The sequence below is a fragment of the Scyliorhinus canicula genome, chromosome 20, assembly GCF_902713615.1.
Source record: "Scyliorhinus canicula chromosome 20, sScyCan1.1, whole genome shotgun sequence".
Taxonomy (NCBI): Eukaryota; Metazoa; Chordata; class Chondrichthyes; order Carcharhiniformes; family Scyliorhinidae; genus Scyliorhinus; species Scyliorhinus canicula.
Window position 1 is genome coordinate 27986435 of NC_052165.1, and position 72089 is coordinate 28058523.

A 72089-nucleotide genomic window follows, 5' to 3' on the forward strand; every position below is an offset into this window, starting at 1 on the left:
CCCACTCCTGGACTGATGTTTCATTGCCCAACATGTTATTGTGCTGTAAAGTCTAGTGTCCTCACTATTTTAGATTATAATGTGAAATATATGTTGATGGAAATGAGTGAAATTGATCATAACTATTGTTGTATGTTGCAATTCATTAAGCTACATCATTCACTTTACTGCATCACACATAATTGTTTGGTAGGCTGGTTTTGAACAAATCTAAGAAGCTCTTGTTTGAAAGACACAGGTTCAAGTCACATGATGGGCACTGCTCTTACACCCCTGGATCAAGTTACACTAGAAACTACCATAAAATACACTTAAGGGACTAAGAGACTTAACATCATTAGGCAGTCACGGCAGACCTGAAATTGTAATAATATCAAAACTCATAGATGGAAAAATTGTTTCAGAGTATAACTTTATTTACAATATATACAGTACAGTCAGTGTTTCATTGAAACACGAATGTAGCATTGGCAATAATGGACTCTCTTTGCTAACAATCAAAATCCCTCCATTCACATTGTCAGCCTTTCACAGTTAACGGTATAGAATCATACATACAAGATGACTTTTACATAATGTCAGGGATAGCCTTAGTGTCTAAAACTGCAACATACATGAAGGCATTCTACCCACATTAATTAAAGGGATATGCTAAAGGCAGCAGTCATGCTTCATAAGCTTTCTGCACTGCATGCTTGCACTGGTACAAATATTTAAGGTGATTTATACAATATCAATGCACAAACTCTTTTGTTAAAGTTCTGGTGTTTGTCTTCAAAACATGAACTTCAGTAGTACGTAACAGTTCATTCTATGCATTTTGTAACTTTTTTCCAAGGAATTAAAAATTATCATGTTAATTGATTAATTGTTTCACATTTTTAGAAGGGGCAATGGTTTGAGTTTTCTGTAACAGTAAACTCTTCAAATGACAGATTTTCAGCATCCACAATTTACTCAAATCTTTTCCATCAAATCAGGTATGGTTTCAAGGTTGAACGACTGAGGTTCTATTTGACAGCAGCAACCAGTAATCCAGAACTTACGAGCGTTCATTTACCCATTATAAACAACTACACTGTGCCAGTTCATTCACCGGTTTGGCATGATCACACTGTTTTAGCACTTGACATTGTGTTACACAAGTTACATCAAACAAAGTAAGCACAAAGCACTGAAACAGAGTTCCTTCTACCAGTAGTCAGTCTAAGTACTTCAAACAGCCATTGCTGCAGCTTTGATTTGACTTAAATGAGGGCCCATTAACTGTTCTCATAAGGACTTCATGGATCCATAATACCTTTTAAATATTGACAATATATGTACACATTATCCAAGATTATGTACATTTTTATTTACATAGTCATAAATATGTTAAATTATACTGATTTCCTCCAGGTCTATAAATATTCCGGCAAATAGCAAATAAAAAAAACACATCATAGCAAGTTAACTGTCATAGGAAGCACAATGTGTAAGTTTTCTTTCAAGTAACCAGGTGACAGCAGGATAACACTAAGAGGCAGAAAATCAGTAAGGGATGATAGGCAAATACTGAAATATAACATAACTTTTAATGCAATCTTAAATTGCTATTTTAGGTCCCTCTTTCTAAGTTCCACCGCTGCCATATCCCATTACTTTGTGTCAATTATCAGTGACAATGTTAAAATCTTCAACCTTTTTTTATACTGATAACAGATGGCAAAGGGATATGCAAGGGGACCAAAAGTGAGTGGTGTAGTGCCTTTTTTTTTAGCTTTCGTTGTTGATAAAAGTACCATATTGTTCATTACAATCACACAATTTCAACTCCCAACAATTGCTGTTTGGTTTCAGACATGTGATATAGAAGGGACAATGTAGTGATGTTTTTCTGCTCCTACACTGTCACGAGTTCACTTTGTTTAAAGGGTTTAATACAGGTACTACAAAGTGTACCACTGATTTTATTAGCAGAAAACAAAATGGCACTCCACAAGGAAGGACCATTCTCCCACTTACATCGCATGTCCAGCAACTGCAGCCAACAAGGAGGAAGTTTAGAAAATACGGTCTAATTTTTACGAAGTGGAATAAATAACTACAGATCTGATTAAATGCCACAACTGTGATGAACACAAGGTACAAAAGTTATTTGAAAAGTGTAAAATCTATTTCAATTGGTTTGTGTTAATTTAGTTTCTAGATGCTAATTTTCTCATATTTATTATACACATTGTAGCACTGTAACAAACAGCGTTGTTAAACAAGAAAACCCAGCTTCACAGAAATACTCTGACCATGCTAAATTAGTGTGCAAGGTATGGTACCATGCTTGACTCCATACACTGTCTCCTCAAGCTCTTGCCAATTAAGGGATGTTATAGCATGTCTGTAAGGGAAGCCGGGCTGTTTCAGAGGAAGAGCTATCTACTGTGCCTTATCTGTCAATGTGTTTTTTAAAAAACATTACATTCTGAACTGAAGTAAACACAACTCTCAACTAAAAATTCAGATTACTGTCTCAAAATTGAACTAGTCAAGTCAATGTCCACAAATAGCCTTTCTTTAAAAAAGGTCAAAAATATTATTATATGTTTACGTGCTACTTTTTAACCTACCAATATACAGTGAACTATTCAGGCACACCTACGGGACTTTAGATACTGTAATTACAAACAAAAGTCAATTTTTTAAGGATCTGTAACATTTTGTTCTGCCAAACATGTGGCCTTATAAATACATACTGTACACCAATTAGTCCATTCTCTAGGAATGGTATTATTACTGCTTGGGTCCCACATTACTCAATAATGATTATAAGATATATAATCTACTCTTTGGAAAACAATTCCTATCTTCTAAGAAGACAGCAAATGTGAAGTTTGCCTTCCTGAATTCTTGGAATTTTGAAGGGGGAAATAAATACAGTTGTTGTTCTTGGGGAGAAAGATTCATAGAATGCCTTTTTCCTTCCAGATGAGTATGTGGTTTACTTCTCTAGCAGCTTAGTGACCATCGCTCGCTGGTGCATGGTGGGTCCAGTCGAGAATGATGAGTGTCATGCTTGAAACCATAACAAATATGCCACTGATAAGGAAAATTAATGCCTAGAAAAGAAAAAGAAAAAGATTTAGTACATTGTTTTCACATGATTTATGCAGTTAAAATAAAGGTGTTTTGCATGTGTGTGAAATGATTCACAAGACATCACTGTCAAGATTTTAACTCAGCGAAACCCAACTACTTGCATGAAGTTAAAAATGGGCCCTTTAATTCTTCTGTGGGGTGTAACATTCGACGTTATACGATTAATTTAGTATGCTGCATTGCCTAATTCTGAAGTCTTTAAAAAGGGTTATTGTTTACAATGAAGAGAGATATGAGATACATACATAGATACGTAGAAGATAGGAGCAGGAGCAGGCCTTTTGGCCCTTCGAACCTGCTCCACCATTTATCACGACCATGGCTTATTATCCAACTCAATAGCCAAATTCTGTTTTCTCCCCAAGTGCTATATCTAGCCGCCTCTTGAATATATTGAATGTTTTAGTATCAACTACTTCCTGTGGTAATGAATTCCACAGGCTTACCACTCTTTGGGTAAAGAAATGTCTCCTCATCTATGTCTGAAATAGTTTACCCATAATCCTCAGACTGTGACCCCTGGTTCTGGACACCCTTCATTGGGAGCATCTTCCCTGCATCCACCCTGTCTAGTCCTGTTAGAATTTTATAACTCTCTATGAGATCCCCCCTCATTATTCTGAACTGCAGCGAGAACAATACTAACCTAGTTAATCTCTCCTCATATGACAGTACCAATATCCCTGGAATCAGTCTGGTAAACCTTCGCTACACTCCCTCAAGAACAAGAACATCCTTCCTCAGAAAAGGAGTCCAAAACTGCACACAATATTCTAGGTGTGACCTCACCAAGGCCCTGTATAATTGCAGCAACACATCCCTGCTTCAATACTCGAAATCTCTCGCAATGAAGGCCAACATACCATTAGCCTTCTTTATCACCTGCTGCACCTGCATGCTTACCTTCAGCGAATGATGCACAAGGACACCCAGGTCCCGCTGCACACTCCCCTCTCCCAATTTACAACCATTCAGGTAGTAATCTACCTTCCTATTTTTGCTTTCAAAGTGAATAACCTCACACTTATCCAAATTATCCTGCATCTGCCATTTATTTGCCCACTCACCCAACTTGTCCAGATCATGCTGTAGGATCCCTGCATCTTCACCCTCCCACCCAACTTGGTATTATCTGCAAACTTTGAGATGTTACATTTTGTTCCCTCATCCAAATCATTAAAATATATTGTGATTAGTTGGGCTCCTAGCACCGATCCCTGCGTCACCACACTAGTTACTGCCTGTCAATTTGAAAAGGACCCATTAATTCCTACTCTTTGTTTCCTCTCTGCCAATCTGTTTTCTATCCACCTCAATACACTTCCCACAATCCCATGCACTTTAATTTTGCACAATAATCTCTTATGTGGAACTTTGTCAAATGCCTTCTGAAAGTCCAAATATACCACATCAACTGGCTGCCCCTTGTCAACTGTACTGGTTACATCTTTAAAAAATTCCAACAGATTCATTGAGCATGATTTCCCCTTCATAAATCCATGCTGACTCTGACTGATCCTGCCACTGCTTTCTAAATGTTCCGCTGTAAAGTCCTTGACAATGGATTCAAGAATTTTCCCCACAACCGATGTTAGGCTTACTGGTCTGTAATTCCCTGTCTCTACCTCCCTTTTTGAATATTAGAGTGATGTGGAGATGCCGGCGTTGGACTGGGGTGAGCACAGTAAGAAGTCTTACAACACCAGGTTAAAGTCCAACAGGTTTGATTCAAACACGAGCTTTCGGAGCGCAGCTCCTTCCTCATACCTCGCCATTCACCTGAGGAAGGAGCTGCGCTCCGAAAGCTCGTGTTTGAATCAAACCTGTTGGACTTTAACCTGGTGTTGTAAGACTTCTTACTGAATATTAGAGTGTCATGGGCCACCCTCTAATCTGCAGGGACTGTTCCAGAGTCTATAGAATCCTAGAAGATGACCACCAATTCATCTACTATTTCCAGAGCCACCTCCTTAAGCACTCTGGGATGCAGATTCTGGGGATTTATCCGCCTTCAATCCCATCAATTTTCCCAGGCAACATTTCTCTACTAATATTGATCACCCTCAGTTCTTCCTTCTCACTAAACCTTTCATTCTCCAGCATTTCTAGTATCTGATTTGTGTCCTCTGTTGTGAAGACAGAACCAAACTATGTATTCAATTCCTCAGCCATTTCTTTGTTCCTTATTATGCATTCCCCTGTTTCTGTCTGTAGTGGGCCTACATTTCTCTTTACTTATCCCTTTCTCTTATCATATCTATAGAAACTCTTAGGGCGAGATTCTCCGACCCCCTGCCGGGCCGGAGAATCGCTGTGGGGCGGCGTGAATCCCGCCCCGCCGCTGGCTGCCGGATTATCCGGCACCGGTTTTTCAGAGGCGGCGGGAATCGCATTGTGCCGGTAGGGGACCGTTTGCAGTGGTCCCCCGGCGATTCTCCGCTCCGTGATGGTCCGAGTGGCCGCCCATTTTGGCCAGTCCCGCCGGTGTAAATCAAACTAGGTCCTTACCAGCGGGACCTGGCTCTGCGGACGGCCTGTGGAGTCCTCGGGGGGAGGGGGGGGGGGGGGGGGTGCGGGGGTATCTGGCCTGGGGGGGGGGGTTCCCCATGGTGGCCTGGCTCACGATCGGGGCCCACCGATCTGCGGGCGGGCCTGTACCTTGGGGGCACTCTTTCCCTCCGCGCCGGCCGCTGTAACAGTCTGCCATGGCCGGCGTGGAGAGGAACCCCCCCTGTGCATGCGCTGGGATCACGGCAGAACATGCTGGTGCTCCCGCACATGTTCCAACTTGCGCCGGCCTAGCCCCTGAAGGTGCGGAGATTCCGCACCTTCCAGGCGGCCCGACGCCGGAGTGGTTCACGCCACTCTTTGGCGCCGGTGTGTCCTGCCCACCAGATTCCGGAGAATCCCGCCCTTAGTGTCAGTCTTTATGTTCCCTGCAAAGTTTCTTTCGTACTGTACTTTCCCCATCTTAATCAATCCCTTTGTCCTTCTTTGTTGAATTCTAAACCACTCCCAATCCTCAGACCTAGTATTTTTCTTGGCCAATCCGTATGCTTCTTCCTTGGATCGGATGCTATTTCTAATTTCCTTTGTAAGCCATGGTTTGCCCCTCTTACCCATTTTGATTTTGTGCCAGACAGGGATGAACAGTTGCTGCAGTTCCCCCATGCGTTCCTTGAATCTTTGCCATTGCCTACCTTTAAGTAACTCTCCCCAATCTATCAAGGCCAACTCATGCCTCATATCTTCATAGTTTCCTTTATTAAGATTCTGCACCCTAGTCTCTGAATCAACTACTTCACTCTCCACCTTGATAAAAAATTCTATCATGTTATGGCCGCTCATCCTCAAGGGGTCTCACACAGCTAGATAGGCAATGATTCCCTTCTCATTACACAGTACCCAGTCTAAGGTGGCCTGCTCTCCAGTTGGCTCCTCCACATATTTGTCAAGAAAAACATCCCATATACACTCCAGGAATTCCTCCTCTACGGTACTGTGGCTAATTTGATTTGTCCAATCCATGAGAAGATTTAAATCACCCATCATCACCGATATTCCCTTATTACATGCATCGCTAATTTTGTGTTTAATGCCATTCCCAACATCACCACTGCAGTTTGGGGGTCTATAAATGACTTCCACTAATGTTTTTTGCCCCTTGGTATTTCTCAACTCTAAAATTTAATTTGTCAGGGCTGCACAATGGGTGGTAATGGGTCCGCCTCCCAATGCCCACCTCACTCCATTTTCCCTTAGATCTGAGGTGGTATTATTTCCCTCAACCATTTGAATTATATAACAACTATCATTTCCTATAGAAGGCATACTACTCGCTGCTAAAATGCAATGGTAAAATAGAACAGCGGAAATTTATTGTCATCTATCAAGGAATCTGCTTATCTTTAAATATGAACGGAATTATCAGATGTTTGCTATTATCAACACAACTGCTCAATGTACTTCAAAATCCAATTTGGTACATACCCCAATCTTCTGCATTGACTTCATAGGCTCTTTCTTCACAAGTTTGAGGTAAAATGCAGAAGGTAGTATGAAGATTAACATAGCAGCAGCAGAGGAACCTGGGCGAAATGGGGAACAAAGCCAGAACAGATGAACCTACATGAAAACTCAGTTCATTTCCAAAGTGCAGGTGAATGGCATTAAAAGGACATATTTTGTTTCATATATTTACTTACCTATGAACCCAAAGATATCCCGAATGGTAGGAACAAATATCACCAGACAGTTAATGGAACCCAGAATCACAGTAGTGATTATGGTGTGACGCATCCAACTAAATTCTTTACTGGGAAATAGCAGCTGCTGAATAGAGGTACGAATCTGTGGGAAAAGATTATCATCACTTCAATATTCTTCATCTTACACAACATATATCAAAGCACCAAAAAGTGAAAATAGTAAATATTATGCCACCAATAAGTGACGTGCAAGTTATGTCAAAGCTGGTGTTACATCACTTCTGCAACATTATTAATTTCTCGCCCTGACATTAACTGCATAAGGACAAGGGCAATCCAATTGGATAAGCTGGGGATGGATTCAAGTCTGTCAATACTGGGAATTAAAGTTACTGCTCTAATGAGAGTAATGATTCCAAGTAAGACTAGATAGGGAATATTAGATATTTTGGTCTGGGCTTCACATTGTCCAAACTCTGACAGTAAATTTGGAGACTCATTCAAAGCCATAAGGATAACGGGTTTTTAAAAACCACATTGATGCAGCAAGTGTTCCTGCGCTCAGGTTGAGGTCCATTCACATTAGTGGGGCAGAACACTTCAAACCATGAGGCAATCCAACTTTATCCTCATCAGGATTATGGTTTGATGCTTTGGTTACTGGAACAAACTGCTCTTCTGAAGCAAAATTTTATATCCCCATGATATTTCACAGTGGTAGAGAGTTGTTAAATAAAGAAGAGCAGGAAAAAAAAAAAACTGGATGAGGTATATTGGCCAATAACATGCTGACATCAGTTGTAACAGTCACAAAAGCAAGAATACTTGAACTGAATCTTTTCCCAATTGAATGAGATACAATATTGCCTAACCTCAATGTCCCACAAAGACGTAACCGGAATGGTTTAAAAAAATCTATGTTAAAAATATATGTGCTGTGAACTTGAATCAGGAGCCCAATTTTAGTGGCAGAAACAACTGAAAGCACTAGGCTATATTGAAGAGAAGGTTTATTTTCACCGATTATACTTACTGGAAAGAGAACAACTGGAACTGTCAGCATGACAGCAACGAGCACAGCCAGACGGACAATAAGGAGGACAATGTCAAATCGATACACTTTTGAATAAGTGTGAAGCAATTCTGGCTCAACGTTTCCTGCAAAAAGGATTCAGATCATTAGTTTTCATTTTAAAGTTTGATTTACTTTTGTTTTGAAATGTGCAGTGAAAGAAAATGCCTCAGGGTCAATTCAGAAACATTTCCAGTCATTTATTTTGTTAAATGTCGATCTCATCTAATTAACAGCAATTGTTTTGCGACTGGCTCTGAAAACTGGCGTTTAATGTTTTGACTCTAATTTGTCAATTCCTGCCTCGTAATGGTTATTTGATCATTTATAATGAATAGCCAAGTTACCATTATCAGATCAGCAAATGCTGTGAGCTCAGAGACCTACGCTATAAGTCATATAACTAAACCTTGAACTGTCAGCACATTTATTTAATTTTAAAACCTATTTCACTGATTCCTTGGCTCTTTAACATTATTAGAACCACCACTTTGGATTAAACTGTACGACAACCAGGCTGCCCCGGTCCTACATTTACTGGAGTATCTTAAGTTGCTCGTAAAACAGGCAACAACTCAGAAAAATGCATAAAAAGCCATCCCAAAAGTTTACTTCAGCCGAAATTAATGTATGTAGCTTTAAATTGCATAAAATGTTTGTGAACATTTGTTGAAGCTCTTACAAAAAAACATGTAATTGCTAAATTTTATACATCAGAGTAAAAAGGGTAGAGAATGTTATGTAGAACTTACCATTGAACGTCAGGTAGCCAAAGAGAGCAGCCAACAGGTACATAACAAATATAAAGAGAAATGAAACATTTGACACTCTCTGCATTTTCTTGCGGGACCGGCTGAAAGGGAAAGAAAATGTTGCTTTGATTGATTCATTCACTTCAGAAGGTGCATTAACCCCTGACAGAGTACAAATATTCATTTTAGCAGAAAGCTGAAATTACTGGATTCACTGAAGTCGATTATAATAACTCATTTGTAAATGATCATGCACTTCTAGCTACTGCTTCGAAATGTGACACTGAATATCTTGTCTAGGAAATCAACAAGAAGTATTAATTTTTTGGCAAATGCTAGTGTGGATTGTGTTAAGAATGCTAAGAACAGAATGTTTTTTTCTCTCTGGGAACCCAGTGTTAGAATCAGATATTGCAAGCTTCGGTGCAACACATGCCAAACACAGACAACAGTTTTTTCTAATTTGCCCCTGGGATGTATTTCAATGTCATCTTCTGAAGAGCCCTGTTGAGAATTCTCAATTCTCTTCACCAGGTCCATATACCAGAGGTCTCTTTTAGTCAGTGCCCATTTCTCCAAAACTATGGACATTTGTTAATTTGGCCATTCTGAATTCTCCCTCCGTGTACCCGAACAGGTGCCGGAATGTGACGACTTGGGACTTTTCACAGTAAGTTCATTGCAGTGTTAATGTAAGCCTACTTGTGACAATAAAGATTATTTTTTTTTTTAATTAAAATTAAATCTGCAAATCTATGCAGCCTGGGAACTGAATCAGAACCATCCCCAACTTGTTTAATGGAGGACACTTCTATTTAACCCAGAAAGAGATCTCTAATCCTAGACTGGAGCAACAATATAAAATAATGCCTTACTCTTTAAGTTCTTCATAGATGGGGAGTACAGCTGGATGACACACAAATGCAAATGTCAGAATTGGCACAGCATAGACAGTCTGCAAAATAAAAGGAGAATGGATGGGTCAATCACACATCAATAAAAATAGAAAATACTCAACATAATTTCAATAGCAGATATTATGGATGTTTTGCTCCACTTAGTGGTGGTTGCATTGTGAAATATCATGTTTAATATTATCAAACTACATACAAATATCATGTCTTAAATCGGTGTACAATAATATCACGATCTTTTCAATAAGTGTGAAAGTGCACATTATGTGTTTAGTTCATACATGCCTGTGAATTGAAGATAAAATATTTTGGCTTGCAGATGTCTTCATCTGTTGTATTATACATTATAGTGGGCTCGGATCCACTTGTAACTGTTTTATATGCAGCCGTGGCAGTCGCCATTATGGTGGCATTCAAGGTAACATTCTCTAGATCTTGTTCCAGGTCAGGCAATGGACAAGGGATATGAGCGCTCTTGTGAATCACCTGCAGGTTTTTATAAAGTGAGATTAAGAGTTAAAAGGCTACAAATGAATGATTATAATGCAGAATGGTGATTAACAGAAAACACATTTACTTTCGGCTAAAAGATACTTCGATTTCAGAAAGCTATTTTTATTTTTCTGCCCAGAGAACAGAATAGGCTCAACTGTCCCTTTTACAGCAGCGCCTGTTCCTCATTATCCAGGTTCATGCATGAAGAGTGGACATTTGTGTAAGGTACTGGAGGGGAACACCCACTGGAGGGGAATGACCCAGTGTTATTCACTGTCTCGAGACAGAATGCAGTAACATCTGAGGTCCATGTAATCATTCTGAGAACATTAGACAGATTGAGTGACTGCCTATCCACCTTTACTCCCCTGAATATTTAGTAATGGAGGGGCTTCCCCAGGGTTTTGTAAAAGAACACCACCTACTCAAGTAGTCAGATGTTCAGGACATGAGATCCCTGGTTCAATATTTGTCTGTGCTGCATTAGTTCACCCCAGGTGAAGAAACCCCAGGGTTGTCCCATTTCAGCATAGGTCATTCTGGGACTCACCTTTGATTCCCTCCAAATAGAATAAGCCTGTGATAATCACCGTTTCGAGATATAAAAACTCACTTGGACATGATATAAGAAGGATGCAAGGGGTGTGATTTACCGGAAATGAGTCCCGTGTTGATCGTGTTAAGCCGGGTGTTTCTGATCCCGCTCTTAAACAGGACTCTGCTTCATTTCTGGGCCTCGACGAGGAATGTCCTGCCAAAGCCGCACTTAGTCCCATTTCCTGCTTACACCCCAATCTCTAGATCCTCCATTGTGGCCTTGGGACTCCCCCCAATGCCCCAACTCACCAATAAAGGAGTCATTGAGCCCGCCTTCACCTCACCTCATAAGGGCAGAGTATCCCCGGTGCCCAATACTGAGCATTGGCATTATGACACTGCCAGTGTGTTAGGCTGGCAGTGCCATGGTGCCCAAGGATGCTAGGGTACCACACTGCTCAGGGCCCGACCACCAGGAACTACCGATCACCTAGCAGACCATCCCCACCCTCCAAATATCAGTACGCCTGGTCCACGTTTGTGGAAACCAGTGCTAAACAGTGCCCGCTCGCGGTGTCCGAGGGGAGGTTGTTTTGTCTCGTGGGCTGGGTAGATTCAGCCTAGGCACATTCAAGTGACACTAACTGCTCACTTGAATATGCATAGAGGTCAGGACCCAGATTGCAACGTTGACGAGACTGGTAAATCTCACATGAGGCCTCTCGCAAGACTTACCGGCCTCTACGCATCCCGAGTCGGGCGCGGTGAGGCCAAAGGATTGTGTCCAAGGCCTTTGCAAGAGTTATCATTTTAGGAGTAGTGGGCAGGAGTCTGTGTAATGTCGGGGAAATTATGAACTAAAACTACTTTTCAATTGTCTCTGAATTAAACAAACACAATGCAACTTAGCAATAGTTGAAAAAAAAATGAAACACAAGAGACCCTCTGCAAGACTGACTCTGGCATTCAATATTTTACTCAGTTTGCTTTATCATTTCCAACATTATAAAGCCAATCTCATACTTACAACTATTAGGAAGAAAAGCATGCAAAGAAGGGACAGCCCACTGGTATAGCCCAGGTAACCTGTAAAATAAGACAAAAGATTGTGATGACTGGGAGTCAGCAATATCTTTCAACTGTTCTCTAATGAATGATTTAATACTTGTGCATAATTAGTGTAGCAAAATTAGAAATATATTTTTCGAATGATTTATAATTTTGCCACACACAAAGACATTCTCTCTGATTTCTCTTCAGTAAAGTTGCTATTCAAATATTTCCCCCCAATGGTGAACAGATAAAACATGCCAGGAGAGATCAACTGATTATTAACATCGCCCCTCGAGTTAATGTACAATAACACTGTGCTGAGGTATGCAATATTCAAATTGAAACCCGAGTGCAGATAGGGCGAGGTCTGACACACATGATTTGAGTTCTGTCATTTGCTTTGCTGAAGGCTAAAGTTCAGTCACAGTCTCAATACTATTACTAACTAACTTGTGCATTCCTATCATGCAGATGTAAATGAATAAAGTATGAATTCCCGATCTTTGGTGCCAAGATTACGATTTTGGAAATTTCTAGACAAACTACATAAATCCCAGACCGTCCGCTCCAAAAGTAATGACTGCCATAAATCAAGGCTTTTATTCTCTTATTGGTGACAAAATTGCAGTGTAAATTGCTCACCCAAGTTCTTCAGAAGAGACAAAGGAAAAATTATGATGAAAGACACCATAAGGACCAAGTAGTCACCATTCAGGTACCAATGCCTGCAAAAGAAAATGAACAAATTAGTATTGTTTTGAATAGAATGACTGAACTTTCCTAACATTGTCATTTTAACATTCTACATCATCCTTAAAGGTGCAGTACATTCCGTAATTTTGAAATATGGTTTAAAGCTTTGACGTCAGAGTAGCTTTTGCAGTTTAAATTCAACGTTATTGCGATGCAACTGTGATCTGTTTTCTCACTCCTTCCAGCCAAGGGAATGTATAGTGAAACACTGAAGTTGGAACCGGTTAGAACCAGTTTGTCAGCTTACTCCAAAACAAACATGAAAATGGAACGAGGTAATACCAGTCCAAAACACTCATTAGCCAGGTGACACCCGCGACCAGGTGGAACAAAAAGGGAAAACATGTTGCAGCCATTCCTAATACAGTTGAAAGCCTCCACTGCATTTTTTAAAATGGAAAGATAAATAACTAAAATTTACAAGTATTTGGCTTAATATCAAAAATTGTGACCAAAACTCATTTAACCGCTTGCACAAACATATTTATTTTTTTTAAATCAGAAATTACTTTTACTCTTGGCACAGGCTGACTTCTAATCGTTGCCAGGCAGCTAGGTGACTTTGTGGTATCTGAGCCTTCCTGGTCCAGGATTAGAGGTTCCAATTTGTTATTTTGCTGCCAAGCATTTTTAATTGATGAAGTGCCTCATCATAATTAATGGTGCCCTCTTTCACGGAGAAGGGGAGATTGTAATAACCGGTGGCATTGCCAACCTATTGTTCCTAATGCCACCCTTATGACTTGAAACAAATGGAACATTGACTGATATTTTGATAATTAGCATATGGCCAGGTAACCATGGATTATGCATCAGTTCATTTAGCCTCCAACATCATACATATTCATGCATACTTGCTCATGCAAGCTTTACATCAATTGATTTGGCATTGTTATTGTGGCATGGTACATCAAATGACCCAAAAATGGATCAAATATTTATTTGCAGGAGTTATTTAATTATAAGTGGATAGGGACAGAAACATGTCATCATATAATTAATTTTTGTTACATTAAGAACAAAGTGCAAAAGTAATCTATTTAGTAAAATTTGCAGTGCCACTCTTTACTGTTAGAAGGCACCCATGTTTTATAAAAGCATTTACAACGGTCAGCCGAAAGCTAAACATGAGCCAAAGTGCTAATGTTACATAAAGATAACAGCAAATTAATGCGGATGCTGGAATCTGAAAGAAAAACAGAAAATACTGGACAATCTCAGCAGGTGTGACTGCATCGGTGGAGAAAGGGCAGAGCTAATGTTTTGAATCTTGATGACTCTTTGTCAAAGCTTTGACAAGAGTCAGCCAGACTTGAAAAGTTAGCTCCCTTCTCTCTCCACAGATGATGTCAGACCTACTGAGATTGTCCAGTGTTTACTGTTTTTGATTCAAATATTACATTATCTATTCTAAAAGTAATTAGAACATACCAAATAACAATAATTGTTGAAAAGCCAGGAAAGATAAATGTACACATTTTAATGTGATTTCCCAATCACTGTTGTCTTTTTCCATTACGTTGCTCCATAACACATTCACAAGCTTCCCATGATTGTGTATTTGAAATTTAATTTGGGTTGGATTACGAGGAGTGGTTGAGTAGACTGGGACTGTACTCGTTGGAATTTAGAAGGATGCAGGGGTTTTATATGGTTGTAGAACCATATAAAATTATGAAGGGAATAGACAGGATAGATGCGAGGAGGTTGTTTCCACTGGTGGGTGAAAGTAGAACTCGGGGGCATAACCTCAAAATAAGGGGAAGCAGATTTAGGACTGAGCTTAAGAGGAACTCTTCACCCAAAGGGTTGTGAATCTATGGGATTCTCTGCCCAGTGAAGCAGTTGAGGCTCCTTCATTAAATGTTTTCAAGATAAAGATAGATAGTTTTTTAAAGAATAAAGGAATAAAGAGTTTTGGTGTTTGGGCGGGAAAGTGGAGCTGAGTCCACAAAAGATCAGTAATGTTCTCATTGAATGGCAGAGCAGGCTCAAAAAGCCAGATGGCCTACTCTTGCTCCTAGTTCTTATGAGTTACATTATATATCTGCATTGCAGAATAACTTCCAGTTTGGCAATAGAGTGAGTTGAGTTTTCCAGTTAGTGGTGAACTAGCGGCACCAGCCATTCATTACACATGCCCATAGACTTAATGTGGGGTTTTGCATCAGAACTTACAATGATTAGAAAGACATTTTAGCATAGCACCCACTACATGTGATCTGTGTGAACAGGGCAAGAAACTATTTATCTGCTTAACCAGGCTAAAAATCTGTTACAGAGGACTGAGTAGCTTGAAACAGATGGTGCATGTTGGAATAGTTACTTAAATGTTAAAACATATAAAACAAGGGAAATAATGAGAGAGAGGGTTTGAAGAGACAGAAAAAAAAGTGAAACAAAAATGTAATTCATTTTGTAAGATATTGTCATAGCAAAGCTTTTGGAGGAGCAGAGCAACATGGACCCAATTTCCATCTTTAATTGAATATGTACAATCATCGGACGTTGCTGCCTGATTTTCATTTTGATCATTGTGTTGCTAGCCTCACCCTTACTTTTAACTGAAAAAAATCCAAGCTATCAATGTGATCTGTGGTCTGAATTTAATCTGTTTACTTTCTGTGATTGATTTCACGACAATCTTGAAACAACCTCACTTGGGTGCCATAGATGTTATCCAACCTGCCTGTTCTTTTCACGGAAGCTGACTAACTAACAGAGCATTTCAATCAAACCCAAGTGTTTCTCACTTGGACATGATTAGGCTAGTAGAGGTAATAATCACAAGTGTGACTTTAAAGTAACTACACATGCTTGGCGCCAGTGGCTGTGTATTGACCTCAGATTTCACTGGGGAGGAGGGATATGCATGCCAGGAGCACAAAAACCCCACTGCTCCATACTTACCTTCGACAGCATGGTCAAGATAAATCAGTGGCCTGTGGCACCCTACATGCAATCTATTATAGGAACATGTCATGCCCTCTTACTGTTCTACTTGGATTGTGTTTTGGCTAACAAAGTTTTGGATAGGAACTAAAAATCTTAATTGTATATTAATTGAGTGTTTAATTGTAATCGTGAGGTTGGAATTATCTGGGGATTGAGAATGTACTCAAAAATGCATATATATATATATATATATACACACTAAAGATTATGCTCCAGTTTATCCTTCACCGCCTGGCTATCACAGTAGAAACACAGAAAGGTGGCACCATATTACATTCGGCAGTGGCTGGATATCCTCAGACACCAATGAAAATTAACCTTTCACAAAGCATTGGGCAGCACGGTAGCATTGTGGATAGCACAATTGCTTCACAGCTCCAGGGTCCCAGGTTCGATTCCTGGCTTGGGTCACTGTCTGTGCGGAGTCTGCACATCCTCCCCGTGTGTGCGTGGGTTTCCTCCGGGTGCTCCGGTTTCTTCGCACAGTCCAAAGATGCGCAGGTTAGGTGGATTGGCCATGATAAATTGCCCTTAGTGTCCAAAATTGCCCTTAGTGTTAGGTGGGGTTACTGGGTTATGGGGATAGGGTGGAGGTGTTGACCTCGGGTAGGGTGCTCTTTCCAAGAGCCGGTGCAGACTCGATGGGCCGAGTGGCCTCCTTCTGCACTGTAAATTCTATGATAATCAGTAAGTAGCATTATTAAACTAATGACAGCTACCAAAATTTGCGGTATCAAGATATTTTGAGTCAAATGAAGCATTCTACTTACCCAAAAAACTGATACAAAGCAAGATTCTGAGCTAGATTCTGATGAAACCAGAATGCTGTCACCTTAAATCCAAGTCTACATTCTTCATCTAATTAAGCGTTTTAAGACCTTTAACTCGAGTAGCAATTATTAGTAAGCAAGGGAGTTATTGAAAAGATTAATATTTCTGGAAAAGTACTGAAATATATAGATGTATTTGCCAAGATGTGCCTAATATTATTCAGCAACTGATTCAACATACCCAGTATTTTCCTCAAGTCCCAGGAAAGCTTGAATGACTATTGGCAACTCGTATTTCACTATGTAGAGGTAGCTTGATGTAGCTGCAGTCAAAAGGAGGAGAAAACAAAAAAAAAATTATAGACTCTCTACGCTATGGTATTTAGTCTAAACGTGTTCATGCTGGAATAAGTAAGACATTAGAGAGGAGGTTGTCCTGTTAAATGAATAAAATGCAATTTTAGGGAGGCAAGTAGAATTTTACCTCCGAAGTTCTGCATCGTAATTGAAATAGATGCTGCCAATTTCCCAGGCAGCCCAAATGCTTTGTGTCCCAGCTGTTCATAGACCAGCGAACCTAGAATAAAACAAAACGGTGTAATAAATCATTGCATAGGAAATATTTAGTAGAAATTGGTAGATTTTTGGTCATTTAAGCAAAGGGCTTATTCATTACCTCCTTCTTTTGCAGTCTTCAACAAAAGATGTATAGAATATAATGAAAATATTGCTACAGCACTCAAAAGGATCCTGGAAAAAGAAGAAAGACACATTGTAATGAAAATATTAATACAATTATTATTGATTATATTTGAAACAAAAGACTGCCAGTTAAGATAACTGTTCTCTGTATTCTCCATGGCAAAGTCTCTACCAATCAGAGTCCACTTGCCAATCAATCAGCACTCTCTTTCCATGCAGTATGAATTGTTGTCCTCTTTATTGTTGTTTTACCTTGCACTGCACCTGATAAGTGCAAGATGAAAAGCTTTGATATTATATTTATTTTTTCAGCAGTGCCCTATTTTAAAATATGATGTCTTGCAATGAATCAAAAACAGCAGGCTGAATCCTCCTTAAGTAGTATGTGGAATTGAATTTACATTAAAATCAAATTAACTGACTGTAGCATTAACAAACACGTCTTTAAATGTAGTGAAATAAAGTGACTGTAATCAATTTTTCATTATTTCGCTTGAAAGAAAAATTAGTTAGCCAATTTGAAAACTGTTTGGCATCCACAAAATTAATTTTAAAATGTTAATGGTTTGTATTTGGATTGAAAACATGCGGTCTTGATAATATTAATCATTATTAAACTGCCGATTAAGAATAGAATATCTTGTAAAGCAGAATTAACTGCAACCTTTACCAATGAATCTAATATTAGAAATGTGTCTCTATTTGATTTCATAGGTTTCAGCATTATGGCTTCCTTACTAGGTGCAGAAATGAGTTTCACATACCAGGGGGCACTTCCTCACAATCTTTTCTTTCTATATGACATTTAAAATATGGCCTGCTCTCATCCAGAGAAGATCAAATTTTCAGAGTAACGGCTAATGTGAATCAACTGATACTACACTCAAACTATAAATAGCTCCTTTTGGGATGAAGTGTAATCCATTGTCTTTGTGGCCAATGTCTCATGTGTTTTTTCTTCCCCAATGGCATGACAACTATGTGCTACATACCAAGATTGAACTCACTCCTTTGTTCAAACCTTTGCAGGGCTTTAGCAAATCTTATGATCATTCATGATATTATTAAGCCAGCACAAAGAGGCATGAAATACTGGACACTTCTCTTCCTGTTTTCTAACTCCATTTTAAAGATACACATTCACATTAAACCTTTTCAGTTGCTTTGTCTGGGTTGCATTTCAAAATAAGCAGATCAATAAGGAGTTTAGATATCCTTAAAAGGCAGTTGCTCTTTTAATGAAACATTCAGATTTAAACAGCATGAAAATGACTATGTACATCTAATTAAATCTAGGAAGTTACTTTCTTACAACAATCCTCCTTATATTTCAGAAATAGTACCTCCAATTGCCCTGAATGCATTGAACAAGCAATCAAGTCTGAGCTATTCTGTGTTCTTTTTCTCCACTCTTCCCATGCAAATGTCAATTAACTGTATCTTTGCACACTACAACAGCAGTACCATTAAACATATTTGGTTTTTAAAAATATTTATTTGAACTCAGATGCACTTCACAGTTAAGAATATGTTGGTATTCTCATTGATGAATCACTATGTTGATAATTAAAGCTTCTACTGTTAAAGGGACATGACTAATCTCACTGGGATAAAGATTTGATCCTCATTCATTGAGATGGTCACAAGATCATTTATCTGAAACAAGAAGTGTAGGGGCTCTATTGTTTACTTTGTTGATTCAAAGAAACACACCCTTATTAAAATGATTCACTTGAGGCCAAATATTTTAAATGCCCCTTGGTTAAACATTTAATATATAAAGGGCCCACTAAACACTTTCCCTTGTTAATACTACTTAACACATATTTAATTTATGTCCATTCCTTAGAAAGACGTCAAATAAATAATTGGTTTGTTACACCGTAGCCTGCATATTTTCCCATGTTACATTTGGCTAACTGCAATCACATGATTAATCTATTTCTACAACATAATCCACTGTATGACCATTAAGACAATTACAGTATTTATCACAAGTCTGACCTTCTTAGACAGGCTTAAAATATGATTCTACTAATTAATTAATTCAATTGAATCTAACTGGTCACTTTTAAATGCTTTGTTTGTAAACACCCCCTGCCCACACCCCCTCCTCCCCTCAAGGAAACATGTCAACGTCTCCCAGGCCTTCTTGCACAATTATTCAAGGTTACATTTAATGAGTAACTGATAAGAACAGAAGGAAGCCATCTCGAGTTCTATTTATAAATGACTAATCTTGAACTCATTGAACCAGCAACCAAGTCTGAACTGTTCCATGCTTCTTTCGTCCACTCATCCCAACATATACAGATGTATCCATTACTCATTGTTATCTTGGTTAATTTATAACAGTTAAAATAATATTTCTGGATGATTTAAAATATTAAAGCTACAATAAAACACAGGGACAATGACAAGAGGAAAATCATGCCTCAACTTTCCCACTTATTAAAAATCTATATATTAAATTACTAATTCACTAGGAACAGCTATTATCTGTATTGCTTTTCCTATTTGTATCAAGCTACCAGCACTTAATTTACCAGACCTCGCATTCTTGTATGCAACACTGGATTGTTGCTGCCAGTGTACATGTCTGCAATCGTAGTTTAAATGTCAATCCAAATGCCAACGGTTGTTGTATATTGAAATCTCATGATTTTAAAGTTCTGGTAGTGTTCTCCTCCCCCGGGCATGTGATTAACCAGGAGGTAAGGCATACAATAAAGGACCGCATTAGGTTCTGCTGCAGTCAGTGCTGCACTGCAGTGTCAGCAGGTTAAGAACTGCATCTTACAAAGCACGTGCTTTTTGTTTTGTCGTATTTCAAACACTTACACAAAAAGTGCGATTCCAGTGTTAGCCATGGCATATGCCAGTCCGAGAATTCCGCTGCCCATGATCGCATTGCTGAGATTAAATGCAGAAATTCCAAATGAGGTATTGCCAGCTCTCTGGAGAAAGGGGATAAACAAACAGGTTACCAGAGTCACAGCTGCTCTGCAGCAGCAGGTTTTCAGGGTATGTAATATTCCCGACACTTGAAGGGAATGATAAACAAAACATGGAACACTTACATATTCTTCTTCAAATTTCTTTTTGCCATAGTATAAATTTGGCAGAAAATTCTGGCTTTCTGCATCGATATCAACATACTGACTGGAAAGGAAAAATAAAATAAAATTGTGGTATTATACAAAACTGATTTGCTGGTACTCTTACATTAAATGTAAATCATTAATTTTTAATGCATCAAATCACGAGTTAAGAGATTTGAATTATTCATTACACCATGTGATGGGCTATCCATTTCAATGCAGTACAGATGGTATAAAATAGTTGGTGTTGCAAATAATGTTCCATTAAGTATAATCGACAGCAGCATTTTATAAAATTCAACTTGACATTTCTCATTTTGAGAGAGTAAAAGCCATCCCTTACCTACTGATGGGAACCTTTTTAGTGGTTGCATTTTCTGGGTAATGGTATTCATTACTGTTAGTGCTGCTGCTGTCGTCATCAGGGCTGATGTTAAATTTGTTCATCTCCGTTATAGTCATGGTATCGCCAGCGGATTTTCTGGAACACTGCTAATTTTGTACTGAGTTCTTCTCCTCTTGTTGCTGCTGCTGCTGGGAATCCTGTCCCTTTCCCCCCAGAGATTTGCCTCTTTTCTTTGCCTGTGTTTTGTCCGTGTGGCCCCCTAAGGAAATAGAGCAACATCAATAACCAAGTAACCGACAGAATCACCTCCTTCATTGTCTCTCCACACGTCACCCCGCAACCTCGAATGGAAAAATACTGAACGAGTGGCATTGTGCTGGTATGCTAAACAAGTAACACACCATAAACACAACAGCAGCGACACCAAAAAAAACCTGAATACATTCAAACCGATATCAGTACAATGTATTGACATTTAGGTCGACTTAATTGACAAATATCATGCTGCAATCTCCCAAATCGGTTCTGATAAATTAGTTCCACATTCGCAGCTAACCTTTAAATATCTATATTTTAATCTTTCTGCTGTGAGATTAGGCACATCTAACGTGGGAGAAAACCATACCACGATCAAAACAATGTTGTATCTGCTTCGCGCTGATGAACGCTCTGCTAATCCCACCTGGAGGGGTGGGTGGCGTTTCACTGACTCATCAGCCGACAACATTGAGACGAACACAATTCCTTTCCGCACGGTTGATTAAAGCGCCAATTCACTCGGGGAAACAAAGTCGAAATACACAGGACCGAAATAAAATCACATTCCTCCGTATAAAACGAAAATATCCTTCGAAACACACCCTAAAAAACCCTGATCGTTAAGCTGTTTCAGGGAATGAATGGGCAACATTGCCTTGTTATTGCATCATCCCCTTTGAGGATCCGCATTAAACATCCTCACATCATGCTAATGTAAATATATATAGATAAATAGATAGATCTAATACCGCCAGTAATAAAATCCAAATCCATGTTAGATAAAGAGCTTAAAGGTAACATTGTTTAGCACTGTATCAAATCATCCTACGATAATACATTTAATCTAATCGTTACAATATAGACAATAGCTCGAACGCATCTCACCTCCCAGACGATGACCTTCTCGATCTGGCTCTTTGCTCCTTTATTTACAATTAAGGTGGATATATGAAATCTCAATTTTGGATCCAAAGTATCAGAGTAAAACAGAAAGCCTGCAATTAACAGAGTCGATTTATTTCAAGTCGCGGAGGTTGTTTTCAAACGGTTAATTCTCAAGCTGCCTGGTTTGAACCTCGTTCCAGTTGAAATATATATGTACGTATATTTATTTTTGAGGACTGTACATTAATGGATTGAGGTAATATCCGAATAATCCACAGCACAGTTACTGAATCTATGTTACTCCCGCGTGTATCTCATCTGGAATAAAAAGCAGATCTTTCAGACTCATATAAGAAGCAGTTGGCGAGGAGGGGCTTGGCGCTGGGACTGGATACCATTCGTCAGTGAGAATAAACCTCGCCCCCCCAATTGTAAATGGAAGATATAGAATTTAGTGTTTGTAAACAAAACCTTACAATGATCAGTATTAAACGTTTACACGGATTCACATCGTATTTTAGTGATTGCAGAGGTGACTTTTTCGGGAAGGGGGGGAAGAGTAGGATTATAGAAATCTTTCTTACGAATTTTCTGTATTTCCTGCCGCGATACGTTAATTTATTCACATTAACATCAGAATCAAAACCACTCCTTAAACCCCCAACATCAAAAATACGTTCTTAGAAGCTATGGCAGGAAGTCTATCGAAACAGGGTTAACGTGGGGATTCGGGGGGTGGGAGCAATCACCCGTTTAAATGAATGGAGACAGATTATTTCTGTTACAGTAATATCCCAAGATCGCCATCAACAAACCCACTTTAAATGATAAATTAAACTTTTTTTTACAGAAGAGGCGGGAAAATTAACTACAAAGGTGACAAATTAAATTTGTTAGCAGTCGTGAAAGGGTCAGTCAAGCTGGTACAGGGATACCGATACTGTTATCAAATCTAGCCGGTGATCCCTAAAGAGAAATACTAATATCAGGGCCCCCAACATATCGGTACATCCAGTTATTGTTTACATTGTGAATTAAGATGTTTCTTTGCCGGTGAACACGTGTATGGAAAATTACATCTGTTTTGTTATTTGCACCGCCCCATAAAAAAAACTCTCCATTGCTCATGACCGCCCCCGGTCGACCCAAGATCCATGCGTCACCATGCAGCCGCTCCCTCGTTCAATTTCCCTATGGAACGGGTGACTGTTCCCGCTGGAATGGGTGTGTGTACCAGATTACACACATGACCGCTCCTCAGAGTGTTTGCATACAGCGGAATGAACGCTGCCAAGGACATGTTGGGAGGGGAATGACATGATCAAAATCAGCCAGACATATTAACACCCACGGAACACACATGAGATTGCGATACATCTACACAGTGACTCCCATTTTTAAATCGAAACGCATCTGCACCCATCAGGTTTCAACAAGTTGCTTTGCTATCTCGTAAAAATGCATTTCAAAGTCTAATTACAATTTATTATTGTCTTGCAGCAAATCGCACCATTTGTTGCAATATTCTGTCCGATGGTAAAAACCGCCAGAAATTGCATCAGACGATTAAACAAGAGTTCTACAGTGAGAATAATCTCGCCCTCAAGGGAAATTCAATATTATGCCGGTTGGAGCATTTGCTCCTACCTTTCTTTGTTAGAAGTGATGGCCCGTTTGGAAATCAAATTTGTGGCATATAAAAGACAAAATAACTGGGTAATTTTCCCCTCCCCTCCTAATTTTTATTATTCATACTTGGGATGTGGCCTTCACTGACTGGGTCAGTATTTGTTGCCCATCCCTAATTACGCTTCTGCTAAGGTGCTTGTTAGGGCATTTAAGTGGGGGACAGTTAAGAGTCAACCATGTTGCTGTGGATTCACATGTAGGCCAGACCGGGTAAGGACGGCAGATTTCCTTCCCTGAAGGCCATTAGTGAATCAGATGGGTTTTTACAACAATCGGCAACGGTTTCATGGTCATCATTTGACTTTTAATTCCAGATTTTTTATGGAATTCAAATTTCACCATCCGCCATGGTGGAATTCGAACCCGGAATCCCAGAGGAGTGCCCTGGGTCTCTGGATTACTACTACTACCACCTCCCCTAAACTTGCAACTGACAAATGATTAATGGTAAAGTTGCAGGTTGAAGTCAGTAAACCCTGAATTCAAGATCTTCATTAGCACTGTTGCAGAAATTTGGAATGTGCACCACAGTGGCATCATAATATCTCTGGGGGGGGGGGGGGGGTGTAATCTTTCGGAGCAGTGGACTGGACATGTGTGTCATTGGGAGGGCCACCAACTCTGTTCAAATATATTCCTGGGTGAATCATCCCATGGACCCCCCCACATTCCCATTTCCAACCACAGAGCCAGGTAAACAGTTTCCCTCCTGCCCCCTAACCTCAATCTTCAAAATATTTATAATTTATCAATGAAAATATAAAACAAAAGGGTGTAGCGCAATGGTTAGCACTGCTGCCTCACAGCGTCACGACCCAGATTCAATTCCGGCCTTGGGTAACTGTGTGGAGTTTGTCTACGTGGGTGGCCCAGTTTCCTCCCACCGTCCAGAGATACATAGAACATACAGTGCAGAAGGAGGCCATTCGGCCTATCGAGTCTGCACCTATCCACTTAAGCCCTCACTTCCACCCTATCCCCGTAACCCAATAACCGCTCCTAACCTTTTTTTAGTCACTAAGGGCAATTTATCATGGCCAATCCACATAACCTGCATGTCTTTGGACCGTGGGAGGAAACCGGAGCACCCGGAGGAAGCCCACGCAGACACGGAGACAGCGTGCAGACTCCGCACAGACAGTGACCCAGCAGGGAATCGAACCTTGCGCTGTGAAACCACAGTGCTAATCACTTGTGCTACCGTGCTGCCCAGATGTATCAGTTAGGTGGATTGGTCATGCTAGATTGCCCCTCAGTGTCCAGGGATGTACAGTTATGGGGTTATGGGGATAGGGCGGGTGGACAGGTGAGTGGACATGGGTAGAATGCTCTTCTGAAAGGTCAGTACAGACTTGTTGGGCCAAGTGGCGCATTCTGCACTGTAGGGATTCTAAGGAAGCTAAAAAATAATATATTTTTTAATACTTCTCAGATTTTCTTGCTTGTAATATTGTCTAGAAGATTAACATTTTTAATTCCTGTACATTCCAGACTATCATGGAGAATTAGCAATTCTCAACAAAACAATTGAAATGTTGAATTATTTTAAAACAAATTCTGCAAATGCTGGAAATAAAACAACCTAAAAATAAAGGGAAATTACACAGTAGGCCAGTCAACATTCAAAGGGAAAGCAAATTTCCTGACCAAAATGGTATAGTAATGCCAGATGAAACCATGTATGGTGCTCTGTTGGAATATATTTGAATAAGTGTCCTTATTAGTTATTGAAACAGAAGAAAGTGAAGGATTTTTGGACTTTAACTTGTTTAATTGCCTTCTAAAGGAATTAAGTTTGCAGTAAAAGACTACGAAAATGGCTGTTTACAATGGCATGCTGGGAGGCATGACTAAACTCTGATGCTGTTGCACAAACTGTCTGGATAGTTGTATGCAAAAAAGACTTTGAGAGACCGTCACAGAACCAAAAAAGTCCCTGACACCTTCAGTAGTTCTCATTTGCACAAATGTGGGGAAAGGACAATGGAAAATTACTGAGAAGTTATGATTGTCAGCAAATATGATGTAAGAGATGTTCTACAAGACTGACCAGTGCTCACTGCGTGGGTCAGATCAGAAGGGCCAAGACTCAGGATGTTGGTGGATTATTAACTTTTTCACATGCAGGGTGTCAGCTGAGGATTAGCCTTCCATATTCATGAATCATAAGAATCAGCCATTTATAAATTTCAAATTGCATTACTGATTTAACGATTGCACGTATCTCTATAAACGTCTTCTGCACTAACGCTAATAAAACCATTAGTTAGAGAAGTTTAAAGTCTTAGAATCATGTAGAGTCATTAGGGGGATCAGGGGTTATGGGGAGAAGGCAGGAGAATGAGGATGAGAAACATATCAGCCATTATTGAATAATGGAGCAGACCCGATGGGCCGAATTACCTAACTCTACTCTAATGTTTTATGGTCTTATTACAAAACAGGAGGTGACCATTTGGCCTTTTGAGTCATGGATTTCTGTACAGCAACTCAGTCAGTTGCGCTCTGCTGTTCTATGATCATGAGGTTATTCATGAAGGCCCCAACTTCTCAACCTTGCCCCTCACCTAAGGTGCAGTGATCCTCAGGTTAAATCACCACTAGTCTGCTCTCCCCATCAAAGAAAAAGCAGCCTATGGTCATCTGGGGCTATGCGACCTAACCTTACCTTTTACCTTCTCTATCCCCGTAATCCTGAAAGTTTAGTTCCCTCAGGGGCCTTTCCAATTTAATTTGGAAATTATTTATTATCACCCCTTCTACTTCCAGGTCATGACTATTCAATCTTGATTAATCTCTCTTTTCACCAGCCTAGTAGGTAAAAGAAAATATTGTATAAAAGACTTTCAAACACTGGAGGTCAAAGAACAATACAAAGCAAATGCCTCACCTGTGGTGAATGAGATTCACACGGTATTATAGTTACCAATGTCACTCTGTTCCAAGTATATATATGTAACAATATTGTAAGTGCTGTTGCACTACCTGACCACCAGGGGGAGTAGCTCTGGGAGTACTCGAGAGTTTGTACTGGGCTCCCCCCTTGGCTCCGCCCAGAACTCCTCCCCCTGGAGCTGCTGTATAAAGATCCGTGCCACAGAGTCAGCCAGCCAGTTCACCGAAAGTTCAACGGCTAACAGGCTGGCTCTGTTGTAAGTATATTAAAACCGCTATTCTAATCCTACAAGCACGTATCCGTAGAATTAATAGTTCCAGCAAGTTAATATACTTACGAAACAGTCAAAGTAAATCATGGAAGCAGCCCTCAAGCCTGGACGCCTAGAACTCGACCCGCAGGATGCAGAGGCTAAGGAAATTTTTTCCCACCGGCTGAGAAGTTTTAAGGCCTACCTGGCAGAAGCCAGCACCGCTGGAACAACGGAGGAACAAAAACTCAGCCTACTGCATGCGAGGGTAAGCCACAGAATCTCCACACAGCTAAATCCGGACGGTTCTTACACCGCAGCGCTGGCGATATTGGACAAAATTTAGGTTAGGCCCATTAACGAGGTTTATGCACGTCACGTGTTTACGACTCGCCGTCAGCGGCCTACAGAAACGCTAGCCGAATTTGTACAGGAACTGAACAATCTTTCTCATAACTGTAATTATCAAGCCGTTACCGCGGCTGAACATAGGGAGCTTGCTGTGCGGGACGCTTTCGTAGCGGGCCTTAGATCTAACTATGTGCGCTAGAAAAGGGGGCCCAGGACTTAGACACTACTGTGGAGGCTGCTACCACTATGGAAGTCTCCTTCTGCAGCCTCACCTCGTTTCCCGCGGACCCCGCAACCTCATCGTGGACCCCCGACCAACAATCCCCCCAGGCCTGTGCCGCACGGCACCCCAGCTACCGCGCTGCCAAAGCCAGTTACTCTGCTGCCCCAGCCAGCTACTCAGCTGCTCCAGCCAGCTACTCAGCGGCCCCAGCCTGCCATTTCTGTGGCCAAAGCCAGCACCCGCGGCAGCACTGCCCAGCCTGATCCACGACCTGCAGCAGCTGCGGGAAGAAAGGCCACTATGCCAGAGTGTGCCTCGCCAAAAGGGCCCCAGTTTCTAACTCCCCAGTAGAGAGAACAAATCGCTCCCAATACCAGCGGGCCCGCGGGGCCCGAAACGCTGCGGCCTATGCCCCGACTCCGCCCCCTCCCACCACGTGTGATCCATGGGGGCCGCCATCTTGGCAAACCCCCACCATGCGGCCGGGCACGTGCGACTCATGGGGGCCGCCATCTTGGGCGCCATCTTCCTCGCCGCTCACCACGTGCGATTCATGGGCCCCATCTGCATCTGCATGCTCAGAAAGCTCATCTGAAGACTACGACTTCCCTGGGCACTCATCACGCGGCCCGCAACTCAGCGCAGCGATCCGGCATCAAGCTCGCTAGAACGTACCGGCATCTTCTCGACCGGACGCCACTCAGAAGACTACGACTTTCCCGGGCACATCACGCGGCCCGCTACTCAACGCGGTGAACCTAGATCAATCCCGCCCCAAGCACCTACGAAGTTCGATGGCGGAGGTCCAGATTAACGGGTACAGCACGCCATGCCTCTTTGACTCCGGGAGCACCGAGGGCTTTATACAGCCAAAGCTGGCAAGACGCTGTTCGCTTCCTATTTTTCCTGTGAGCCAAACTATCGCCCTCGCTTCGGGCTCCCACTCAGTCCAAATCCAAGGACGCACCGTCGCTACGCTCACAATTCGAGGCGCTAATTATTCAAAATTTAAACTTTATGTCCTGCCTGACCTCTGCGCGCCACTCTTATTAGGCTTGGATTTCCAGTGCAACCTCAAGAGCCTCACCCTCAGCTTCAGCGGGCCCCTGCCCCCACTCACTATCTGCAGCCTAGCCACGCTGCACATCGCCCCCCCTCCTCTCTTCGCCAATGTCACTCCAGATTGCAAGCCAGTAGCTACTCGCAGCAGGCGATACAGCCTACAGGATAGGGTGTTTTTCCGATCGGAGGTCTGACGGCTGCTCAGTGAGGGGATCATAGAGGCCAGTAATAGTCCCTGGAGAGCTCAGGTGGTGGTCGTCTAGACCGGGGAAAAATTTCACATGGTCGTCGACTATAGCCAGACTATAAATCGCTTTACACTCCTAGACGCGTATCCCCTCCCCAGAATTGCAGACATGGTTAACCAGATCGTCCAATATCAGCTATTTTCCACGGTGGATCTGAAGTCTGCATACCACCAGCTCCCAATCCGCCCGGAGGACCGCCACTACACGGCGTTCGAAGCCGATGGCCGTCTCTTCCATTTCCTCCGGGTTGCCTTCGGCGTCACTAACGGGGTTTCGGTGTTCCAACGAGCAATGGACCGAATGGTAGACCAGTACCGGCTGCGGGCCACGTTTCTGTATTTGGACAATGTTACCATCTGCGGCTATGACCAGCAGGACCACGACGCCAACCTCAACCGTTTTCTCCAGACGTCACAGAAATTAAACCTCACTTATAACAAGGAGAAATGCGTTTTCCGCACAAACAGACTGGCCATCCTCGGCTACGTCGTGGAGAACGGAGTCCTGGGCCCAGACCCGGACCGCATTAGAACTCCCCCTCCCTCATTGCCCCAAGGCCCTCAAACGGTGCTTGGGGTTCTATTCATGCTACGCCCAGTGGGTCCCTCAATATACGGACAAAGCCTGCCTACTCTTTAAGGCCACACGATTTCCCCTGTCTGCTGAGGCGCGCCAGGCCTTCAGCTGCATCAAGGAGGACATTGCCAAAGCAGCCATGCGGGCGGTGGATGAATCCACTCCCTTTCAGGTTGAGAGCGACACCTCAGAGGTAGCTCTAGCAGCCACTTTAAATCAGGCAGGGAGGCCCGTTGCATTTTCCCCCCGTACCCTATCCACTTCAGAACTCCGACACTCCTCTGTCGAGAAGGAAGCACAAGCCATCGTGGAGGCTGTTCGTCACTGGAGGCACTACCTCGCAGGTAGGAGATTCACCCTCATCACCGACCAACGATCGGTTGCCTTTATGTTTGACAACTCGCAAAGGGGCAAAATAAAAAATGATAAAATCCTTCGGTGGAGGATCGAACTCTCCACCTATAGTTACGATATTAAATATCGACCGGGGAAGCTCAACGAGCCCTCGGATGCCCTATCCCGTGGGACATGCGCCAGCGCGCAGATCAGCCGTCTGAAAGCCATCCACGATGACCTCTGCCATCTAGGGGTCACCCGGCTCGCCCACTACATCAGAGCCCGAAACCTGCCTTTCTCCAACGAGGAGGTAAAAGCGGTCACCAGGGACTGCCCAATCTGTGCAGAGTGCAAACCGCACTTCTATAGACCAGACAAGGCCCACCTGGTCAAGGCTTCTAGGCCCTTTGAACGCCTTGCAATCGATTTCAAAGGGCCACTCCCCTCCACTAACAAAACTGATCCCCTTGTTGAAAAGGTGCGCCTCCTCCATTCCAACCCCCAGTATGCATTCGTGGAGTTCCCGGACGGTCGCCAGGACACAGTATCCCTTCGGGACCTGGCACCCGCTGGATCCAGCCCCCCCCCCCCACCCCCACTGAGGAACCCCTTACCCCATTCCCTATGTTGCCGCCCCCTCGCTCCCCCGATTCCGCAAGCTTGCCCTACCGGTTCCACGCGCCAGCACCAGCCCACCCCCAGCGCCCCCAGTCTCTGGTCGAGCCAGAGATGTATGAAGTTTGGACGAGACCCGCCCCGGAGTCTGCCATCGTACCCCAGCTCTCAACACCCACCCAGCCACCGCAAGAGGCTGCAACCCCGGTGCTCCGCAGATCGAAACGAACAATTCGTCCACCGGACAGACTAACTCTGTGAAACACCACCACCCCCCTGCCGGACTCTATTTTTTTCACAGGGGGTGAATGTGGTGAATGAGATTCACACGGTATTATAGTTACCAATGTCACTCTGTTCCAAGTATATATATGTATCAATATTGTAAGTGCTGTTGCACTACCTGACCACCAGGGGGAGTAGCTCTGGGAGTACTCGAGAGTTTGTACTGGGTTCCCCCCTTGGCTCCGCCCAGAACTCCTCCCCCTGGAGCTGCTGTATAAAGATCCGTGCCACAGAGTCAGCCAACCAGTTCACCGAAAGTTCAACGGCTAACAGGCTGGCTCTGTTGTAAGTATATTAAAACCGCTATTCTAATCCTACAAGCACGTGTCCGTAGAATTGATGGTTCCACCATCACCCAAAATGCATAAGTAAAGACTATAGAATCTTGAACATCCCTGCCTTCAAAAAGGAAATTGAAGATTGCCACATAAGTATATATGTTCCCATTGGGTGTAAAAGGCATTGAAGTGTCTGATTAGCCATGATCATATTAAATGACGGAGCAGCCTCAGAGGGTTGAAAGGCTTATTCCTGTTGGCTGCCCTATGCTCCTACGTGGAAAGCTACAAGATATGTAACCAAAAAGATATGCATCTGTGTAAAAAAGGTAGACTTAGAAAATAATTTTACACTAAACTGTGAGAATACGACAAGAAGATACCGGTGTAACCAGCAAAGGCAACTCCCGGACTGATATCAGAAAGTTCGCTGCACATTGACTCATCACTGAACTGGGGTTATGGCATGCATAGATTCAACAACCTTAATGAAGATGCTTTAATGGTTGTTTTGGGTCACTGGAGTGTTGTTATAACCCTTAGGGAGGTCACAAGGTAAGGACAATTAGATTGCAGATCACCACCTCATGTCGAACAGATTGGCGGAATGCGGCGTGCCATTTGGACACCAGGAATTGGTTGGCATAGATAGGACCAGTCTCATATCGGCAGCACGATGGCACATCACTGCTGCCTCACAACTCCAGGGACCCAAGTTCAATTCTGGCCTCGGGTGGCTATCTGTGCGGAGTCTGCACATTCTCCCAGCGTCTCCGTGGGTTTCCTCCGGGTGCTCCGGTTTCCTCCCACAGTCTAAAGGTGTGCAGGTTAGGTGAACTGGCCATGCTATATTGCCCTTAGTGTCCAAAAAGGTTAGGTGGGGTTACTAGGTTACGGGATAGGGTGGAGGTGTGGGCTTAAGTAGGGTGCTCTTTCCAAGGGCCGGTGCAGACTCGATTGACCAAATGGCTTCCTTCTGCACTGTAAATTCTATGCTTCTATAAGTATGGGCACAAGGATGTGAATCGAATCAGCACATGTACCACCTCAATGGATGCATCCAAGTGACGCCGGATCCGATTCCGAAGGTTTCGGACCAAAACTGCCCCCAGCTCGAAAAGACACCTCCACCCCAGTCACCACTGTTGAACCCAGACGTACCTACCATAGAGAAACTGCTCTCGGATGTGGAGGATGGCGAAATGCTGGACGAGGATCCAATTGGTACTGATTCCGAGATTGACATGGACATACTGCCACTGCCTGAGCAAGTAGTGTCCATGACCCCGGCCAGTGCTGCGCCTACGACCCTGCTGAGACGCTGCACGAGAAAGCGATGCTCCCCAGTCAGGTCCATGCCACCGACTGCTACACGCTTGGCCTTCGACAGCTGTTGCCAGCTAAGACGCCGAAAGAGCCAGTGGTCCCTGTCGCAGACATGGACATGGATGTATTTCTGGATCTGGTGGTGGGAGGATGGGCGGGGAAGGGGGGGGGGGGGGCGAGGGATTGATGTTATAACCGTCAGGGAGGTAACAAGGTAAGAGGAGGTCCAGGTGACCTCTTTTGAATAAGAGTTCCCCAGGTAACGAGGGGGCGGGGTTTCCCGCTTAACTGAGAGCTCAGCTCTCCGGTGTAAAAACCCGGCCTGAGAGCAGGTTGGGAGGGAGGCCCTTTGGGGAGTGGAATGATATTGTGAATAAATAGAATCTTTGTTTTATACCTGGCTGATCCATGTGTGCTGCTTTAGCGAATTCTACAAGTGCAGTTTCATTAAACTCTGACAACATCTCTCCCTCCTGCTCACCATACAGAGCTATATGAGTGAGGTGTGCAGTACCTTCATAAAACCTGCCAATAAACACATTTAATCCACTAATTGGGGAACAAAAATAACCCTGACAGGATAACCTTTGACAGGTGTGCCCCTGTGCCCAGCAATACCGCTGCTCTCCAGCAGTCAGGTCCTCCAGTATCAAGGATTCCTGAGACAGGTTGTGATCAGAGGGGAATAGTTGCGATATTGAAAGAGGGATGCAGATGTCAGTCCAGTACCCTCTTCTTGTGAGAGCCAGCAATACTAACTGACTGGTGTTTTATTCACCATCGTGAGGATCAGCTGTTTCTGTTAATATGTTTTTCTTCAATCACAAGTTACTCAGCCAGTCAGTCGAAGTGACAAAACAGACTAAATTCTGGCTGAAACTGGATACTTGTGCATCAGAGCATCAATCGTACACAGGGTGTAGGTTCACGTCTATAATCCTCATGCCGATGAGCTCAGGAGCCTTAATCATGATAATATTGCAATGTTACGGAGCACCCCGTCAATTGAAAGAAAAATTCAGGGGGAAAGTTATTCCGGGTTACTCTTACCTACGAATAAAATCTTGGTGACGTCAAAGGACTGAGAACAAGCAATGATACCAATATCTGTATAGGAACTGAGAGTGAGATTTAATGAGCAATGTGCAAACAGGGGGCGCGATTCTCCGACTCCCACGCCGGGTGGGAGAATCGCGGGAGTGCCGGGCGAATCACGCCATGCCGCCCTGGCACCCCCAAGCAATTCTCCCACCCCACCCCCCCCAAAACAGCGTGTTGCGTTTTGCGACAGGCCGCTCGGAGAATCGCCGCTCCGGTCGAGCGGCGATTCTCCGGCCCGGATGAGGCGAGCGGCCTGCCGACTCTGACCGGTTCATGCCGGCGCCAACCATACCTGGTCACTGCCGGCGTGAACATTGTGCGACCGCTGCGTGTGGGGCCTGTTGGGGCGGAGGGAGGATTGAGCACCAGGGGCGTGCTCAGGAGGGGTCTGGCCTGCGATCGGTGCCCACCGATCGTCGGGCCGACGTCTCTGAAAGACGCACTCTTTTCCCCACGCCACCCCGCAGGATCAATCCTCCATGTCTTGCGGGCAGCGGAGGGGAAGACGGCAACCGCGCATGTGCGGGTTGGCGCCGGCCAACCTGTGAATGCATGGGTGACGTCATTTAGGCGCCACCGGCCGCGTCATTCAGGCCGTGCCGCTTTGACGCAAGCGTCAAGGCCCGGCGCACGAGATTGACACGCCACTGCTCCTAGCCCCCCGGGGAGGGGGGGGGGGGGAGAATAGGGGGCGAGGAGCGGCCTCCGACGCCGGAGTGAAACACTCCGGGTTTCACTCCGGCGTCGGCACTTTGTCTCCCTTTGGGAGAATTTCGCCCGGGGATTCGGATGAAAAACCCAACTAAAGAGTTGGATTCGTTCTTTAATGTTTATTTGGTAAAGACAATTAAAAGGGACATTGCTGATACTGGCAGCATTGCAACTTGAACCAGTACCACTTGATGGGGAGGGATGCGGAATTCAGGCAGGGTTCCTTCCCTTGGAGGACGGTGCTGTCTGTACACTATAAATTTCAACATTGTAAACCTGTGTGGAAAAATTATTTTGCTATGCATAGTGCACAAAATAATCTTTCCATTTGTTGCTGCATGATGACACCTGCTGAAAATTACATTGGACAAGGTCACGATTACATTGGCAGCACGGTAGCATAGTGGTGAGCACTATGGCTTCACAGTGCCAGGGTTCCAAGTTCGATTCCTGGCTTGGATCACTGTCTGTGCGGTGTCTGCATGTTCTCCCAGTGTCTGCGTGGGTTACCTCCGGGTGCTCCGGTTTCCTCCCACAAGTCCCGAAAGATGTGCTGTCAGATGAATTGGACATTCTGAATTCTTCCTCTGTGTACCTGAATAGGTGCCAGAATGTGGCGACCAGGGACTTTTCACAGTAATTTCATTCAGTGTTCATGTAAGCCTACTTGTGACAATAAAGATTATTATTATAAAATTATAAGATTAGGTTTAGTTGCAATACTCCCCTTTCCCAGGCAGCATTTACACCGACACCCATGCATTAAAAAATGTCACCTAGCCAATGAGCCTGTGATACTGCATCTGGTCATAAAAGAGAAGGATAGAAAAGTGTAGAAAATTTATAAAATTGGCATTTGGCTGTCCCGTATTTGTAATGTTTTGCTCTTTCAGCATTTCAATTCTTGCCTGTTAGTTTGCTTCATTTCTTTCCAAATTTAATAACTTCTTCTGATTATGCTGTGTTTTACTGGGGCAATAAATCCATTCACCTGTTCACCATTCTTTACCCTACATGACCCATTCTTATGTGTGGAAGCAGAAGAGTCAATGTCAGCAATCTGTTCATATTTTAGAGTTTGCGATTTTCCTAAGGGGTGCTTTGCCTATTGAGTGTTCAACTCAGAATATCTGGTGCATTGAGCGAGTGCTGGAATTTCTGTTCTGCACTCCTGACTGGCAAGGAGTCCTCCTGGAATTGTAACGGCAGAAATGTATCCTTTTGCCCCTTTCGATGATAGGGTAAGCATGTGTGAACAATATATTCTTTGAGTGTGTCAGAGCTTAGTAAGTACATCAACACGCCATCTAATTTATAAATACTTACTTTGTACTGCCAGAAAGAAAGAAAATGAAAGAAAGAACAAAAGCAAAAGAAAGGCATTTATCCACATTTCACAATCTTATGATGTCCCAAAGCACTTTACACTTCAGGAAGTACTTTTGAAATATAGTCACTATAATTGTAGAGTACCCAATTCTTTTTTTCCAATTAAGGGGTAATTTACCATGGCAAATCCACCTATCCTGCACATCTTTGGGCTGTGACCCACGCAAACACGGGGAGAATGTTCAAATTCCTCATGGACAATGACCAGGGGCTGGGATCGAACCCGGGTCCTCAGTGCCGTGAGGCAGCAGTGCTAACCATGCCACGAATGTAGTCACTGTTGTAATGTAGGAAACATAGGGGTCAATCTGAATGTACGCAGCTCCCACAAAGAATCGTGCTGTGATGTGCGATTGAGGGATAAATATTAGGCAGGACACAGCAGATAACGTACTTTGCTCTTCTTTGAACTAGACCGAGACACGGATTGAACTGTGCTGCTGGACTGCCTTGGTCTGCTTTAAAAGCCAGCGATTTAGCCCTGTGCTAAACCAGCCCCTGGTGGTGCAATGCACCAGATAGTCTGAGTTTACAACCATATGAGAGGTCCAGTTGGGTCTGGATTTAACATCTCATCCAAACAATAATACCCCTGGCAGAGCAGCCAGTCCCTAAGTACTGGAGTGTCAGCTTAGACTTTTTACTCAAGTCTTGGCCTTGAGAAGATGGGAGAATAGATGCTCATGGTATTTGAGTCGGTCGCCACCTCCCCATTCCACACGCTCATACATGTGGCCTTCTGTGGGGTGGGCAGAGGCTCTGTTTCTTACAAGGCCTGTTGAATCCGGTCTGAGGCCAGGTCCTGGTATGTTTGATCCCTGAAAGATGTACAGCTCTTGAGGAGTGACTCTGCAGATGTATGGTGAGACGTACCAGAAAGGCCGTGGATTTTCGATTCCACAGCGTTAGCAGGAAAGACAGAATGACTGTGATAAGTGGCATTAACTGTTACCACACTAATCAATTAGAGCAGCAAAATTAGTGATGGTAACTTATATGCTTTGATCATTGCATCCATGCCTTGGGAAGCTAGTTAATTATTAACTGAGAAGAATTGATCATAGAAATCAGACTGAAATAAAAGGTGCTATGTTAAAGAAGGGTTTAATCCTGGCTAATCCCAAATTAATCATTCAGAACATCAAAAGTTAACAATTATCAACCATTCCAGAAATCAGCTGCTAGCTACAGAAGTATTATTTGGTGTTCTATTCACTGCCAGCTGTTCTTTTCCCATGCTTGTGAAACATTACACAGCGCATTAAAGGTCACTGCATAGCTCCTAACATATTATAATAAAGTTGAAGATACAAATCCTCTCATTTAGACAGATTTACGGACAAGTTGAGCAAGCAGTTGATTCGCAGGAAAATCAATTGTTTGCAAATCTAAATTGTTGAATTTGTACTGTACACATTATATGTATTTTAAAAAAAATTTAGAGTACCCAATTATTTTTTTCCAATTAAGGGGCAATTTAGCGTGGCCAATCCACCTAGCCTGCACATCTTTGGGTTGTGGGGGCAAAACCCATGCAAACACAGGGAGAATGTGCAAACTCCATATGAACAGTGACCCATGTGAGGAAGGAGCAGTGCTCCGAAAGCTAGTGATTTGAAACAAACCTGTTGGACTTTAACCTGATGTTCTTACTGTAAATTGTTGCCAAATTAATTAGATATGGCAGTTGTTAATGATAATATTGCTTTTCAGAGTCTCCAGGTATCAAATGATACCACCACAAGGCTTTACCGGATATCGATCAAAGGACCACACAAACAGTTCATCAGTTCAAGTTCAAAGATAGTTTATTTACACACAAGGATTACTTTGACATGCAACATAAAACACTACAAGTTAAACTACACCTAACAACTACAAAGCCTATACTTAACTTCAGGGCAACCGGCTCTTTGCAGACGAACAAGGCCTTTGTTCGGATCTTGCATTGCTGGGCAGAAGAAGTGGCTTTATTTCTGCTGGGCTCATCCGTCTGGTAGCGATTGTTGGTCTTGAACTTGTCTTCTGGTTGTAATGCTACACTTGGTTTTAGACGTAGGCCGGGGCCAAGAGAGATCGAACACGTGGCTATGTCTCTTTTTATCCCTTTGGGGCGGTCCTTAGCTTTTGTAGCCATCTGGGATGGCCACTTACAACAAGAAACATGGATGTTCGTAAAGCCTAAAGGGAAATGTGGACAATGTAAGAGTCAGGCAGGCACAGAGCCTGCATGTATATTTGTGAGAAGAGAATCCAGACAGCATCGAAACCCTCAACCGATTAGCATTTTAATGGCCGATCTTCGTAAGACAAAGGATCGATACTCAAGTAACCAATACAAGTGCAGACATTTCGGCGCCACTCCCTTTCTTCAGGAAGCTTACACAGCAAGGCCAATGACCGCTTAGGACATGCCCAGCCATCAAGACACCCGCCCCTTTATTGGCTCAGATCGAAGGCAGTGATCGAGAACTGCCCAATTAATTGGGGCCAAACCTAAGGACTGCCCAAAAGAGCGCAAAACCCCCCAGGATAAAGAGAAACACCGCCACGTGTTCGATCTCTTTTGGACCTGGCGCTCCGGCAATGTTCATCTCCAATCGCAGAACCACTCACTCGCTAGTTCAACACTCGCTACCAGATGGATGAGCCCAGATGAACAGCAGCTACTTCTCCAGACCCAGTACATCCAGATTCAAACAAAGGCCACTGCTGCTCTGACGTAAGGTGGGTGCCTGAAGTTAAGTACAGGTTGTCATAGTTGTTAGGTGTAGTTTAATTAGTAGTGTTTATTTTGCATGTGCAAGTTAATCTTGTGTGTAAATAAAGTACCATTGATCCTGAACTAACTAACTGGTTATTTGGCTCTTCGATCGATACCCGGTTGAACCTCGTGGCGGTATCATTTGATACCTGGCGACTCTGAGAGCATATCATATCACTATCTAGGTAAAAGAAGGGCAACTTTCTGACTGCCATATTTATAGCAAGTTAAAAAGGCAACACTTTGGACCCAATAATTCGACAGGCTTCGATCACTGCCTTCGATTTTGGCCAATAAAGGGGCGGGTGCCTTGATGGCTGGGCATGTCCTGAGCGGTCATTGACCATGGCTGTTTGGGCTTTCTTAGCAAAGGGAGTGGCGCCAGTTAGTCTGCATCTGTATTGATTACCTGAGTACAGTCCTTTTGTTCTGGGGAAATGGGCCATTAGAATGCAAACAAGCGGGGGTTTCGATTGCGTCTAGCTATCTGGGTTGCAAATACACACACAAGCTCTGAGTTAGCCATAATTCCCATGGCCCTTTGCAGGTGGCCATCTGAGATGGCTACAAAATGTGTGATGTATGAACAAAGAACTGAATTATTTCATTGCCTGTAATTATCTCTGAATGTCCTTCAGCAAGGGGCTGGTTTAGCTCACTCGGCAAAATCGCTGGCTTTTAAAGCAGACCAAGCAGGCCAGCAGCACGGTTCGATTCCCGTACCAGCCTCCCCGGACAGGCGCCGGAATGTGGCGACTAGGGGCTTTTCACAGTAACTTCATTGAAGCCTACTCGTGACAATAAGCGATTTTCATTTCATTTCATTTTTAAAATTGTGGCACGTCAATTGCAGATTTAAAAGTAAACATCAGTACAGAAATGCCATTTGGGACCCTTTCTTCAGTTTTCTATTGGTTTCGCAGTTGCAACGACAGCTTATCTGGTGCCATTATCAAACAAAATGTTCCAAGGACACTTTATGCCATAAAAGGAAAGGGTGGAGGCATTAGGTTTGTATCCATTAGAATTTAGAAGAGTAAGAGGCAACTTTTTAAAAAAAAATTTTTTTTATTCTCCTCCTTTTTCACGTTTTCTCCCAAATTTACATCCACAAACAATAAACAATAATCAGTAACAACTATGTCAATCCCCATATCAATAACAACAATCCCATCCTCCCAACAAACCCCAAACATTAGTCCGCATGTTCACATAAACAAATGACAAAAAGGAATCAGGAATCACCCATAGTCAGCATTAATGCACACCGCTCCCCTCCCCCCAATCCTCCCACCCAACCCCCCAACTAATGTTCGATGTTATCCAGTTCTTGAAAGTGCATAATGAATAATGCCCATGAATTGTAGAACCCCTTCATCCTTCACCTCAGTTCAAACTTAACCTTCTCAGGAGTCAAGAATTCCAACAGGTCCCCCCGCCACGCCAGGGCACAGGGTGGAGAGGTTGCTCTCCAACCCATCAGGATTCGCCTTTGGGCGATCAACGAGGCAAAGGCTACAACATCTGCCTCCACACCCGTTTCCAACCCTGGCTGGTCTGACACCCCGAATATGGCCTCCTGGGGGCCTGGGTCCAGGTTCATGTGCACCACTTTAGAGATTACCTTAAAAACCTCCTTCCAGTAATCCTGCAGCTTTGGACGGGACCAAAACATACGAACGTGATTAGCGTGGCCTCCCCCGCAATACCACCTGTATACCACCTTTAGCTGTATCAGCCCCAACCTCGTGCACGAGGTGGAGGCGTTCACTCTCCGGAGCACCTCACACCAGAACCTCTCCTCCATATCCTCTCCCATCTCTTCCTTCCACTTTGATTTGATCCCTTCCAGTGGTGCCTTCTCCTCATCCAAAATAGCTCCGTAAACCGCCAACACTACCCCCTTCTCCAGTCTCCCTGTCGTCAGCACCTCCTCCAGCAATGTGGAGGCCGGCTCCACCGGGAAACTCTGTATCTCCTTTCTGGCAAAATCTCGAACTTGCATGTATCTAAACACTTCCCCTCGCTCCAGCCCATACTTCGCTTCCAGCTCCTTCAATCCTGCAAACCGACCCCTAAGAAACAAATCTTTTAATGTCTTAATCCCCTTCTCCTCCCATTTCCGAAAATTTCCGTCCCACTTCCCTGGCTCAAATCTGTGGTTCCCCCGAATCGGCATTTCCCTTAACCCTGCCCCCAACCCGAAGTGAAGGCGAAACTGCCTCCAAATTCTCAATTAAGCTATTATTACTGGACTCCCTGAGTATTTCCCTGGGGCCATCGGGGGCGGCACTGTTGCTCGTGCTTTCAATCCCAACCCTCTGTACAAACTCTCCTCCATTCTGACCCGCTGGGAGTCAACCCCTCTGACCCAGCTCCGCACCTTCTCCACATTCGCCACCCAGTAGTAATACATCAGGTTTGGAAGACCCAATCTCCCTGCCTCCATTCCCCCCTGTAGCAGCACCTTTCTAACTCTGGCCACTTTCCATCCCCATATGAACAAAGTAATAATTTCCTCAGTCTCTCTGAAAAATGCCTTTAGCAGGAAAAGCGGCAGGAATTGGAAAATAAACAGAAATCGCGGCAACACGTTCATTTTAATCGTCTGTACCCGACCCGCCAGTGACAGAAGGACACCATCATACCATGCCAGATCAGCTTTCACTCGCCCCACCAAACTAGAAATGTTGTACCTGCAGAGCCCTCCGCACTCCCGGGCAACCTGCACCCTCAGATACCTAAAGTGAGTCCCTGCCCTACGGAATGGAGTAAGAGGCAACTTGATCTAAATCTTTAATATCCTGAGGAGTAATTGTAATGTTCTTGTCAGATGGCCTGATGTATATTACAAGAACACCTGTAGCTAAAGCTATATACAAATTAACATTAACTGTGGGCCAAATATACACAAACAACAGATGACAACAGATGAATAATAGTATGAACGTGCACAAGCAACCTCTCTCCCAGCTCCCCAGACAGTCTGAAGTCACCTGACTCTAACATCCACTGATATATTAATGAGACTCCTGGTGGTCAATCGATGAATTACAACACAACCATGATATCACTATGGTAATGTCAGGGTGGATGTAGAGAATATGTTTCCACTTGTTGGAGAATCTAGAACTAGGGGTCACTGTTTAAAAATAAGTGGTCACTCATTTAAGACAGAGACAAGGAGAATTTTTCTCTCTCAGAGGGTCGTGGGACTCTGGAACTCTCTTCCTCAAAAAGCAGCGAAACAGAATCTTTGAATAATTTTAAGGCAGAGGTAGATCGATTGTTGATTAATAAGGGTGTGAAAGGTTATTGGGGGTAGGCAGGAATGTGGGGTTGAGGTTACAAGCAGATTGGTCATGATCTTATTGAATGGCGGAGCAGGCTCGAGGGACCAATTGACCTCCTCCTCCTCCTAATTCATATGTTTGTTTTTCCGAATGAAAGACAGGATAAAATGCAACAAAGAAAAATCAGGCGGTGTATATAATGGGTGATTGATCCATCACTGACCATTTTGTGCCCCTTCAAAGTTGAATTTTAGCTTCACCAATTTGGCAGAGAGGGCTTTGGGATAGTACCAAAGGCTTGGGGTGCAAAGGTGAGTTTTAAAGAATCTAAAATAAATAGAGAGGTGGCCACATTTAGGCAGATAGTGTCAGAGAGTAGGATCTAGGTGGTTGAAACTTCTGCCACTTTGATGGGGTGAAGAGGGTAGGTTTGTAGGATGCCAACGTCAGAAGACTGAAGGGGCGGGAGAGAAAGTAATAAGCAAAATAAAAAGCAAGGCCTATAAAATTTGAGGCCAAAAGTGAAGATTTTAAAAAATCCCTTCACAGGATGTGGGTGTTGTTGGCCGGCATTTATTACACATCCCTAATTGCCCTCGAAAAGTGATGGTGAGCTGCCTTCTTGCTCTTTGCTGTCCATGTGGTGTAGATACACCCACAGTGATGTTAGTGAGGTAGTTCCCGGATTTTGACCCAGTGACAGTGAAGGAACGACAATATATTTCCATGTCAGGATTATGAGTGGCTTTGAGAGGAACTTTTTGCTGCCCTTGACTTTCGAGGTGATAGAGGTGTCAAGAGTTTTTAATTTATTACAATGGGGAAATGGAGGAGACATGGTAATGTCACTGGACTAATAATCCAGAGCTCCAGGTTTTGGGTATGTGGGTTCATATCCCACCATGGCAGCCGGTGGAATTTAAATTCAATGAATAAATGTGGAATTAAAGCTGGTCTCAGTAATAGTAACCACAAAACCATTGTTAATTATAATAAAAACCCATCTGGTTCACGAATGTCCTGTGGGAGAGGGAGTCCGCTGTCCTCACCCTGTCTGGCCTGTATGTGACCCCAGATCCCCAACAATATGGTTGACCCTTAACTGCCCTCTGAAATCTGAAATGGCCTAACAAACCAACCAGTTCAGCGAAGCCCACATTCCATGAAAGAATAACAAAAAAACAGCAGAGAGCAGGCACCATAGCAGGTCCACAAAGGGGGGTGTGAGGAGAGCTGCATGCCTGGTTACTATGACTGGCCTTGTCTTTAATCTCATGTTCTTTTGGTGCAATATGTAGTGGAATGAGGCCTTAGTATTGAAGGCAGATTCTCACATCCAATCCTTGCACCCACACTGGTACCAAAGCTGTAATGTGGCCTGGAGTCAAATAGTATTGACATAAGTTAAATTGTGTGCTGGCAAGCAGGAGAGGGGTGTGGTTTAGTGTTTCGGGATGGCACTACTGGCAGCTTCTTTCATAGCTTTTCTGATAATGGAAGAAAGCTGATTGGGCTGTAGTTGGCTTGGTTAGATTTATCTTGTTTTTTTAATCGCCAATATTTACCTGGGGAATCTTTCAACGAAATGCCAGCATTATTGTTTTACATAGGTGATAGAATTTACATGCAGAAGGAGGCCATTTGGCCAATCTAGTCTGCACCGGCTCTTGGAAAGAGCGCCCTTCTTAAGCCTCCACCCTATCCCCGTAAACCCACCTAACCGAAGGGCAACGTATCATGGTCAATTCACCTAACCTACACATCTTTGGACTGTGAGAGGAAACCGGAGCACCTGGAGGAAACCCATGCAGACACAGGGAGAATGTGAAGCCTCCGCACAAACCCAAGCCGGGAATCGAACCTGGGACCCTGGAGCTGTGAAGCAACTGTGCTAACCACTGTGCTACCGTGCCATACATGAATGGTTTGGCTAGAGAAGTGGCTAGTTCTGGTGTGCCAACTGTCAGCATCGTGCCTGGAGTATGTTACGGGCTATAGCCTTTTCTCTCAACCTTCTGTTCTCCAAGGAAAACCGTCCCAACTTCTCCAATCTATCCATACATTTATCCAGTGACCGGCAGGGCACGCCATGCGAGAAGCCCAAAAGGCAAAATGCTGTTAGGTTTGTCTCCCTTATTGTCAGACACTCAGTGGGTGACTGAGGGATATGCATTGGGAAGGGGGCAGGAAGGGCACTGAACGACATCCAAGTCCCCTTGCTGTGGACCAGCCAATGGTGTTATTCTGAGAAATAACACCCCTCCCGCTTTACTCCTTTAGTGTTCCCGGCATTTTTACTTAATCAAACACTTTAACAGATCCAACACATTATACCATAACTAACGATTTTATGTTATGGAACACATATGTACATCAGTAAGACAGTCTCTTGGGTGGACGTCTGTCTCATTTTGGCAGAACACGACGTTCATGAACTTGGCTCTGAGGGGTAATGGGACTGTCTTCCTGTACACTGATCGGTGTTATATCCAACAAAACCAACTCAGAAGCTCTCTCTGGTTGTGTGGATGATTCTGTCACAACAGATTCCATAATTCCGGGAGTTGTAGTCCTCATACTCTCTGTGATGTAAACATCAAGTGCAGGTTCTGTACTCTCACTACGTGCAGCAATAATTGGTCAGTGTCGTTCAATGTCAGATTGTGCTATATATGAAATCAGACCCGTTTTAGTTAATACAATTCCTGGAATCGATTTTTCACCTGAAGTGTAATTCCTTGCAAGAACACGGTCCCCATGGTCAAAGTCTCTGCTTTTGGAATGTTATTCTATTCTACCCACTTGCATCTGATGTTGTTACCTGATGATCTCTAAAACTGAAGGGGGAATCAAAAGGTCGACCTGTGTGCCTCATTTCCTTTTTGAACTTCAATGTAGCCAGTGAGCTTTGATTTGTAGAATGCTCAATGTTTCTGTATGTCATTAGGAAGCTATTGAAACGATAAGGTAGAGAGCCTTCATCACTTGAAGCCTTCACTGCATGCTTGAGCGATTGTACAAAATGTTCAGCTAAGCCATTGGTAGCTGGATGGTAGAGGGCAAATTTGATATGGTGGTGCCACACTCCTTCAGGTTGTCCTCAAATTCAACTGATGAGTACCATTATTGCTCACGAGTTGTTCAGGTCGCCGAAATCTTGCAAATACGTCATCAAGCCATTCTATGGCCTGTTCCCTAGTTGTCAATTTCATGATGGCAACTTCTGGCCATTTTGATTGGCATAACCCCACATTCTCCTCTATTTAGACATCTAACCCAGGCCACCAGAAGTAGCTTCATGCCAACTTCTTCATGCTAACTACACTGGGATGGCCCTCATGTAGTTGTTCCAGGATTCTACTTTGTAGATATGGTGTGATGAATACTCTAAAACCCCACAATACTCACTTTTGTACTGTCAACTCAAGATGCTTAATAAGATATGATTTAAGGTCCAAATTCTTCCTGTGCTCTTGTGAAAGAGTGTTTTTTTGCATCATGCCCAACATCTTCCCCATCATCGGATCCGATCGGGTACCTCCACACCTGAGAAGACTTTACCTGAAAATTTTCCACAGATAAGATATGTCGTTGAAGTGTTCATCAGATTCATGCTTATCTTTTTGTCTTGTTGATCTTGCAGTCGCTGTCTAGACAAAGCATTCACGTTCACGTGCTGTTTACACCTACGATATTCAACAGCATAATTGTGTGCCAACAAGATTAACGCCCAAATTTGTAATTGACTAGCAGCGAGTGAATGTATCCCTTTGAGGCCCAAATATAGTTGTTAAGGGACGATGGTTTGTCAATAGAGTAAATTGACAGTCAAACAAATAATGGTGGAACCTTTGAATAGCAAAAATAATGCTGAGAGCTTCTTTCTCAAGTTGGGCAGTTAGACACAGTGCTAGTCAACGTCCTGGAAGAAAATGCTATTAGTCACTCTTTGTCTCAATATATGCAACTGCTCTCACCCCATAAGATGATGCATCACAAGCAAGCTGCAGCTTCAGTTTTGGGTTGTAATGAATCAATAATTCAGATTCCTGTAATTGTTCTGACATTTTGGTAAGCATCCTCACAATCTCTCCTTCAGAGCCAAACTTGGTTGTTACAAATCAATGTGTGTAAAGGCTTCAGCCTTGTTGCTAAGTGCGGTATGAAATTTCCACAGTAATTTAATAATAATAATAATCTTTATTAATGTCACAAGTAGGCTTACATTAACACTGCAATTAAGTTACTGTGAAACGCCCCTAGTCGTCACATCTGGCGCCTGTTCGGGTACACAGAGGGAGAATTCAGAATATCCAATTCACCTAACAAGCATGTCTTCGGAACTTGTGGGAGGAAACTGGAGCACACGGAGGAAACCCACGCAGACACGGGGAGAATGTGTAGACTCCGCACAGACAGTGACCCAAGCCGGGAATCGAACCTGGGACCCTGGCGTTGTGAAGCAACAGTGCTAGCCACTGTGCTACCGTCCTAGAAGCAACCTTAACTGAATCACGTTCTGCGGTTGTGGAGCATCTAGGATCTCCAACATCTTCTTTGTTTCTTTATGAAGACTGCCTTGGTCGATGATGTGTCCAAGATAGTGAACGGAAAATTTAAAACACTTGCACTTCTCTTTTTGAGATTTGATAGTTGCAGCCTTGTAAGAGTAGGTTCTTGGTTTTTTACATGCTCTACATTGTTCAAATCTGTAATCAAAATGTTGCCCAGGTAGCATTGCACATCCGATAGCTCACTCAAGATCTGATCTATAGATCGTTGGAAGAGAGCCGGAGCTGATGTTATCCCAAATGGAAGCCTCCAATACCAAAACAGACCCTTGTGTGTTACTGTGGTCAGTATCGGTTGAGACTCAATAGCTACCTTCATTTGCAGATAGACTTGGGAGAGATCAATTTTGGTAAACATTTGGCTGCTGAGAGGCCTGCAAAAAAGATCTTACATAAGTGGCCAAGGGTCGTGATCAGCACATAATACATGGCTGATAGTCATTTTGAAACCCTGCATATTCATATTGAACCATCCTCCTTTAAGACTGGGACAATTGGGGCTTCCTAATTGCTGGTGGTAGCAGGCTCAATGACTTCTGTCTTCAGTAACTTCTCGAATTCTTCTTCCACATTAGGTCGAATAGAGTAGGGTATGCTACATGCTTTCAAACAGTTAGGCACGCTATCTGCCTTTTTCTTGAGTTTCACTTCAATCCCACTCATGGATCCAAGTGACTCCTCGAATACCTTTGCATACTTTCTCAGACGTGGTTGAAGATCATTCATAGAATCAACAAGTTGGTTCACGGAGGCCATATTTGGGGTGTCGGACCAGCCGGGGTTGGAAACAGGTGCAGAGGCAGATGTTGTAGCCTTCGCCTCGTTGATTGCCTGAAGGCGGATCCTGTTGGGATGGAGGTCAACCTCTCTACCCTGTGCCCTGACATGGTAGGGGTCGCTGCTGGAATTCTTAGCTCTTGAGAAGGTTAAGTTTGAACTAAGGGGATTTATGAGCGTTATTCATTATGCACTTTCAAGAATTGAATTACATCGAACATTAGGGAAGAGGGGTTGGGGGGAAGGGTACTGTATGTGTTAATGGAGATTATGGGTGATTCCTGATTCCTTTTTGTTATTTGTTTATGTTAACATGCGGGTTGATGTTTGGGGGTTTGGTGGAAGGATGGGATTGTTGTTGTTAATACGGGGATTGACATTGTATTCGTTACTGCTTAGTGTTTATTATTGGTGGGAGTAAATTTGGGGGAAAAAGGGAAAAAGGAGGAAAATAAAAATATTTTAAAAAAACAAGTTGGTTCACAACGACCCAGTTTATCTTCCTTATCCAAGATCTCCCAAACAATGCTGGAAATTTTCCTTGAACTTGAGGCAAGATCTCCCAAACAATGCTTGAAAATGTCCTTGAACTTGAGGCAAGCTCTCCCCATCAATGCTGGAAAGTTTCCCTGAAACTTTCTGCTCATTAAGGTCCACAGTCAGCTTGATGAAGCCCTTCAGTGGCACGACCTCCTCTGTATATGTCCTCAAGATCAGATCAGATAGTTGCAATGGCAGATACTTAAATTTCTGATGGTATATCGATTCAGGTATAAAGGATACTGAAGCACCAGTATCCACTTCCATCTTAATAGCGTTCCCATTTAATTTTGGATAGACCCAAAATCATTGCTGGTCTCCTGCTAGAATGCCGAGCTTCGATTCCTTAAGATGGCTTTACACTTTAGTACTTGGTGAGTCTTCATTGGATTACTTAACTGGTTAGCCCGCCCTGTATACTTTGCAATATCACAGTGTGCAGGTTTGCTGGTGTCTGATTGGCTTTAAGGAATTCCATGTCTCTTTCTCATCAAACGCGTCCAAGGCACATTTTCTTCCTGCCATTTTTGGATCACAACTCCCTAACCTGTGCTACTCAGCCATCAGCTAGTCTTCCCTGCCGTTTTTGTTTCTCTCTGTTTAAAGCAAACTCACAGCGCACAAGCAGCTGACTGTTTCTGTGCCCTGCTATCGATTCCCGGGCGGTAGGCTGCAGAATCAGCAGTCCTGTAGGTTTGCGACTGTTTCAGTGCCTCATGCGCAGTCTACAAAGCACTTGCCACTACAACGGTATGTGTACCGAAAACTTCCATTTTCCTTTGAAGTAAGCCCTCAGTAATTGTCCGATAGCTTTTTTTGAAAACCCTTTTACTTGCAATAGTGGCTGCCGCCGATATCCCCTTCTAAACTGTGCGGTTCCAAGTATTTTCTTGAGAGTTAGTTTTACTTGCCAGAATGATGATTTTGCCTTGGAAGTTGACAATATTTCTCCCAACCTCACTCCCGATGGTGAATGGATCTGGATCTCTGTCGATTCTCTCTTCTGGCTCACAAAATCATCATCGAAAGTTATTTTTCTCCCTTCTTTTTTGATTATAGCCCAGATCTCGTCAACCGTTTTGCTTTTGTTATATTCTTTGTCGGAGCCGCAAAGAGAAAGAAACATAGATGGCCCAAATTGGGTACGATTTTCTGGCTGTTTTGTGCCTGACTCCAGTCCCACTATTCCCGGTGGGATTGGGGCAATCTGAAAAGTGGGTTTTGTGCTGGGTGCCGATCCGATTGGGATGCTCCTGACCCGTTGTGCCCATTTGAGGCCAGAGTCTTCTGGCTCCCAGGATTCACCAGACCCACCAGCGCAATCTGAGGACGGAGGAAATTAGTGCTCGTTTCCAAAAAAGGAAAACAGACATGATGGCTACGCCAGGTAGTTGGGGATAGAGAAGCTGGCACTTAGGCAGTGCCAAGCTAGTACTCTGGCAGTGCCAAACTGACACCCTGGCAGTGCCAACTAACGAACCAAATCCAACAATTTGGTTCATTGACAAGTTTAGTGTCTCATATATTGCCAAGGGTATAAACTCAGCAATAATCTTGAATTTCAAATCTTCCAATTCAGTTCTGAATCAAATATTTTCCAACTTTATTTCATTTTGCTTTTGCAGCATTTGTATATTTTGGGTTTCATCAGATAGCTTTCCTTCATTCACAGCTATCCGCCTGCTCTGCACCGTTACCTGCTGTTGCAGCCCAGGTAAGGTGTTGGGATTGCCAAGAATACATAGCTTTAGACCTCCGGACAGTTCCCTGCTATTCTATCCTCCTGAATGCAAGTTTTCTGTGCCTCTTTTTTACTCCACAGCCTGAAGATGTAATTATTTGTAAAAGGCATTTAGTGTTTTCTTGAATGTTCTGCATTAGTTTTACTTTATCAGTAAGTTCCCCAACTGGGAATTTGGACTTTTGATCCATGGTTAAAACGTTTATAGTGTAGGTTCAGCTTTAAGACGTTGCTGAAATCCAGGATGGCACCATTATTTGTTTGAAGGCAAAGACAAAGACCAGTCTTGGCAAGCTGCCATGCCACTCGCACCCTGCCTTCAAAATATTTAAAACAATGGCTGGTCAACTAGGTGCTGACTTCTCCGTTTTAGCTCTCTGCGATTTCTGGACTTTGCTGATTCTTTAAGTCTGATTCTTTAGTTGTCATTCTTCTGAATCAATTAATCAATCCTTTTTTTTTGGAGTGAGCACGGATGCCATGTGTTTGGGTACTGGCCCGGGAATCAGGCTTTTCTGTTGGAATTTTAAAATAGCAATTTCTGACCATTGATCTATTTAAAAATTTCTCAGGACTTGTTTTATCCTGAGTATTCACTCATCAATGCTGGGTCTGCTGGCTCTGCACTTGGGCAATGAAGCTGGACTTCTGAGAAACCCCATGGGTTGTTCTGCTGCAGTGAGGAATTTTAAATGTCTGCCTGGACATTATGTGGCCGGTCTTAATGAAGTATTTGTGGTCTTAAGTAGGTTAGCTGTATGTATTTATTAACCACAAGAGCTATGTACATATAAACAATAAGGAGTTCCATCTGGGAGCTGTACCCATGCGCGTTAGTGCACATGGTTCTATCTAGATCCGGGTAATGTATTCTCTTCTATCACTATGTGGACAGTATTGTACTCAGTCCCACTTTAACCCTATATGTGCCAGACCCTTATACGACATGAGCCAGGAATCATATAAAGGCACAGTTTAAGCAATGTTAGCCCAGTTGACTCTGCAAAGTCCTCTTCAGATATCAAGCTGGAATAAGTGTATGGCAGATTAGACAACAACAGATTCAATCCTGGATGATCTTTATCACTTGCAGGATGGAATCAGAAGTGGGAACATGGTAGTATGCAGTTGAGTTGGAGTCCTCCACTTTGGATTTGAACTGCATGAAACCCCTTCCGAATTCACAAGTCATTATGGCTGGTGACTTTGGACCTTTAGCTCTCAAACCTCACCACATTTGTTGTTTCCTCACGTCGTCCCTCTGTCTGTAATCGATTGATTGATAGCTCTGATTAATCAACATCATTGTATCTTGTAACTATCACAAGGAGAACAAGATGGAATTGATCTTTTAAACTCCAGCAATCCCTACCTTTCTGTGATTCTAAGTGACCTAATTAAGATCTCAAAGTGACAGAAAAATTCAGTCCAACACAAATGATACCCAGGCCATGGCTTTTTTATATTTTGCACTTTCTCCTCCTGTCTGTGTGAGTTTGCTCCGGGTGCTCCGGTTTCCTCCCACAGTCCAAAGGCGTGTGTGTTGGGTGGATTGGCCATACTAAATTGACCTTAGTGTCTAGGGATGTACAGGTTAGGTAATGGGGTTTTGGGGAGAGTGCTCATTCGAAGGGTCAGTGCAGGCTGGTCGGGCCGAATGGCCTTCTTCTGCATGTAGGGAATCTATGATCGTACGTAATTATAGAGCATGCCCTTTCATTTATAAATATATATAGGAACAAACTGATGTCTATCTCATGTCCCAGTGCGCCACAGTTTTTATGCTGTGTTGAATACAATTTTACTTGTGTTATATCTACCCTGGTTTACAGAAGATTTTATGTGTGAATTATAGAATCTCTACAGTGCAGAAGGAGGCTATTCGGCCAATTGAGACTGCACCAACCCTTGGAAATAGCATGCTACTTAGGTCCACAACCCTACCTTCTTGCCCTGTAATCCAGTAAACCCAGCTAATTTTTTGGAAGCTAAGGGAGCTTCCTCCTGTGGGAGGAAACCGGAGCAACCGGAGGAAACACACACAGACACGGGGAGGAAGTGCAAACTCCACACAGACAGTCACCCGAGACCAGAATTGAACCCATGTCTGGGGCGCTGAGAGACAGTACAACTAACCACTGCCCCACCATGCTGCCCGTAGTACAATCTTCTTGTATCGAACGACAATTGTGCATCTGATATCCTATTTGACCACACTGTAGCATGGAGCAGATTCCTTTTGGTTGTGGATCAGTTTGTTCCATGTTAGGATCAGGACTCATTATCCTGAGCCTAATTTAGAATGGCATAATTCCGTTGAGTACCATCCTAACACTTCATGGTAATATGCACTTCAGCATAGTATTAGGACTTCAAAGAGATACCGAACTTGGCTATGTCTAGACTGACCCAAACCAGCATGCATGTGATTTTCTGTAGCTGAGTGCTACACCAGCAAGTTTCAGGTGATAAGCCTTGCCTTCGAAACTGCAGGGACCACATATGCTCAGCCTCATGCCTGGAATGGGATTGATCCCCCAACTACACATTGGTTTTGGGAGCAATAATCCGTGCTACTCGCTTTGCATTCCTCTCCATTATTTCTTGTCACGTTCGATTCAATGAGTCAAGATGGGCTGTGATCCCACAGAAGTTCAAGTGATGATTTACTGCCCAGACACCCACTTTTAAGGTCATTAATGACCATTTTATTGAAACTGTATATTTGTAAGTATCACGATCGTAAGGATTGGTCTGAAGATAATGTAAGAGCTTATTGGCTGTGACCCCATTAAAGTGTGGCAGGCCAGGATTTCTGCCAACTCAATGGCCTTATACTTATGCCACCAGAAATCGCTGAACCAACTCAGAAATATTATTAGATGGGGCAGAGAAGATAGTTTGCCCAGCAATTGGTGTGCTGCTCCTGGGGGTGGTAAGTTGCTGGAGAAATGTTTGGGATGGTGTGATGTGGTGGTGGTGGTGGGGTAAAAACAATTCTATGAGTGAAGCTTTAGCGTTTAAAAAGTTGGAGCACTTTTATAGAATAACCAGGAAAGTGAAATCATGGTTTCCACAGAAACAAACAGCAAGCCTCTCTGGGGGGTAATATAAACATTCTCCTTATTGAAATTCAGCTCAGTGGGGGTGGGTGGCAAGGCTGGAACCATGTGGTAGGAAGTGGTGCAGTTAGTAATTGTCAACTCCCTAACTACACTATCGTGCCTCTTCAATGAAGTCTACTGATGCCAGAAGGTCATCAAATGTAAGCATTTTGGCTGTTGGCTACTTTTAATGTAATTCAGACAGCAGACTTACATTTGTTTTACACCTTGTCCAATTTTGAAGACAATGAATAGTGAAATCAGGCTGGATTGTTCTGTTCCCACTGGGTAAGTTGAAATATGAATCATTGCCTTGATTTAAAGTTAAGTTTCAGTCCTGTTGCAAAGAAATAATGCCAGCAACGTTTAGTGAATAAGTCCGTATAAAATCCTGCATTCTGTCCTTCACTTTATGAAAAATGCATTGTGTAATTGATGAGTCGCCATTATGGAAACAATAACCTGCCTCACACGCCGGGCGCGAAAATGAGTGGGTCGCTTAGAAAATTGCTATCAGTGGAGGTAACCCTTTATTTATGTTATAACCTGCGCAGATCTTAGGGGATAGGGATGATTAACTACCCCACGTAATCTTGCAGAATACGAGCTCTCCCGATAAGGGGGTGGAGGATCCTTAACAATACTTGGCTTTGTATAAATCAAGTCGACCAGTAAGGCACTATCTAGAGAAGACCCAGTAGGGAACTACTGGAGCTGTAAATAATAGTTTTTTGTAAAATAAAGTAAGTTTTGTTTCGACCTATTCAGTGTGGTCTCTTCTTTGCCCTTATAAAACTCTATGGTATGGATTCTCCGATTTTGCGGCTACGTCCGGAGGAAGGTCTGGACTTACGACCAAAACGTCAGCGCCGCCCACGTACCAATGCTCCGCCTGTTGGGGGGCTCGCAGCCACACCACATAAAGCCCCTGCTTTACCTATGGATATGGACGCAGATTGGCCAATGTCCATGGCTGCGCATGCGCACAGCGGCGGCCTGCGGTGGCCGCACTGCACAACATGGCGCCTGCCACGCACGGAACCGGCCTACCACTGTAACCACCCTTGCCACCCCTGGATCATCCCCTACTCGTCCCCCCAGCCTGCTGAAGCCCCCCTGACAGAGGAAATTCTCCCCCCCTGCGACTGTGGTGGCGCTGAACACAGTCCTCAGCCGCCATGCGAGGTCCTCGATAATTGAGAAGACACACGACTGACACCATCGGGAAGTTGGCCACTCGGGGGCGGAGCATCGGGGGAGTGCCTCAGGTACTGCCCTGAGGCCTTCAGAGCGCCACCCCCGATTTTGGCTTAAAAAGGGATTCTCCGGCCAATTGTCGAATGCGATTTCATCGTCGGCAATCAGAGAATTCAGCCCTGCATCTCCCCTGAGTCTTCAGCCCCATGCTATTGTATAAATATACACAACTCACCTCAAAGTCTCTTCTCTTAAAGGGAAAGTCTCTTTGCTGGTTTGTCCAAATCGAGTAATAATAATAATAACAACAATCTTTATTAGTGTCACAAGTAGGCTTACATTACACCGAAATGAAGTTAACTGTGAAAATCCCCGAGTTGCCATACTCCGCCGCCTGTTCGGGTACACTGAGGGTGAATTCAGAGTATCCAATTCACCTAACAAGCACGTCTTTCGGGACTTGTTGGAGGAAACCGGAGCACCCGGAGGAAACCCACGCAGACATGGAGAGAATGTGGTTTCGGGTATACTGGCCTTGCTGTTAATGGGTTTCTCTTCAGCCATTTCCTGCCATTTTTGACTGTTCCTCTCTGGGCGTATTTACTGCCGCCGTCATCTGTTATCAAGGGTTTATCTTGGAATTTACTGGCTTCCTACTCTAAAAGACTTCTTACAGAAGGAGATAATCTTTTTTTCAAAAACATTTATTCACATGCTAACTATTTACAATGGTTAAATATGACCAAAAAATAGTTGGAGTGATTCTCCGAGATGCTTCAAACTCCTGCGTGGGTTTCCTCCGGGTGCTCCGGTTTCCTCCCACAGTCCAAAGACGGGCAGGTTAGGTGGATTGGCCATGATAAATTGACCTTAATGACCAAAAAGGTTAGGAGGGGTTACTGGATTATGGGGATAGGGTGGAAGTGAGGGCTTAAGTGGGGTTGGTGCAGACTCGATGGGCCGAATGGCCTCCTTCTGCACTGTATATTCTATGTTCTATATTCCTCTCCTCAGTGAGTGATGCCATTGTGAAATAGCTCCTTACGCACATACTCAGTTGCTCTCATTAGAGAACCCTTTGCCCTGGAATATCTACTGTGCATTGTGCAGAACACAAATCTAAATGGTAATAAATAATATCCATCAAGGGGACAATTCATAATAATTAACAATTTTTAGGAAGTTCTTAGAAAGGCCCTGAAGTACCCTGTATTGCTGCTTAATTTCTCACCTCTTAGCCTCTAAGCTATTTCTGAGAAGCACACTTCATGCTGGTCGCACTGCGGCAGACATGGAAATCAGGGTGGATTCCCAACAACTCCCTCAGGCGATATTTGGTTTTGCCTCGCCTGCCTCCTCCTTATGGACCAAACCCAATTGCTCAAGTTCTTGCTGCTTGATGAAGTATATTAACGAAAGGTTGGACCGAAAGCAGAAAAGAAAAGGCTGATTCAGAAGTGGTCAGACAGGGCTAAAGAACAATGAAGGGAGCCTCAAACAGTTGGGAAGGGACTGATAACTATAGAAACTGAATTTCTTACTCATTGTGCACGGTGGGAATTAAGTGCTAGTTGCCAGATGGAAGGACATGATTTCAGCAGAACACTGACAGAAATGAATAGCATTGCATTGCAGCATCCATGTTAACTTTATGGCAGAAAAATGGTAAGGTTATTAGGTAGGATATGGGAGGAACTTGATTTTTAGTAAGCAAAGCCCTTACCATGGCATTTTGCGACACAAATATGGAGGACGTGTATTAAAAGAGTCAGGCTCACTATTGAAGCTAAGACTGAGGTACCACCTAAACCACAAAGAACCATCTACCTGATACCTTCTTTGGCCATGAGGGTTGTCACTTCCAGAAATTCATAGGAATCAGTTACATTGTTGCTTTGCCTTTTTGCCATAATTTCTGCTCAATGAAATAATTTTAATTAATGAGAGTTTGCAATGAGAGTCTCAAAGGATTTTTTGAGGTCTTAAATTGACACAGACGCTTATTGTATTTGCACATATTATATTGGAATACTATTTGAAGGCAGGGAGGGAGCAATGGAGGCTGGATTAATGTCGGAAAACCGGAAAGAGCAGGTTTCTCACAGGACCTGTTGAATTGATTAATCTTTTCTTCCTCTGTGTCCCAATGTCAGCCTTTAGCACCTGGTTACAGCCAGATGGAGGTCGAGTGGGCAGGTTGGGGGTCAGTGTTTGAATTTTTAACACTGCAACCTCTGACCTGAGCCAAAATCATTCTGGACTAAAATCGCCCTGCATTGCTTATATCGGTGTCTGGTTTCCAAGCCGTGGGTTTGACACCAGTGGCTGAGCCAATTCATGAGGTGTAATTTTCAAACTCTGCTTCCAAGATCTGCCACTGACTCAGGCAGTGATTCCAACGCCAGATGTGCTCTGTACTGAGGTAATGGGGACAAATTCCATTTTGAGGTGGAAAATATGGACAACGGCAGCAAAGTGTGTTCTGCACATAGAAAAGGATAAGAGGCCATCCATACACTTCCCAAATGGTATTGAAAGAGATTACTGAGCAGCACGGTAGCACAAGTGGAGAGCACTGTGGCTTCACAGCGCCAGGGTCTCAGGTTCGATTCCCGGCTGGGCCACTGTCTGTGCGGAGTCTGCACGTTCTCCCTGTGACTGCGTGGGTTTCCTCCGGGTGCTCCGGTTTCCTCTCACAGTCCAAAAACGTGCAGATTAGGTGGATTGGCAATGATAAATTGCCCTTACTGATCAAAAACGGTTAGGAGGGGTTATTGGGTTCCGGGGATAGAGTGGAAGTGAGGGCTTATGTGGGTCGGTGCAGACTCGATGGGCCGAATGGCCCCTTCTGCACTGTATGTTCTATGTTAATATCATATCATATATCATACAGTGCAGAAGTAGGCCATTCGGCCCATCGAGTCTGCACCGGCTCTTGGAAAGAGCACCCTACCCCCTACCCAAGGTCAACACCTCCACCCTATCCCCATAACTCAGTAACCCCACCCAACACTAAGGGCAATTTTGGCCACTAAGGGGAATTTATCATGGCCAATCCACCTAACTTGCACATCTTTGGACAGTGGGAGGAAACCGGAGCTCCCGGAGGAAACCCACGCACACACGGGGAGGATGTGCAGACTCCGCACAGACAGTGACCCAAGCCGGAATCGAACCTTGGACCCTGGAGCGGTGAAGCGATTGTGCTATCCACAATGCTACCGTGCTGCCTTCTATGAGCTTTAAAACTTAGCATTGAACCGATTCACTCAATGCAAAGTAGTAGCAACAAAGCCCATGGATTTTGAACTACATATAGCATTAGTCAGAGTAGGTTGTGGTTAAACATTATACTACATTTTTGATAGTGTGCCGTTACGATTTCCAAGAACCAAGACAAATGTTCAAGGGCTTAAAGCAATGCAGGAATGTGTGTGACCGTGGGAGATATGTGGAGAGCAGGAAGTCCAGGTTTCCCTGCTCAGTGTGGGAATTTGAGTTTACATTGTATGCCCGGTGTCTGATGTTACTGGCAGATTTGCTGTCCAGATGTCAGCCTGATGGACTGATTTGGTTTCCAGTTAGGCAGGCATGCTGGAGAAGAGTCCACAGAACCAGGTGGTTCTGAACCCAGTGGGGAGCCTCCCAGCGAGGAGGATGATGTTTGCAGGTGCCAGCCTCGACATAGATAAATTGCCAACCAGCCTCCTACATGGGTTGGTTACTGTCCAAACTGATTAAAAGCTGAAATCAGCCAGATTTCAGACATGCTTTCATTTTTTGGCTCAGTTCTGTTACAACTCCCCTGAATTATGAAAAAGATTGGTGCTGGAATTTTCTGGCTCCGCCCATGAACGGGATCTTCTGCTCTTGCTGAAGTCAATGGACCTTTGACTAGCTCACTACACCTGCTGCAGCAGGGACGAAAAATCCCAGCTTGGAGGCTTTATAGCCTCATCCGAACACATCTGAGAGCTGATCCTCTTGCTGCATCTAGAGTTGTTGAAGAGATAGAGAAGGTTAAGCCGGAATAGGACTTTAAACTCCAGGAGTAAAACAAGGGGACACAGGACAGGCAAAGTAGTTGAAGGTATTTTCTCAACTGATATTAGGAAATTCTTCTTCAAAGAGTGATCAATATACTGGATAGGCAGCAAGTAGAGGCAAACATTCAGAACTAATTGAAAAATATTTGAACGCCTTGGGTCAAAGCACGTCCAAACAGGTCAAAGCCAGCTTTTCCTCCTGGATCTTGGATTCTGAGACATCTGTTGCAGTACTGGTTAATTGATGAGAGGGATATTCACCGCTGTGCCAATGACCTATGTTAATATAATTTCTGGTAGTACTACTGTTAGATTGAAGTGGTGTCATCTATTTGCTTATTCCTCCTCCTGCCAAAGGAAGCGAGTCACATGCATCAGAGTGATTGTATGTATGGATGTGTTTTCATTATCTAAATTATGAAATGTTTGTGTGCAAGCACTCTGAATGAATATGTTGCTAAAATATATAATGCATGATATATGATCATTTTGGTAGGTACAAAATGGTACGTGTACATGAGGCCCAGTATCTTCTGTAGTCTAATTCGCTATTATCCTTTTGTAGGCCAATGAGGCTGCAATCTACCATCTGTTCCTTTCTTTGTTTGACAAAAGACTGAACGTGATTTCCCAACCCTGTTGCGCCAGGCGCCAATCCTGTTACCCTGGGGGCATAGCTAGAGAGGTCAAAAACAGGCTTTGTCCCAGGCACCCAACCCACGGTGCCTGATGCAGTCTGGATCATGCACTCGCTGGGCATGATCAAGATAAACATATTTAAATATGTTGACAGGCTTCTATTCTGAAATTTGATTTCACTCCCTTTGTCTGTGAGTAACCTCAAGCTTCACAGCTGAAGGCTATTTCAAATGAGGAATTAACCTTATTAGTTGTGATCGCACTTTACGCTTTTCAACTCTCAAATTCTTCCTCGAGGAAACACGTGCCATGTCTCAGAGGATGATTAGTGCATTGCATGTCCAGTGAACTTTGATGCCTGAACAGTGAGCCTGAACTCTAGGAGCGTCAGCACCATAGAGGCAGCTGCCAAAAATCAAACACTGAAGAGCAGGATTTCACGACTGTGGATCTTCTCATGACCAAAGGGTAAGCGTGTGGATGAGCAGAAGGCAGCTGAGCACAGTCTCCCTAATATTCCCGGATGTCTGAGGTCTGGGATCTAGGGGCTCCTGATATGGCCGGAGGTGAGTGTATGGAGCAAGGTTTGCCAGCACGACTAACTCCCTGGAAAGCACTCTGAGAGATGGTGGGACAATCATGGTAAGGGTGGGGGAGACTTGGGGGATTTGAGGGTCCCAGGGTGGAAGCCCAAACTGATTGTTGGTCTCTCGCCTTCTCCAATTCCTTCCACTTAAAATATTTGCTGGAGTCGAATCCGTGGAAGCTGCCGTCGCATTGCTTGTCGCAGCCGAGGCAGGCAGACTCTGGAGAAGGCAGCAATGTCACCACAGGCTGGAGGTGGCGCCACATGTTCAGAGGGCCGCCGCACAACCTGAAGACCTGGCCATCCATCAAGGCTGAGGAGGGACCCAAAAGGGGAGGCCAACGATGGCCCAAGGTATACAGATGCCATTGTTCATTTAATGAGCTGACAAACACCATGTGCTGCAGAAGACTGTGTCTCAGCAGGTAGACAGTGTGACACCTGTACCATGTCCTCTTGGAGGTGTGTATGAGGTGTGGCATGTTCTAATGATGCACATTTTACTGTGACAGATTTCCAATCCCCCGAGCTCCAGATAGTGGCTTCACCAGTGCCCACTTAGTGCTCCTCACATTTCTTGATCTTCCATGGTCTACTGCTGCATCTAGGTGTGTCCTCAGGATTAGTGGTGGAGGCAGCCTGCTGCTTTCCACACTGTAGCCACCTAAGATGGACACTGGGCTAACAAAATGGAGAACTGCTAAGACTGCAGGGAGAAAGCAGTTTAGCCAAGACAAGCAGTCTGCAAAGACTAATTAGCATTCTGCACGTAGCAAAACTAGTTTATGGCCAGGTGGAAGATCTCAACCAAAGGTGTTAATAGCAAAACGCTTTGCATATTAATGAGGCAATCCAGATCTGGGCACACACAATAGCAACATTTGGTTGTGAATGGATACTTTGAGTGGACGCCCAGACAAAACGGCACCAGAAGTATCCATCACAAAAGACCCTAGAGACCGCCCCACACATCAAGAAAAGACCCTCAGATTGGGGGATTTGTGAGACATCGATTGGGAATTGATCCAATCAATGCATGACAGGCAAAGCCCGCCCCGAAAAGGCACGGACATTGGGGGCCACTATAAAGATAGACCCCGCACATGGTCCTGTCTGTTTGTGCTCCGGCTTGATCTGTTGTTTCTTGCTCCGGCTTGCTGTTGTATCCTGACTCCGACTCCAGCCTCCAGATCCTGTCTTCTATCACCAGCCGTTGAGCACCAGCCATCGTTCAGTAAGTCCCAAAACGACGCTCGCTACGTGAACTTATACAGTACTCGACTAATAACGAACAGAAGGTGCAGCCCAGAAAGGAACAAAGGCCTTGTCCCCTGACCTTGCTGGTTCCCACTTAGATAAGTATTTAGTCGTTTAATAGTAGAAATAGGTATTAGTCTTTAGCGTGTGCATGCGTATTTATTATATTTGTATAATAAATATTGATCGTTGGAACTTACTAATCGGTGTATAGTTTTATTCGTTTGAACCCTAGAGGAAGTGCAACATTTAGTGGCGACTTCCTGACGGGACACGGTTACAAGGGTTACCCCCACTCCGTCGAGGACCCTGAAATTTGAATTAGAAATCTGGTAAAGAAAAAGGAAAGAAATCACAAGTATTCAAGGTGTTCAAATGAATAAACGTAATTCGGAAGTGTGTTTAGTGCATGCGTACTAACAGGGTTGTAAGGAAAACCTGAAAGCATTTTTGTTGCGACAAACTTTCGGTAGTTTTGTGAACGGAACATAGCGTAAGCCTTACCCGTTTCGTGAGACATAACCTCAACACCCCCTGTTCCAAATTAAAGTGAGTCAGAGAAAATGGCCATGCAGGCAATGGAACGCCTCATGAATCCAGAATGGTTTGTGGTTGCAGCGACCAGCAGTAGCCGAGTAGGTCAGTGTCCCGTGTGGGAGCTGGAACTCCGCAAGTATCTGCAAGGAAAGGGATGGCCCCTTTGGAAAGAATTCTGTTTGAATGAGGAGACAGGTCCCGGAAGTATAGGACATACTTGGTGGGAGAACCTCTCTCAAATTCATAAGAAGACCCTTAGTAAAGCACGCAAGCCGATGGCAATCGTGTCCTGTTTGGCACAGTTGCGAGGCACAGAGGAGGTCGTTCAGACGCTCCGGGCAGAATTAGAGGAGAGAAATCGAATGAGTAAAGTGGATGTCAGGGACATCGAGAAAGAGAATATGGATCTTAGAGGGAAGTTGGCAGAGAAAGGTAGAGAGGTGGATGATGCCAAGAGGGCACATCAGTCTTGTCTAGCCCATCTCAGCAGTTCCCAGACCCAGTACGAAAAGGCCTATCAGGACGTGCAACGTGCCGTCCTGATAAGAGAAGAATCAGAGAAGCAGGTAGAGGCTTTGCAGAGGCAATGCTCTGACCTTAAAGCAGCTTTAAGAGCACTCCATGCTGCCACCACAGAACAAAGACAGAGTACAGTAGACCATGCGAAATGCAGGAAGCAGATTGCGGAGCTGCAATCGCTGCTTTCAGTGCAAAATGGGTTCCAAAGCACCTTTGGAACGCAGTTAGATGAGGAGAATGCCCCAGGCTGGAAAGAGTTAAGTGAGACAGCGCAGCGTTATGTTCAGGGAACATGTGCGCCAGCAGCGCAGCAGAAAAGACAAGCACCCCAACCCCCCACAGATCAGATAGTTACCGCACCAATGAATCCAGTCACCACCCAAAGGAAAGCGACCACAGAAGGTGCACCCGATATTACTTACACCACCCCCTTAACTGAAACCCAACTCAGGGACGCGTGTGAAAACATCACTCCGTTTCTCCCCACCGCAGACCCCCACCAATTTTTCACAAAAGTAAAGCAACAGGCAACCATGTACGGCCTGGACGAGAGAGAACAGGTTAAGCTCACAGTGCTGAGTTTGGACCAATCGGAAGTAGCAGCCCTCCCCGACCCACAGAACGTTGGCGGAGGCACCCTAGAGGAAATGCACACCTCCATTTTAGATGCCATAGGGTATAACCGAGGTGACCCAGTAGAAGGACTTAATAAGTGCCGACAGAAGAAAACCGAGCACCCCACAGCATTTGCAGGAAGGCTGTGGATCCATTTTAACGCAGTTTTTGGCGATTTAAATAGAGCCCATTTGAACCGTGAAAATATGGTTAAATGGACGCGCACCATAATTTCTCATGCCACAGATGCAGGACAGAGTGCTTGCAACAGCTATGACCCCTCAGAGGAGGCCCATAATGAGAAGTGGGTCCTGAAAAGATTGTCCCGCGCTTGGGAGCAATCAGTTCAGGGCAGAGGCAAAGTGAAATCCCCAGAAGAAGCTCAGGCTGCAGCGGACATACAGGCAGTGAGAGCGCACCAAAACCCCGCGTGGGTAAATGAAGGAAAGAACAGCCCTCCACAGAAGTCGCAGGAATGCTACAACTGTGGCCAGTTAGGACATTGGGCTAAGGAATGTAATGCACCCCAGAGATCACAGAGAGGCCAGCAGACAGGCACTCTGAATAGGAATAAAGCCAAACCAATCCATAGTATAGGGATACAGTCAGGACAGACCAATGTGGACGGAACGGACTGACGGTGTTCGGGCTCCCCCACTTGGGTCTGTGACACTCTTTGGGATCAATCCGGAAGACGGTAGTCACAGCTAAAGTTAGAGGGAGGCCCATAGAGTTACTTTGGGACACAGGAGGGTCCCGCACCATGATTAATTCCACAACCACGGCACAGGCAGACACGTGGCCGACCACCTCCACCATCACACTTAGCGGTTTCACAGGACACTCGCAGCAGGGACACATTACAGCACCCGTAGCAATCCAGCTAGGGAACATTTCCACCAAACACCCCGTCGTATTAGTAAATCTTCCCCGGACAGCAGAACACATACTAGGGATAGATTTTACGAATGCCCATAGCCTGTCGTTCGACCCAGTGAACCAGTGTGTCTGGCGAATGGCAAGATCGGACAGAGCACCCGCTACTCTCACAGTAGGAGAGTACGCTAATAGGATTAGTGCAGTAGGCGACTATTCATTTGACTTGACTACATTAAACACGGACAGACAAGTTAAGGCAGTATTAAACAAACACAGGACAGCATTTGCCAGTCACCGGCACGACTGCGGCAGAATGACTGGACAAATTCACGTTACCGGACCTGACCCCCGACCACAGAAACAATATAGATTTCCCCTAGAAGCAGAGGGAGAAATAGAGAAGGTGATAGGTAGCTTATTGGAGCAAGGTGTGCTTAGAACAGTAGCCTCGACCAATAATGCCCCTATTTGGCCAGTGAGAAAGCCCGACGGATCATGGCGTCTGACCATTGATTATCGGGAACTCAATAAAGTAACCCCAGCAGTAGCCCCCACGGTAGCAACAAGTCCCGAGACCATGCTCAAACAGGGACTCAACTCCAAATATTTCACGGTATTGGACATTAGCAATGGCTTCTGGTCAATCCCATTGGCAAAAGCGTGCCAGTACAAATTTGCCTTCACTTTCAAAGCACAACAGTATACGTGGACATGCCTTCCACAAGGATTCCACAATTCCCCCTCCATTTTCCACCGACAGCTGGCGAATGGTCTAGAAAAATTTTCCCGCCCCGAATGTCTGGTACAGTATGTAGACGACCTACTACTGCAGACAGACACAAAGGCAGAGCACATTACGCTTCTGGCCGAGCTCCTGGAACTTTTAACCTCAATTGGCTGTAAAGTTAACCCAAGAAAGGCCCAGATTTTGGAAAACAAAGTGATGTATTTGGGAACAGTCATCACACACGGCAAACGCGAGATCGAATTCAAAAGAATTGATTCGATTGTCAAATTGCCCCTTCCCCAGAATGTTTCAGCCCTCCGGTCGTTCTTAGGACTGGTTGGTTATTGTCGGAACCACATCGATGGATTCGCGACAAAGGCAGCCCCACTCTCAGACCTCCTTAAGAAAGGAGCCCCCTGGGAATGGCTTCCGCAGCATACAGAGGCTGTGGAGGAGTTAAAGAGAGCCCTTAGCGCAGCACCCGCGCTACAAGTCCCAGACTAACTTTCCCCCTATGCAATAGAGGTAGCGAGCACAAATCTGACCCTCTCGGCCGTGTTACTTCAGGAACGGCACGAGCAGCTAAGACCAGTGGCTTATGCCTCCCGACTCTTAGACCCAGTAGAACAGGGATTTTCAGCCTGCGAGAGGCACCTCCTAGCAGTTTTCTGGGCAGTTCAGTACTTTTCGTACATCACCGGACTCAACCCCATCACCATTTTGACCGAGCACACCCCCACACAGTTACTCCTAGACGGTCGACTGAAGGACGGTTCAGTTAGCCAGATTAGGGCAGCTAGGTGGACACTACTCTTACAAGGACGGGACATTACAGTAAAACGGACCCGCACACACATTTTTAGCCAACAACCTCCAATACCCAGGACAGCCCCATGACTGTGAAATTGTAGCACCCCTACACAACACAGGACCCTTCATAGCGAAGACACCCCCCAGGAAGATAGGGAACCCAAGACAAAGCCCCCAACACACAGACACGTGTGGACCACTACGGATATACGTGGACGGTTCATCCACGGTTTTAGAAGGTGAGCGTATCACGGGATGCGGCATCTATGTCGAGGACGCGCAAGGTCGCGCTCTCGAGGAAATAGCTTTAAAATTGCCAGGTCACTTAGGCGCGCAGGCAGCAGAGCTCGCTGCCATAGCGTATATAGTGGACCACCCCGATTCTTTCCCCAGCCCGGCGGACATATACTCGGACAGTCTATATGTCTGCAACAGTTTGACAGATTTTCGACTCCTGTGGAGGACACGAGGTTTTGTCTCCGCAGACGGGAAACCCCTTCCATCAGCCCCTTTACTCCAACACATTTTAGATAAAGCGAAGGACAGAACCTTCGGCATCATAAAAGTTAGAAGCCACCATAGGTCATCCCCCCCTGGGAATGTAAAAGCCGACGCACTGGCTAAGGCAGGTTCCAGGCGAGGACACTTGTGGACACCCCCAGCTAGCGCACCAGCTAGCGCCCCTGTGAGCGCAGTTCAAGTCTCACAGACCGATATCAGGGATTTAGCTGAAGCACAGAAGCAGGATGAGGATCTCAGGGAGATTTTCAAAGGCAACTTTGTGCCTCAGTACGACAAGTTTAGACACGCACTGACCACACATGAGGGTGTGATCATAAAGGATCAGCTTTATGTGGTCCCGCAGCAGGACAGGAATCAAATGATTGCTTTGTTCCATGACGGGCATGGACATCAAGGAATCGACACGACCACGAGGCACCTCAGGCAGCTCTGTTGGTGGCCTAACCTAAGGACAGATGTAACTCACTATATCGAGAATTGCCTTATTTGCGCCCAGAATAACCCGGAGAGGTATTCTAAAAAGGCACAGCTTCGGCATACTCGACCAGTTAATGGCCCCTGGACAAACCTCCAGATCGACTTTATAGGACCATTGCCCCCTTGTAGGAATGGCTATAAATACGTTCTGGTGGTAATCGATACCTTTACCAAATGGGTAGAGGCATTCCCCTCTAGAACGATTACAGCTAAGACAGCTGCAAAGATCCTGACCCACCACATCTTCACGAGATGGGGTTTACCCCGAAGCATTGATTCGGACCAGGGATCTCACTTCACAGGACGTGTCATGAAGAACGTCCTGACAATATTTGGCATAAAACAAAACTTTCATATTGCGTATCACCCACAGTCCAGCGGGATTGTAGAGCACATGAATCGGACCCTAAAATCCACACTTAGAAAAATGGTTCAAGAAAACAACTCCACATGGGATTCAGTGCTCCCATTTGCACTCATGTTCATCAGAAATACAGTTTCAACTTCCACAGGATACACACCACACACACTCATGACCGGACGCCCTATGAAAGGTACAGAATTCCTTTTAGGACTGGACATGACTAGCCCCGAAGTGACGGCCCTCACACACGAAAAGACAGTTAAAGACCTAGTTGAGACTGTGAGGTCTGCACAGATCGCAGCCGCAGTTCAACTAGGGAAACGGCGTAGACAACGCACAGCATGCTTTAACAAGACCGTACACCCCACAGAATTCCAGGTTGGGCAACAGGTAATGCTATCTGTATACAACCCCAGCAGTTTTTTGGCACCAAAATATTCCGGCCCATATTCAATTTCGGATAAAATTAGCCTCTCAGTTTACAGGATAAAATATCCTAATGGAAAGACCGCGTGGTTCCATATTAACCAGCTAAAGGCATATGGAACACAGTCCAACCATGCACACCATGTCCTGCTAGACGCAGCAGAACACCTCACCCCTCCCACTAGAGACACGTTTCCACCATCCCCCTCACAGACCAGTTCTTCATCGGATTCGCCCACGACTCCGCCCACTGACCACGACAGACCACGCCCCGAAACGCCCACAAGCTGCCGCAGCAGAGACAGCGATACAGACGCTGACTCTGAGGACAGCCACAGCACACCACACTACAGCCCACACTGCAGCGACTATGACCCCGACTCCAGTGACCCCATGGAAGTCACTTACATTAAAAATCCAGACCCACCACCCGACCCCGACTACCCCGACAATACCCATTCACTTTTAGACCCAACACTCTGGCACAGGGACAATTCGTACCGACTTGTCCGCAACGACGAAAGTGACCCCCGGTCACATAATTCAAAGATTTCATGCCTGATCCACACAAGGGTGTGGGATCCGGGAGAGCAGGACGACACGGTGTCTGAATCCCGATACAGCAACCCCTTTGTGACCCTGTTCACAGAGACAGAGGAAAAGTGAGGTGTCCAGATGATGTAAAATAGGAACCGCTTGAGGGAAGCGATGTCCTTTCTGATGGAACCTGCACGTATGTTTTGTTTGTCAGTTTATGTTTGTTTGTTTCACTGTTATTGATTCAGTTGGAGGCTGGACACCTTCTTTTCAGCTGAAAAGATTGTGACCACCTCGCACGCACTTTAGTTTGTCCGCAGATACCTCTGAGAACTTTCTATGGTGAGCAGCTCACCTTATCGGCTAAATTGTCTGAAGCCCAGCTCAATTTTCAAAAGGAGCATCTTGGCTCCTCCCTTGTTTTTAGGTGCCCCTCTATTCGGCGAATAGAGGCTGCAAATCCACGGTAAACACATTCATGCCCGTTTAATCCAGGTTACTCAGGCAGTGGACAAACGGCACTGAGGACCCGCCCTGTCTGAGAACCCACTTTGGTCAGCCAAGCTCGGGTATGGCACAGCACGCCCTACCCGGGGATCCCATTCAAATCGTACTCATACGCAACCCATTCGACCTTTTCTTTCAAATTTGTTTCCATTTTTCGTTAGGCAGCCCTTAGGCCGCCATCCCACATGCTATTTACATCCAGGAACATTTGGATGGTAAATGAGCAAAGCCTGCGAGACGGCTCGCAGGAGAAAAGTTGTTAGGTGTATTGTGTTCATTAAATTCGCTTTTGAAAAAAAAAATGAGGGGAGTCACAGGGTGTGACTTGGCCAGTCATTTTAATGGGTCAATTGGAATTAGAGGACAGATACACTAACAAGTACGGATATTAAACTGTGTATTGACAGATACTGTGCTTGATCCCATAGCTTTCGAAGGACGAAAGAGGGTTCACAGCAAGGATCGGCCATACAAGAGGAAGAGAAAGAGAACGAAGAGAAGACCATGATGGAAGCCTGCTTATTACTGTTAAATGTTATATTTGTATGTGTGGAAGCAAGACACGTTTCCCCCACAACCCCCGCCGTAAATGTTTCACTCACAACAACTTCCCCGTGCTCAGCTCTGATAAGTGAAGTTCAGACCTGGTGCACAAAATTTATGACATGGTACTCCATGTCATATGTGATTGAATCACTGCTAGTGATTGCAATCCTCTGCATAATCATACAGACCCTCAGGTTGAGGAAATGGAAAAGGAGAGCCTCCCGTTCCTGCCCCTCAACCGTCTATGGAGTTCAATCCCCTATTTTTCGGTTTCATCAATCCCCTTTGCCCCTTGATGAATAAAGCACTGTGTGAATAAAATAAAATATACCCATGTATTATATTGTCCTGGACTCGACTGCTGAGTCAGGAAATGTTATGTGATGTGGTATGAATGGATGAGGTTTAGTCTGTAATAAAATGTTTAAGGTAAGATAAGGATAGTTGTGATAGGTAGAGGTTCCCTGTTTTGGTAATGCATGTCCCCTTTGACATAGCGCCAAGTAGAGATGTCAGGTAAAACATTTTCTTCCCATAGTCAAGGACAGAGTAGACGCTCAGGAACTTGCCGAGGTCAGGGAACACCAAGAAGGCACCCAGAAGCACTCGAAGCAACGTGCATAGGTGATCCTGCACAATTTTTAATTGTGAGGATCACAAGGAGGGAATGTAGCCACCTAAGATGGACACTGGGCTAACAAAATGGAGAACTGCTAAGACTGCAGGGAGAAAGCAGTTTAGCCAAGACAAGCAGTCTGCAAAGACTGATTAGCATTCTGCACGTAGCAAAACTAGTTTATGGCCAGGTGGAAGATCTCAACCAAAGGTGTTAATAGCAAAACGCTTTGCATATTAATGAGGCAATCCAGATCTGGGCACACACAATAGCAACATTTGGTTGTGAATGGATACTTTGAGTGGACGCCCAGACAAAACGGCACCAGAAGTATCCATCACAAAAGACCCTAGAGACCGCCCCACACATCAAGCAAAGACCCTCAGATTGGGGGATTTGTGAGACATCGATTGGGAATTGATCCAATCAATGCATGACAGGCAAAGCCCGCCCCGAAAAGGCACGGACATTGGGGGCCACTATAAAGATAGACCCCGCACATGGTCCTGTCTGTTTGTGCTCCGGCTTGAGCTGTTGTTTCTTGCTCCGGCTTGCTGTTGTATCCTGACTCCGACTCCAGCCTCCAGATCCTGTCTTCCATCACCAGCCGTTGAGCACCAGCCATCGTTCAGTAAGTCCCAAAACGACGCTCGCTACGTGAACTTATACAGTACTCGTCTAATAACGAACAGAAGGTGCAGCCCAGAAAGGAATAAAGGCCTTGTCCCCTGACCTTGCTGGTTCCCACTTAGATAAGTATTTAGTCGTTTAATAGTAGAAATAGGTATTAGTCTTTAGTGTGTGCATGCGTATTTATTATATTTGTATAATAAATATTGATCGTTGGAACTTACTAATCGGTGTATAGTTTTATTACTTTGAACCTGACCTTGAGATACTTGTGAGGTGTTTATATACGACACCTGGCGACTCCGAGCTGAAATTACACATACAGAGCCCTAGCAGTGTTAAGCACACGGCCTTTAAACAGAGGCGTGTTAATACACTCCAATAAACGCGTATTACACTCAAGTAAAACATGCAACAACACGCTGTGGCCTTTAAAGTCCTCTGGAGGACCTGGAGCTGGAGGACCCCGACCAACATACTGATGTCACTGGCATCACTGTGCTACCCTGTACTGCTCACTGCCCTTCAGATGCACACCAGTGTCAGGAGGGAGGGAATTCGGGAGAACGGAAGACAACAGAAGTCTCCTTGGTGGCAGGCCCCGGGTTGACCTCCAATGCTTCCTCCCCTCTGACAGTGCCTGTAGTTACGCCAAGGGATGGAGCGGCAGCTGGAGTGAGCTCCAGAGGCCTCTGAGTCATCTGGTGCTGCCAGTCCTGAAGCCGCCCCGGGGTGTCGGCACCCTCAGCTTTGATCCTCAGTGTCTGGGCTATGCTCTGCAGTGCCTCAGCAATGTCCGCCTGCATCTGGAATACGTTCTTCAGCGACTGGGACATGATGTCGAGGTCCTCAGCCATGGTCATCACAGACCGTCTTGGACACCGCCACTCAAGATGCTCTCCAAACATTCAACCTCCACACCAGTTCCTCAGAACTCCTTGGCACACACCATCACAACCCCTTCATGTCTAGGTGCAGTGTCCACACATGCAACCTGCTAAAGACCCCCTGAACCATCAAGTGTGCAACTCACAATGCACTCTCTTTGTTCCTGCAGGAGAAGATAGCCCATAATAAGAGTGAAAGGGTGAAGACAGGGGATGGAACTGCAGAGATCTGAGTCCTCACCCCCTATGAGGAAAGTGCGCTGAAGATTGCGGGATTGCCCATGGAGATCAGTGACTGACAGTGAGGTGACATCCAGGGAAGTGAGGATCCACTGGGCCTTCAACCGAATGACCTGTCTCAAGTGAGTTGTTGATGCCCCGCACAATTATCCTCCCCTTTTACTGAACCTATGTCCATTGTCTTACAGGATCACCATCTAATGAGGCCGGGACATCTGGAGTCGCTGACCGCCCCCCCCCCCCCCCCCCCCCCCCCCCTCCCCCAACCGCCACCCAAGAGAATACATCAGAGGAGAGCTCCAAGGGGAACACTGGCCATGTGTCACCGCTATCACCCGCACCGACTGCCAGCACAGAGACACATACCTCAATGGACGGGTAGCAGACATACCTCTGGGTCACTATCTGGTGAGCACCACACAGCTGCTGCAGATCAGGTGGAGGCAGGAACTTCCAAGATAGACAGCAGTTGGAGCTCTGCTAAATCCCAGGACTCAGATGGGTCCCAGCAAGATGCCAAGCCTCTGGTTCTCCCAGAGCTGATACAGATGATAGAATACAGCCGTGACATTAAGGAGCAGGTGTCAGCCACATTCCAGTGACTGCAAGGCAGATTGGAGGAATCCCAAAGCCTCCAGGTGCAGCAGATGGTGCCGTAATTGCATGGCACCCAGGCCAGTGGCTGTATAGCGAATGGATACAGCCTCGTATCCTGACAATCTAGAGACAATGAGGGCCTCCCTTGTCCTCATGGCACGGCCTATCCTACATCGTCCTGCTTCTCTATGAGCTCGTCCTTCAGCCCCACCTGGTCCTCCTCAGACGAGGCCACATATTCCTCCTCCTCGCTGCACTGCTGTGCCAAATTGTGGCGGACACAGCAGACTACCCCAAAGCGGGAGCCCTCTGTGGCGGAACCGTAATTTCAGCAGCTCAATGCACTGCTCAAAGACAGCATGGTGGCAGTGTGGGCCTCATTGTATCGGGTCTCCCAGGCTTCTGCACTGGCGTCATCAGCCATGGCCCAGGCGGTATGCCTACTCCCCACGAGCCAACCAGTCATCCTGGGGTGGTCCTTGAAGACATCGGAGATTTCCAAGTGCCCCAGGATTCAGCTGTGGTGCACAATCCCTGGATAGCATGCACACATGAGCATGATTCTGAGGCGGGGGTCGCACAAAATCTGAACATTCAGGTAGAGGAACCCAGATGCCCCGGTGCTCCAAGGATGGAATGCATGCCATCGATGGCTCCCTGGATGGAGGGCATCACAGCAATGGTCGTGAATCCTGCAGCCCGGGCATCATGGTGGGCCTGGTCCTGGTCAAAGGTGATCTTTTCTGATGCCCGGGCGTACAAAGATCTGTTCAGGATGCATCTATGGGCTGATGGATGCAAAATGTCACACAGGTCGCCGCTGGAGCCCTAGAATGACCCTGTGGTGTAGAAACCTATGGCTGCAGTGACCTTCACTATCATCTTCCTCCACAGGAACATGGCACAGACTCTCTGTTGAGACGTAGTTTTCACCAGCATAAGTTGTCCATCAGCTCAAGGAAAGACCAATGACTCCTAAACCCTGACACATTACTGACCTCCCCTTCTGGCCCCCTCCTCAGCCTGATGGGCGGCCCAGTCTTGAGGGAGTGCGGTGGCTCCCTGCACATGTCGTGCCGCCTCCAGCTTGCATTGGGCTTACCGTCTCCTTCGGCGTCTGTCCACCTCGGCTGAGACAAGCAAAACAAGGGCAACCTCCGGGGAATGGACAGCAGCATTCATTTTTGTCTCTGGAAAGAACTGGGGAAGTAGAGGGGCTGAAAATCAGTCAGGTCTTCCATCCCAGGACCCTCAGCACCCCAAGCCTCCCCGTCCCCAACATGACTGTCCCACCTTCTCTCAGAGTGCCATCTAGCGAGCCAGTGGTGCAGGCAACCTTCACTCTGACCCTCAACCTGGCAGCCTCCAGCCCCCTAAACAACCCCAGCCCCTGCCAAGCACCCCACCCCCACCCCCGCTCCCAGCACAAGGGCCGAAGCACCAGTGCCTTGAGCTGCATGCCGGTAGATGGAGAGGGCTACTCACCTCCTCACTTCCCCTTGGTAACCATTGAGCCAGATCCCCATTTTTGCAGAGGAGTACAAAACGACGCCCGCGTGACTTCTCGTAGGGGAGTCAGATGACTGCTGCATTTGACTTCCATCTCACTAATGAGATTGAAATGAATGCAAATCAAGCTGAATGAGCTTCTCGCCATTTTTGGGCAAGATCCGGATCTGGTCATCGGGAATGGGCCTGGTGAATTGCAAAATGCTTTCCACCTGGTGTGAATCCCGTTTTTGGCCTTTTCCACTATGCAGCTGGCGCAACGGAATTGGCACCGGGCACAACTGGACGGGAAAATTGCACCCTTAGTTATTCTTTGGGAGAATTTCGCCCTTAGCTTCTAATTTAAGAACGATGTCAATT

At 44.7% G+C, this 72089-nt stretch overlaps 1 protein-coding gene across 1 annotated transcript; it reads right to left on the reverse strand.

The window, feature by feature from the left end:
• Positions 1 to 395: 395 nt before the first annotated feature.
• Positions 396 to 22268, reverse strand: slc38a2 (solute carrier family 38 member 2). Its single transcript, XM_038780135.1, has 16 exons — positions 21934 to 22268; positions 20788 to 21049; positions 20424 to 20505; positions 20185 to 20300; positions 17318 to 17391; positions 17126 to 17218; positions 16883 to 16964; positions 12806 to 12888; positions 12138 to 12196; positions 10364 to 10564; positions 10040 to 10119; positions 9165 to 9265; positions 8374 to 8498; positions 7338 to 7482; positions 7123 to 7220; positions 396 to 3092 (listed from the first exon to the last, which is right to left on the reverse strand). Exons 2-16 carry the CDS (start codon positions 20904 to 20906, stop codon positions 2991 to 2993), a joined length of 1560 nt encoding a protein of 519 aa, XP_038636063.1. The 5' UTR covers positions 20907 to 21049; positions 21934 to 22268; the 3' UTR covers positions 396 to 2990.
• Positions 22269 to 72089: the final 49821 nt, after the last annotated feature.

Bases quoted from the DNA above. Each gene is read 5' to 3' on its own strand.
- slc38a2 (XM_038780135.1), bottom strand. From the start codon at position 20,906: ATGACTATAACGGAGATGAACAAATTTAACATCAGCCCTGATGACGAC. The intron at 12,197-12,805 runs GTGAGCAATTTA...CTTATTTTACAG, and splicing joins GTCTCTTCTGAAGAACTTGG to GTTACCTGGGCTATACCAGT. The intron at 9,266-10,039 runs GTAAGGCATTAT...TTTCCCTTTCAG, and splicing joins ATCTATGAAGAACTTAAAGA to CCGGTCCCGCAAGAAAATGC.